The 72089-nt window shown below is 34.9% G+C and overlaps 3 protein-coding genes, 1 long non-coding RNA gene and 1 pseudogene across 7 annotated transcripts; 1 reads left to right on the forward strand and 4 right to left on the reverse strand.

Annotated features, from left to right (window-relative positions):
* Positions 1-2001: 2001 nt before the first annotated feature.
* On the forward strand, positions 2002-3556 carry LOC132283700 (uncharacterized). Its single transcript, XR_009472111.1, has 2 exons — positions 2002-2322; positions 3323-3556. It is a non-coding gene; the product is annotated as an uncharacterized LOC132283700 (long non-coding RNA).
* A 2568-nt stretch (positions 3557-6124) lies between these two features.
* LOC132284116 (probable disease resistance protein At5g63020) lies at positions 6125-9288 on the reverse strand. The gene has a single exon (XM_059786186.1). The coding sequence runs from the start codon at positions 9158-9160 to the stop codon at positions 6392-6394; it is 2769 nt and encodes a 922-aa protein (XP_059642169.1). The 5' UTR covers positions 9161-9288; the 3' UTR covers positions 6125-6391.
* An 867-nt stretch (positions 9289-10155) lies between these two features.
* Positions 10156-12906, reverse strand: LOC132281821 (probable disease resistance protein At5g63020; annotated as a pseudogene).
* Positions 12709-19765, reverse strand: LOC132280786 (nuclear pore complex protein NUP50A-like). 3 transcript variants are annotated; one of them, XM_059782538.1, is made up of 3 exons: positions 19651-19765; positions 16039-17389; positions 12709-12868 (listed from the first exon to the last, which is right to left on the reverse strand). In XM_059782538.1, exon 2 carries the CDS (start codon positions 17322-17324, stop codon positions 16041-16043), a length of 1284 nt encoding a protein of 427 aa, XP_059638521.1. In that variant the 5' UTR covers positions 17325-17389; positions 19651-19765; the 3' UTR covers positions 12709-12868; positions 16039-16040. The 3 variants fall into 3 exon arrangements, with proteins under 3 accessions (XP_059638521.1, XP_059638520.1, XP_059638519.1); XM_059782537.1 differs by lacking the exon at positions 12709-12868 and adding an exon at positions 15212-15612; XM_059782536.1 differs by lacking the exon at positions 12709-12868 and having other exon boundaries at positions 15212-17418.
* A 6079-nt stretch (positions 19766-25844) lies between these two features.
* LOC132285301 (coatomer subunit beta'-2-like) lies at positions 25845-47825 on the reverse strand. Of its 2 annotated transcripts, none has more exons than XR_009472502.1 (26): positions 47574-47824; positions 47351-47371; positions 47142-47203; positions 46831-46885; positions 42296-42332; positions 41885-42210; positions 41660-41791; positions 41418-41566; positions 39700-39768; positions 38157-38307; positions 37984-38049; positions 34694-34882; positions 34049-34189; positions 33858-33932; positions 33531-33707; positions 33339-33430; positions 33133-33249; positions 31883-31997; positions 31656-31727; positions 31031-31227; positions 30841-30934; positions 28537-28643; positions 28103-28232; positions 27537-27737; positions 26593-26660; positions 25845-26118 (listed from the first exon to the last, which is right to left on the reverse strand). XR_009472502.1 is itself a non-coding variant. In XM_059787473.1 (26 exons), exons 1-25 carry the CDS (start codon positions 47574-47576, stop codon positions 26641-26643), a joined length of 2721 nt encoding a protein of 906 aa, XP_059643456.1. In that variant the 5' UTR covers positions 47577-47825; the 3' UTR covers positions 25845-26118; positions 26593-26640. The 2 variants fall into 2 exon arrangements, 1 of the variants encoding a protein (XP_059643456.1); XM_059787473.1 differs by having other exon boundaries at positions 27614-27737; positions 47574-47825.
* Positions 47826-72089: the final 24264 nt, after the last annotated feature.

Raw genomic sequence — 72089 nt, forward strand, 5'->3', positions numbered from 1 at the left:
AAAAGAAAGTAAAAGCCACATATTGGAATCCCGGTTCACTTTCAATGAAGCTTGGGATGATTTTTATTATAGATATGACAATTGAAGTATTTATATAAACTATGATGTTGATGCATGAGAGTTAAAATTTGTTTAGCCATTTTGTTCATCAAGGCTTCATATATGCAAGGAAGTCTGCTTAATGATCCCGTCTCCAATAGTGTGTCTGTTCCAGGTTACAATTGAACTCTGCATATATTTTCTTACACCATGATTGATGCATGTGGATAACATTTCAAATGTTGTATTTTTTCTTAAGAGTTTCATTTTTGGTTTTGCTATGGGACTAGCAAAATGTAAGTTTGGGGGTGTGATAAACGCCGAATATTGCATATTCAAGCGCCCTTATTTGCATTAGTTAAGTCCATTAGCTGTCTATACTAAATATATTAGCCTTAATTGCATTCTTTTGTCTATTTTAAGGTTGGTTCCCCTAAGAGAAGTAAAAGTAACGCTTTGATGAGTTTTTGAAGATCAAAGCACGCCGTTACCGGGAACCATTATTTTAGTTAAGTCAAGTAATCCACGGAACTCATGACGCTTGATGCACAAAGTCCAAGGAAAAAGAGTAGAGTCAGCAGTCCGTGCAAAAGGAGGTTCAAGAGCATATTTTCTTCAGAACAGAGCAAAGAAGGCGCGGGTGCCCAGCAAAGACTCCAGTTGCATCTTGCCAGCGCGGGGCCCCGCCGTGTCTCGCGGGCCCCCCCATCAATCACCTCGAGCGCCCGCCAAATACGCCAGTACGCTCATCAAGGCGCGGGCGCCCTCCAATTTGCAAACAGCTCTACATTGTTTGGTTCAAGGTTGTCCCTTTGACCCATTTGTGTGGTCCTGATTGATCCTAGGGTTGTGTAACCACGAAAATAGAAGGAAAATGAAGATTTTTTGGCTAAATAAAAGGCTTAAAGCATGGAGAAAAGTCTATCTCACATTTGAGCAAGCTTCTAGAGAAAGAAATATTGTAAAGTGAGGGGTTTGTGTGTTCTTGAGCTCAAAGGGCAAAAATGGTGGAGATAATGATCATCTCTCCTTTATCCATTGCTCTTATGGGTAACTAACTCCCTATCTAGGGAGGTGATGAAGCCCTCTCTAGTAAGCATGTTTTAGTCTTGGTTTATTTTCGGGAAAATGATATAAATATGTGATTGCTCCATAATCTAGAGCCTACACTTGATGTAATGAACTGAATTTGATATAAATGATCATGTTGAATCTACTATCTTGTCTTAGAATATATGTTCTCATGGTTGTATTGCTTGATTTTTCATAGTGATAATGAAAATGAGATTGTGGAATGGTTCTAATGGTATGTTGTATAAGAACCTTGTTAGTCCATAGCTTAGGATTTCCCTTTGATGGATTAATCTTGATTTTTAACTTCATGTGCTCCTATGATTTAATTGAATGCTTGATAATCTCTAGCTTAGTGAGCATGTCTAAGGCTACACCCTAGTTTAGGTAGTTAAAGCATGTAAACCTTTGATAGGTTATTCTTGCCTATCGTTTTCATGAACTTCTTGAAGGTAATGTAATAATTTTGTGTTGTTGCATTCCATGATTACATATATATATTGTTTCCCCAAGTTAATATCAACTAGCATGTTAATAGGGTAGGTAGTGGATTCACTTCCCTAGACATCTCTTTCTAGATATCTTTCTCTTGAATTCCTTACATTTATTGTTTTATATGCATTTCAATTCTAGTTACTAAGTAACAAACCAATCAAAACTCTATACACCTTTTATCAAACTAAAAGTGAATTTAAAGACCTTGGTTGTCATAAACTAGCAATCCCAGTGGTTCGATTTACCAGTTCAATAGCCCTATTTTACAATGATTTATGCTATTGCAAAGGGTTAATTTATTATAGATCGAATCTTCACCGATCAGTCTTAAGTGGTTGTGGATAAATATGTGTGTATATATATATGTGGTGTAGAAAGAAATCAAAAATAAAAGAAAAAATAAATTTAAATTTGGTAGGACCCACAATTTTTTAAGTGGTTATGAGACCACCTTTTGGTTTCATTTCTCTCATTCCTCTCTCTCACTCCCGTAAGTCTCTCTCTCTCCCATTCTAGATTTTTCTTTTTTTTTCTTTCTTTTGGGTTTCAAGCTTCAAAATTTGATTTCTCCTTCATTACTTAGAATTTTTGGAAGCCGTTTGGGGCAATTCGAATAACACTGCAAGATCTTCACATCCATATAAGCAATTTCAGTTGTAGTGCACTCTAGGGATTCCGATTTTGAGACCCATTTGGGAATTTTTGGCTTAATTTGAGGTAGGGGTTTCTAATTCCCAATTTCTTGTTCCTTGGTGAATCAATTTCTTATTAATTGTTGCTAACATGTTTAATTAATGTTAATTAACCCTAGAATGATTTTATTGTGGTATATAAAGTTCTTGATTTTATGAATTAATTGATGTGTATGAAAAACATGCTTTAAGTGTGATTTCCTATACCTGTTGTATTACTAATTGCTAGAAATGATGTATGTAAGCATGTATAATTGTTTTTAGAATTTCTTGTGAAGTATGCCTTATTTAAATTGTTTACCTTGAAAATGGTATAATTGTTGCAATAAAAAGTTTATGCTTACATGTGTTGATGGAATTTTGTGAAAAGCATGCCTAAATGTTAATTTTCATGCCATGGTGTTTATTATTTTCCTAGAAATTTCTATGAATAAGCATGTTAAATTGTGAAGTGTAAATTTCCTCTATTTTCATACTATTGAAAAAAAATATATGGCATGCATCCATAACATTGGGCATGAAAGAAAAGGGGAAAGTGCTTTGAAATGAAAGTGAAAGGGATTTTTGGGAAAAAATTTCAATAAAATGGTTTTTGAGAAAACCCGATTGCAGCGGAACTACCAAAGGGTTGTGGTGTTAATATAACCTAGAGGAATTAGGGAGATTACCCTAGCGTGGTTGAACTATCTGGGCCCCAAATGACCCCGCGGAGGTACCAACGGTCAGGGACAGTAGCCAATCATTCTCTCATGTCGCCGTGGAGTCACCAACCGACGGGTTATATTAACAGTTTGAAAAGTGATGGATTTGAATTTTGAAAATGGGGAGCGACATTCATGGCATCACATATCATGGCACGTCATTATTATTTTGGAATAGGAATTAATGTTGTATTTCTTCCCGGCATAGTATGACCCCGTTTCATATTTCTATTCATTGTTTAGATTCACGGGGTCACAAGAGGTGTGTCTTAAGCACCACCTACTGAGCAAATTGCTCACCCTATTATTTAACATTTTTTTCAGGACTCGGGAAGGAAGTAGGAGACGCAGACCCTTCACAAACTTAAGGAGGACTAGGAATATATATATATATATATATTTGCTATCATTTGTATATTCGCTACACTTTTGTAAAGTTTCAAAACCATAGTGAAGTGTATGCATTTTGCAAGCCATGGTCATGTATTGTAAACTATAACTCTTGTCGGTATTTTGAGGGGAAGCGAGACTATATAAATATTTTGTGTTGAATGGATTGATGATGATGGGCCATCTTGAGGAGGTTGTTGATGTTGTTGTTTTGGGGATGTATTATATATATATATATATATATATATATATATATATATATATATTTGCATTGTGTGTTGGGACAGGTTGAGTAAGTCTTGATGGGTCAAGAAAGACCATTGTATTTTTTTTATTTTATTTAAGCAGATCGTTGTAGATCCTTTTTTAACAGAGGTTATGTCGAATTTTTTTTATAATTGGTATTCAGTTTAGGGTTATTACATATTATTAAAAAAAAATAAAAAAAATAAAAAAAGCATTTTGGCAACATAAAGTAGTTAAACAGGTTTTATATAATTATTTCCCTAAATATCCAGCTTGTCTGCTTGTTGCAAGTGGAGGAGTAATGCATAAAATTTTCATTTGTCTGGCTCCACCACGTGAATGTGGGTTCCATCCATGTTGATTGTTGAATACTAGTCAAAGAATGACAAGTCAACTCAACGAAGAGGTAAGGTATGCGTGAGGATTCTGACATTGGACAAAATTTTGAACAATTCCGTAAGTTTTCATTTTCGACCTTTAAGAGCATCTCTTCAACCATTGTATATATATATATATATATTTTTTTTTGTGTAAATTTAACGTGTCAATATAAATTTATACAAAAATTTTAGATTATTTAATTTTAGTTCCAATTATACCTTTTATATAAAAATATATCTCCCAATAACAATCAACCATGTGTCATGTCAAGATCCCATATAATTTTTACAAACCAATTTAATATATAATTAATTTTTTAATAGAACGAGAAAAAGGGGTGAAAAATGAAATATGTTGATTTGACAGTGTAAAAATGTTATGTAAAATACACAACCATTTTACACATTGGTGATATGGTAATGTATCTTAACAGATTACTAAAGATGAAAAAAATTTACACATTATAGGTAGACCGCCGGAGATGCTCTGAGGATAGTATTTTTTGAGTGGAAACTTCTTTTTTGAGAAAAAAATGCACTAGTTATTGCTTGTTGCTCATGATTTTCGATTGAAAACGTTTGTTTAGTGGTCTAAAATTGCATTTTATTATCTTATACGAGGCTTGGAAATTCTTCAAGACCTTAACAAACTTGAATTGCTCTAAAATTTTATATTTAGTAATTTTTATTGATTAGGTTTCTTATTCTATTTTTTTCATAATTTTGAAAGAGAATTTATTTTTATACTTTATTTGTAGGATTAGTTTCCTTATATTTTTAGTTTCCTTTTAGTATTTAGTTTTGTTTCATTATAAATATATGCATTGGAGAGAGCAGAATCATTCAAATATTTTATCAATAAGATTTCAGAATTCTCTACGAATTTATCTCTTATTTTGTGGATTCAAAGTAAATCGTTAATAAATTTATTGCTTTCATTTACATGACGTCAAATGAATCGAATGAGAATTGGTTTTAAATTGGATTCAAACAATATCCAATTTACTGGTTATATTATATATGAACTTTAGTCATGATTTTTTTTTTTTTGTTATTATTATAAATAACTTCTGTTGTAGAATATTTGAAGGAAAATGATAGGGTTACCAAATGATTTTCTCGAATAAATCTCAAATCTGACGTGTTTTTGTCCATCCCATCTACTTAAACAATTTCTAAAAAATAATTGTTTAACACGTGATATAGCCAACCATGTCAAATTCGGTGCTAATTTAGGGATTCCTTTTCGGTTTTCCTATCATTACTCATATTCGAATTGTAAAATAAGTAGTATATAGATTTTTATTATTAAGGAATTCTTGTTTGGTTTGAATAGAAAAAAAATAATAATAATAAAAAACTAAAAATAAAAATAAAATCAGGTTAAGTCTGTTTGAGATTCAATTTAAGCCAAGTGCATTTCATAGTGTTAAGCTAGCTTGCCCCCATTTGCATCATGGAAGAAATTAAGATGTTATATGCAGCAGTTGTTTGGTGATATAATGTTTATCAACAAATCCAAAGAATTCCCTAGTAGTGAATTTTCCAAAAGTTTGGGGTTTTACTAGTAATGGGACTTCTACTGTAAATCCAGCATATAGGGTTGCTTTACTCCTGGCACTCAAAAAGTCTGGATAGAAGATACTACTGACCCAGGTTGGACTTCATGGTTCTCGTCTACTCCTTAGGGCTTGAAAAACTCAGAGTTGAAGGAGGGCAGGCGTACGTATGCTGGTTTTTGTGGAAGGTGAGGAATTCCCTAGTTTTTCGATTCATGCAGCATTGGGATGAATTCAAGAGGAATCTAAAAGGAGTTGTAACAATTTAGCAGAAATTAGCCCAGAGGCGTGGCAACCACTGCCCACACCTTATTTTTAAATCAAAATTTGATGCTTTCTTTATCTCTCAAACACGCTCTTCTTCCAGATTCAGAGGGTGCATTGAGAATTGTCAAAGCTGTCATCTGTTATCTGCTGAATTGTCAAAGAGAAGGGAACTACTAGAAAGGCAATCAAATGGAGTTTGGAGAAGGTTACACTGAGTTGATTGCTCACTGCTAATGGAAACTTCTCTATACCAAATTGTTGAATTAAAAATAGTGGGACTTGGATGCAAAGAAGAATAAATTTTATTGATACATAACAATTTACACACTTACTCATACTGACATATATGTTGGCTGTTCTTCTCACGCACTTGCTCTACACACCACAGGAGACCTTGGTTCTCCTCTTTATAAGCCACCAAGTCGGCCATGGAAGCTTTTAGATAGAGAGACCAGGAGAGAGAGAGAGAGAGAGAGAGAGATCTAGAGAGAAGATGAGAAAGAGAGAGATTTACAGGGTACAGAAATGTAGCATGCATGTTCTAGAGATAGTCAGTGTTTCCAGGGAAAGAGCCTTCTGATCATACCTTCTGTTGGTGCTTCTTGGCAGCTGAAATTAGGAAAGAAAACAGAGCAAGTTGTCTCATTTTCCCATTCTAACTTGTCCCACCACTCCCCCTGACCTCCAATTACACCGAGCGAGTCTTTGCCACTATTGCAGTCAAATGGAAGTTTTTTAAGCTTCGGACAATCAAACACTTGAACTTCTTTTAGAGAAGGGAACGGCAATGGAAGACTGCAGATGCTCTTTAACTCTGGTAGTTTATAAAGAGTCAATCTCCGTAACCTTGAGAATACGTTGAGACTTCCTTCCCTAAATTCATCACTGCGACCTACGTCTTTTATGACTTCTTCCATTGCCTTGCATTTATAAATTAGTAAAGTTTGAAGTGTTGGCAAGCAAAGTAGCCATGTTAGATCTCTCAAAGCCTTGCACTTCGTGATCCTGACTCCCCGTAGGTTTTGAAAGCTGCTTCCATCCATTATACTACTAATATCCCACAGATTGTGAGGTACTGGTGTATCTCTCTCCTTAGTCGCCCAATCAATTGACAACTCCTCCAAGCTACCACAATTTCCGATGTCAAGCCATTCCAGTCTATTGTTCTTCTGTAGAGATGACAGTTGTAGTGAAGTTGAGCTTCTGCATACCTCAATGTCAAGACCAAAAGTGCAACTTTGTAACTTTTGTGATCTCGAAAATTTTTGGAGTGCAAGCTCACTCTTCACTATTAAACTTGAAGCATACAGGTGGTTTAAGCACTCCGTTTCATCCAATAACCGTTCATTACCTCCAGAGAATATATTGCCTACATCATCTATTCCCTCTGAAACACCACTACGAAACAATTCCAACCTTTGCAACATCAGAAGACTTGATATAACTTGCGGTGGGATTATAACAAGACCATACATACCACGCAGAAACAAATGCTTCAACTTTACCAAAAGCTTAAATTCAATTGGCAGCTCCCTTATCCCTGTTTTTGAGAGATCAAGATGTTGCAAAGAAACCAATGTGAAAAAGCTTTCTGGTAAATGAGTTAAATTTTTGTTTGATGACAGGTCCAAAACTTTGAGAACAGGCATAAATTGGAAGAAACTGTCGGCAATAGTCCTCAAAGCATTAAACCTAAGATTTAAAGTCAAAAGATTTGGGCATCTTGGAGTTCCGCTTAATTCTTCAATAGAATTACGGATCAGTGATATTCTTTCAGCGTCCCCCCATTTAGAATTAGCAGGTGCTGCAGTGAGCTTAAGATCAACTTGCACCAAATATTTCTCTTTTTTACTCCCACTCTCTGAAACTATCCACAATGCCATGTCCCGGATCATATCATGCATTGCAACATAATTACCGCCTACATACTCGTCAGTTTCCAACAAACATGCAAGTTTCAACCTACCAATGATATCATGACCCAGGGTATAAGCCTCATCGATTCTATCACATTCATCGAAAAATCCTTCACCAATCCAGAAAACTATGAGATTGGAAATATTACTATACCAACCTTCTGGGAAAAGTGAACAATATAGGAAACAAGTCCTAGTTATATCATCAGGTAAACTATCATAACTGAACTTTAGAAGAGGAAATACCTTGTCTCCCATACCTGAAAATTCAGAAGTAGATTTCCTCAACAAGCCTATTGCATAATTCCATTCCTGATGAGTTCTCTTGCTAGCCATGGCTCGTCCAACTGTAATCAGAGCTAGTGGCAAACCAGCGCATTCTTTACAAACAAAATGGGATAGCTCTAGTATTGCAGGATTTGAATTGAGGGTCTCTTCACCCACCTTATCTTTAAACAAATCCCAGGCTTCCTGCCACGCCAAACATTCCACTTTAATCTTCTTCTGAGCTCCCATAAGGCCACATACATCCGCAGATCGTGTCGTGAATACTACCTTGGCCTTATTTTGATTGTTTGGAAGTGGGACTCCCACTTCAAGAAGATCAAGTCGCTCCCATATGTCATCCAACAACAACACAAATTTCTTCCTTTTCAAAACCCTAAATATGCCTTCCCTTTTCTGATCTTGGCTTTTTTTGCTCCATGTCTCATCTGGAAATCCTAACTTCTCTCCAATTTTGTCTTGAGCCCTTTCCACAATTAGATCTTTCGACACCACAACCCATATCACCTCAGCAAACTCTCCACTGAACTGAGTTGCAAGTTCATTGTTGAGTTTCTTCAAGAGGGTTGTCTTTCCAACACCCCCCATTCCGTATATTCCAACAATTCCCACTCCATCATCATCTCTAATGAAACTCAGGACCTTGTTAACCTTTGAATCCAAGCCCACCGTAGTCTCAAGAGGCATTTCTTCAGCATGAGATGGGGTCAATGTTACAGCAACAGTGCTGAAATTTCCTTCACTTTTCAGATCAGCCACAGCTTGTAGCTTCTTAGATACTTTCTTCCCGAGTTTATGGCTAGACCTGCAATTTCTGGGACAAATTTTGAGACATTTTCTCTGGATCTCAGCATCACCCTTTTGGAGAACCACCTCCACCTCTCTCTCCAGTTGTTCTGCTCTTCGAAGCCAGCCCTTGACTTGTTCGGTGCGTTGCATTTCTTGCCTCTCAGCAATTTCAACTCTTCTCCTCAAATCGTTTCTTTGCTCTATCAATTTTTCCAATTCGTTTCTCAAAGATTTGAGATTATCTTGGAGATGACGAATATAGTTGCTACTGTTACCGATGCAACCACATAATCGGCATGTAATATCCAAGATTGGGCTAACAAAGTCCATTGCTAGCTCTGAAGACCCCAAGCTCGATCGATTACAAGACTTCAGGAAGAGGGGAGGAGGGCGTCGACTTAGGAAGAAACGAAAAGAGGAGCTACTTTTGTCGTTGAGTGGATATATTTTTATGCCTGAGTTTATTATTGCATTTAACTTTCCGTGGAGCTTAAAAATCTAATTTTGAATCAAATTTTGTGCTTGTGATTTTCTTTCTTGTACAGAGTAGAAAATCTTCTAAAGAGTAGAATTTATTATTTTTTAATGTATATAATTCTCAATTTTACCATGGATAAGAAGAGATACAAATGAATGTTGTGTGTTTTTTGGATATTTGTTTGCAATATTCTAATTACGAAAACACGAATAAACCTAACACAAATTCGATTAACTTTGTCCTGAAATTATTGGGGGTGTAACGGTGTTTAAGAAATTTAACTCTTTATAGGAATGGATTTTTAGTACATTTTTATTGTATTGATAATGGAGAATTTTTAAATATGTCTTTTTAAAAAAATAAAAAAGGTACTTCTTAATTAGTACAATTGTTTATTCAAATCATGTGGTTTGAAAATGTTACAAAAATTATATTCATTTTTGAATGGGAATGTATGATTCGGGATATCCCAAAATAAAACTTTGAGACCGAGAGAGTAGTCTAATAATTAGTTGTCTTATAAGCAAATTTCAGGACTCAACTCGTTAATTACGTAGTTAACCGTATCACAATCGTAACTAACTTGAATTGCCCAGTGACAGTTCCAACCTGAATAATCCTGTTAGGCATGAAAAACTTGGCAAAAGACAATTTAATATCTGACATGGCCTAACAAAATGAAACAAAACAGTGTGTTTACAATATGTTTTTGTTGTTGTTTTTTGTTAAGCACAGTTTATTTGTTCATTAAAAGAAATGTTACAAGAGATTTACCATAAACCCCGACAATTACTCAAGCAAATAGATTATGAGAGAAGAGTATGAGAGAAATAAACATCATTACATCAATACCAAACAGTTGAAGAAAATAATAATAATTCTTAGTGTGCTGCACAAAAAGAGAGCAAATGAAGGAGCTCTCTCTACTTCCATACTGAATCGCCAAACATTTTCAATATCCTATTCATAAAACGTAACCCACCAATCTCGGCATTTGACACGAGGAAAGAACACTGAGAGAGAGTTGCTTCGTTATCCCATTCCAGCTTATCCCACCACTCTCTCTCACCTTCAATTACTTTTAGCCTGTATTTGCCGCTAGTCGAGTCAAACGGAAGTTTGTTAAGCTTCGGACAACCATACACTTCAATTTCAATCAGAGAGGGGAAGGCCAATGGATGACTATAAATGCTCTTTAACTCTGGTAGTTCATGGATGTACAACCTTTGCAGACTTGAGAATGTGCTTAACACTTGCTTCCCTAATTGCATCACTCCAATCCACATCTCTTATGACTTCTTCCATTGCATTACAATAATATAATCGTAATGTTTCAAGTTTTGGCACGCTAATTAACCATGTTAGATCCTTCAGAACCTTGCAATTCGCAATCGTGACTGCCTGGAGGTTTTGAAAGCTGTTTCCTTCTATTATACTCTTCATTTCCAGCAGATTATGAGGTATCGGTCTCTCTCTTTCTTCCTTCATCCAATCCGTTGACACCTCCTCCAAATCATCACAATTTGCTATTTGAAGCAATTCTAGTCTCTTGCTGTTCTGCAGATAAGATAGTTGCAGTGAACTTGAGCCATCATTGCATAGCTCGATGTCTAGACCAAATGTGCGACTTCTCAAGTGGTGAGAACTTGAAATTTTTTGGAGTGCAAGCTCATTTGTAACCGTTAAAATTAAACGTTGCAAGTTGTTCAAGCACTCCAATTCATCCAATAACTGTTCAGTACCACCAAAGAAAATGCTCCCCTCATCTATTCCCTGCGAAACTCCACTGCCGAACAATTCCAACCTTTGAAGCATCAAGAGACTAGATATGACTTGTGGTGGGATTGTATCGAGTTTAGGCATATCATTCAGAAGTAAATACTTCAAGTTTACCAACAGCTTAAAATCATTTGGCAACTCCCTTGTACCTGTACTTGATAGATCAAGATAATGCAAAGAGACCAACATGAAAAAGCTCAATGGTAACTCAGTTAAATTTCCATTGTATGATAGGTCTAAAACTCTGAGAGAAGGCATAAATTGGAAGAAGCTATCAGAATGGTCCCCAAAGCATTAATACTAAGATTTAAAGTCGGGAGATTGGGGCATTTTGAAATTCCAGTCAATTCTTTAATAGAATTATTCATCAATGATATTCTTTCCGCCGCTTCCCATTTAGAAGGAGCAGGAGCTACGGTTAGCTTGAGATCAACTAGCACCAAATATTTCTCCTTCTTCCTCCCACTATCTGAAACTATCCACAATGCCATGTTCCGGATTGTGACACGTTCATATTCATCCTTTTCATCACCGGACTCCAACAAACATGCTACCTTCAATCTGCTAACAATATCTTCTCCCAGGCTATAAGCCTCATCGATGCCATCACATTTATCAAGAAACCCCTCGCCTATCCAGAAATTTATCAGATATGGAACTTTAATAGACCAAACTTCTGGGAACACAGCACAATATAGGAAGCAAATCCTAGTTGTTTCATCAGACAAGCTATCATAACTGAACTTTAAAATATAAAACACCTTGTCTTCCATACCTGGAAATTTGGAAGTGGATTTCTTCAACACACTTATTGAATAATTCCATTGTTGGGGAGTTCTCTTGCTAGCCGTGGCTAGTCCAACTGACACAAGTGCGAGTGGCAAACCAGCACATTCTTTGCAAACGACTTGCGCTAGCTCCCGTATTTCAGGATCAGAATTGAGGGTCTCTTCTCCCACCTTATCTTTAAACAAATCCCAAGCTTCCTGCCATGCCAAACATTCCACTTTAATCTTCTTCTGAGCTCCCATAAGGCCACACACATCCGCAGAACGAGTTGTGAACACTACCTTGGCCTTATTTTGATTGTCTGGAAGTGGAACTCCCACTTCAAGAAGATCAATTCGCTCCCATATGTTATCCAATAATAGCACAAATTTTTTCCCTTTCAAGACCCTAAATATGTCCGCAGTCTTGTCCTCTTGGCTTTTGTCCCTCCATATGTCTTCCGGAAATCCTAGCTTCTTCCCAATTTTATTTTGAACCCTTTCAACATTTATATTTTTGGAAACCTCGGCCCGTATCACCTCATCAAATTCCCCACTCAACTTATTTGCAAGCTCATTGTGAACATTTGACACCAAGCCTACAGTCCTATCAAGAGGACCTTCTTCGGCATGTGCCGGGGCCAATATTACAGCCACAGTACTGAAATTACCTTCACTCTTCCTATCAGACACAGTTTGTAACTGTTGACATACTTTCTTCCCAAGTCTGTGGCTTGACACACAATTTCGGGGACAAAATTTGAGACACCTCATCTGGATCTCTTCAGCACCCTGTGGAGAACCACTTCCACTTCCCTCTCCAGTTCTTCTACTCTTTGAAGCCAGCCATCGACTTCTTCAGTTCGCTGCATTTGTTGCCTCTCAGCGCTTTCAACACTTCTCTTCACATCATTTCTCTGCTCTATCAATTTTTCCTTCTCAGTTCTCAAAGAGTTGAGATTATCTTCAAGATGACGAATATAGTTGGTGCTGTTTCTGATGCAATCATATAACCTGCTTGCAACATCCAAAATTGGACTCAAAATGTCCATTGCTCTGGAGAGCTTAAGCTCAATTACAAGACTTCAGGAAAAGGGTTTACACTTGGGAAGAAAAGAAAGAGAAGCAAAATATAATTTGCATATGGGCTGCTTGCTAATAATTTAATAATTTTATTGGTCATGTAAAAAACCACCCCAAGGCAAAGAGCATATGGGAGTATAAGAATTGACAGGATACCAAGTGCATGAACTCAAAAAGTGATAAGGTTGTTGAAATTATGCCTTAAATTTATTCTGTAGTTATATCTCTACTTTACAGTTGTTTTATAGGAAAATCAGTTATTTCTTTGTTTTACCTTGGCCAAGAGTCTATTTCATGAGAAATGTGATGTTGTGAGCGAGATGTATTTATCCCTCTGAAATCATAAGTGAGTGAATTTTCCTTTCATCTGCAGACTGGGAAAGATTTTAGTGTATAACAAGAATTTTTTTTTTTTTTTTTAAGAAGCATTTAACCTAGCTCTGCTATAAAAACAGAGGTGCAAATTTTTTCCCCTATTATTCACAGCCCCCCTAGCAGCTGCAACTTAATAAAACTATGTTTGGAGATACCGAATCGACCTCCTGAAATTGAAATTCCTAGTGTAGAACTCTCAAATCGTTTGTAAGGCAGTGACTGGAAAGGTTAAGAGGTCCAATAGAGCTTCACAATAGTATTCATTCTTGTACTCCTCCTTTAGAAGGGAGGATAGAGGCTTAGAGACATTGTATTCTATTACCAAAGTTGATTTAATAACAGTAGTTCTTTGGATTTCCAGGAACATAAATATAAAATGCTTTTCACTATATGGTAAAAGGACAATCCAATCCACGTTTGCCTACCTTATCCTTCTACCTAGCAAGTGGAGGAGGAACGTAGAAAAAGATACCTAACTCCATTATTTTCTATAGTAATTATTAAATAAAGTGGGTGAAAGGATAAGGTAGGTGATTGTGATATTTATTTTAAAATTGCATCCAAACAAAACTCAATTTATTGGCTCTTAATTTTATTTTAAATTCAATTTTCAAAGAGGATTGTATATGAAAAGAAATTCACAAAATCCTGGTTTCGTCTCTGTTTTTTTATATAAATAGACATGAAATGGACTGGGTTGAACTTAGAAACCTAAATCAAACCAACTTCATTTTACATTATTAAAAAATTGCTCCTTTATGTCCTAGTAAGGAAATGTATAAAGAGAGTAAGGTTTTCTTTCTGATGCCATTGTCTTGAGTACCCCATTGGCCATAGAGAGAGGATTTTAAAAAAAAAAAAAAAAAAAAGGCATGAATAGTGCTCAGCAGTGAGTGAACAAAAGAATTTAACTCTTTTCAGTGAGTCTTTCTTTTCTTGGTTTGATTTAACTGTTATGGTACTAAAGTAATTAACATCAGGGGATTTTAATGTTTTGACTACATGTACTTTCTTTAAAGTATCCAAGCATCATTGGCAAAATTCTAGAAAGCACATAGCAGTTAAAGCATTAAAATTATACTCCATTCGTCCCATATTAGATGCACATCCTTGATATTATAAATTTTTAAGGGGACATGCAATTAATATATTGTCTACGTTCAAAATTACAGAGTTGTCATTTTATGTTTAATTATGTATACTGTGAAAATTTTGAAAACTTAAAAAGGTAATTATGAAAAGAGAGAGATGACTTTTCAAATGGGACAAATAATTTGGGACATCCATAAAAGGATAAATGGACAACTAATATGGGTAGAGTAATTAGCTTCTGAAATTTCTTCTCTCTTTTTTTCCTTTTTCCTTTTTTTTATTCACAGTGAAATTTCTTCTTTCGACCAATCCTTGCTAGGTTTAACCACATCTTTACATTCTATGGGCTTGATTGGATGCTTCCATACAATCTCTATAGCAGTCCACACCTTTTCATCAATAGATTTAAAAAAAAGCTCTCATCCTAACTTTCTAGTTACCTTAATTTTTGCCATCATACAAAACTGACCTACATGTGAATCACACTCTTTTAGGCTATATATCAATTATTTGCCAACTACAATAGAGCAGAAAACTCTCATATAACTAATGGACCATAATCCTAACCTCTTAAGTAGGAGAAATTATTACATGATATCGGAACCAATGATCCTGGGCCAATCGCGATTGGACACCTCATAATTTCTGCTTTTATAGAGTTATCTAAGGTCAGAGACCTAATAATTTCTCATTATGTAGAGTTCTCTTAATGACAAATCAAAAATTAAGCAAACTAACAAGCATATAAATCAATCCATGTATCATGTTTGTAAAGCATATAAAAATGTGGAAAGTAAAACAATCACATAATGAACACATGATATTTTTCATAGAAATCTCAACATGGTATCAAATCCACTCACGAGAAAGAGAATTTTCCAACTAGGTTACAACTTTTTTTTTTCAAATCATAGGAAACCCCAAGTTAGCTCTTGACACAGACTGACATCAAACTCACATATCGAGCTTTCAAACCATCTATTTTGTCAATAGATCTTTTTCTCACACGATTTGCTTCTCCCCAAGCATTTTGATCTCATCCTCTAATTGTCTAGTAAACGAATTGTAATGCCTGAGAGTTGAATAGGATGGCCCTTGTCATGTGTAAGGATTATATTACCCCCAACTTTTATGAACAACAAGATGCTCATCAAATTCATTTCCCCACCGTTGTACCATAAACCAATCATCATCCCGTAAAGAACTGCCTGAACAAGTTCCATTTATGACAAAATTGAAAGAACGGGAGTTTTGACATCAGACTAGTAATCTTTCAGCTGAATAAAACATGAGTAAATCAAATATCCAACCTACAACATTACAATTTAATGTGTAAGACAACAATAAAACCATGTCTAGCTTTCCATGTCTTCAGATTGTATATTGTGTAGTCAGAACCCAGGATTTACCCAAAATGATTAGAATATTCGCTCAACAGCTATGGAATATAAGCAATATAGTCGATAGGGTTCTATAACAGGGTTTACAAGCAACCGAACTCAGTAAGTTCTTTTTTTTTCTTCTTTTTCTTTTTCTTTTTTTCTTTAATTTCCCCGAGAAAAATAAAACAGGACAGCTGCCAGAGGTGACACTATGACAGAAAATAGAGTTCTCTGTGCATTAATATTGCGCACCTTTAATCATCTGAGGCCTTTGGAGAATTTTCCGGTGTCTTCAGAACAGCAGCTGTTTTACCTTTATTTTCTGCAACTGCCGCAAAAAATTCTTCAACAATTGAAGCATCCTTAAACTTCAAGGCAAATGTAGAAAGACCATCCTTGCCTTCACCTGTACTATTCATACAAGCAAAAGTGACTCCTCGCTTCTCCATGTTTGTCAGCTTCATGTCCGTGTAGAGACTCGCATTCAGAATAAGCCTATAATTTCCTCTAGCTCTCATAACAAGTCTGGCTTTTCCCGTCCCAGTTGTGGACACATTCACCTTAAGTTCTCCCTTTCCACGCTCCTTCCACCCACCATCAAGATACTCAAACAGTGCAGAATCAGATGTGAAAACAGCCTTCTCATATTCCTCCCCCGTCTCAACAGGTACCTCCTGCAAAGATGGAAATCTGCTTCCCTCACTCCTAGTACCAATAGCTACCCCAGGCATGCCAAAAAGGGAAGAACTTCCGTTATTAGATAGACCAGAGCCAAAAAAAGGACAAGAAGACTGGTCATCATTCAGTCCAACAAGAGAACCAGAACCTAATGGCGATCCATCTCTTGGAATTGACCCAGACGAGAATGTAGAATTGGAAATTCCAGTTCCAGCAAGTCCTGTAAAGGCATTTCGGCTGCTTGAAAGCTGCTGAAATGAGTTCAAGGAAGCAGTTTCTGCAACCTTTACTATATTCCCATTACAATCATCATTTTTGTCTTCAGTTTTAACACCCTCAGCAATGTCACAGTTTCCATTCTGAGTTTTATCACCTTCTGTTGCCTTCACATCTGCTAAATAAGGTTTGGTTGTCTCATCCACTGCTTCAGTTTTCTCCTCATATTGAGTAGATTTAGCTCCTGCCTCATCGACCTTGTTTTCTGATGATTTATCGTTTTCATCTTTTTCCTTCCCAGGTTCCTCATTCACATCATATTTCCCATCCACATCTCCTGCAACTGTTTTCTCACTTTTTGCTTCAGTAGTAAGTACAGATGTAGCACTGGAAATGGGAGGAGGGACCAAGCGAATCCCTGCAAAGGGATTAGAAGAAGGGACCGATGGGGCTGCTGATGTTTGATGTCGACAAACTTTGACAAATTTTCTATTTGCAAGTACCTCATCATTTGCTCTCTTAAAGCTTCCAGTCTCTTGTTCAGAGGCCTCTTCCTCATCATCAAGACCAGGGTTTTCTCGAGATAGTTGCCTTCCAGCAGCTCTCTTCTTTGAGGGTGGAAAGGCATCTTCTGCATCCCCCATTTGAAAATAAGTAAACAAACTGAAATCCAAGACACTTTCCCCAAATAACAGGGATAAGGTGATTTCTGCAGGAGGAAATCACAAAATCAATAACCTGTTGTGACCACAAGTTAAAGTTATCAAATAGACAACTTCACAACAAGCAAGTTCTCATCCCTATGGAGAAAAAATAAAATGAAAACAAATTGCACAGGTGTGAGAAGTAATAATAAAGTTATAGCATGTAACAACAACAATCAAATGAAACAGCTATGATATTCAATGAAGTTGGACCGACTTTACATTCAAGGATGCATGAGAAAGAGGCTGCAAATTTTTTCATGCACACCAACCTACATCCGGGTATAACTCCTTATATGGAAAATTGATACTTTTCTTTCCAGGAGAACCTAAGATTACAAGAAAGGATTATCCTCTAGATATTTGGCTCTTAACCTCTAAAGCTCTAACAACCTACCATTCCAGCAACTCCTCGACTGACATTAGCATGGTCCAACAAACAACAGGTCAGCCAAGATAGAAGAAAGGACACCGAAGAGACATTTACTAACTGACTCCTTGGTGACATGCATTGCATAAAATTTTGGAATTGTCCAATTCCAGACAAGTTTTCCGCTGTTAATTAAACCATCTACAAAATAAAATAGCTGAACAGGTGAAAAAAAAAAAAAACCTGACTCCACCAGTAAGGTGAAGCAATTTCATAATAAATAAATAAAAACTTTCGCTGGGATAAATCTCTACAACTCTGTCATTATCAAGCAGGTATAGGTAAAATCATCTCTGATAAACTGTCTGAGATGTAGATAATCAACCTCTGTGTATCTTCCCCCCAAGGATCCCAACTACATCTTGTTAGAGGATTTATTTTAATATTAAGGGTAGTCTTTTCTTTTCTTCTTTTTAGTTAGGGTAGTCTTGTCTTTCCCATCTTTGTCGTTAGGGCATACTCTTTGTGTGTGTATATATATGAATTGTAATTCAGGAAATACTTGTGATTCAATAATATAGTATCAGTTTCTTCAATTTTCACATCACATATGAAAAGCAAAAAGAACTGCTCAGTTAATCAAAATTAGTTCTCCAATAACTCCTGTAGCTAAAACTAGAATGGCATAAATGAATCTAGTTAAGTGACTTTGTACCTCATTTTACCCCCAAGAAACGGGCAACAAGGTAAGGTAACCCAATCTGCAATTCTATCCATGATAGAAGGGTTGTTTTGAAAAGGAGAGTTCAAAGTAGAAGAATGATATAAGCTTGTAAAGAACAGCGGATAACTAATGAGGCAGTGTGGTTACTGCCAACTAAGCTTGAATTTTCATTTTGCATTGCCCACATCAAAATATTTCACCTTCAACAGGAAACTAAAACTCTTTTTCAAAAAATACGAGTTTCCTTAACATTAATTGAATTTTCATCACAAATCAGATGGCTGCCTCAATTGACAGTCAATCCCTGCACATAACTTTCTTCTCAATTCACACCTATATTTCAAATCCCAACCAAAGAAATGGCATGCTAAAACTAAAAACCCATCTTTTTTAAATCAAATATGCATACCAATCACATGAATGACCCATACTCATCAGATGCCAAGGAGGCTCATATCAGATTCTATATGTCCGTTATAAATAGGTTGATCAAAACTAGGAGGGTAAGGGGGTAAATAACTTATAAAACTTATATTGAAATCATATTGTGTTTCCAAAAATGACGTAATTGCTTCAGTTAAGCCAAATAGCTGGGCAATTCACAAATTACTTGAATTATGTTTTAGTTCCAAATCTTGGATTCAAATTTTTTACCTTTTTTCCAGCTTTAACAGCAACCAAACAGTGCATTAACTAAAAGCACTTCCTATTTTGATAGCAAAAGCTTCCTCAAGTCTAATCACTTTGAATGATTTACGCTATACTTCAAGGAAGCATCACAAAGAGTGCAACAAGAATTTATTTAACAAATAGGCAAATATTGAGTATTGATATGCTTAGCGAAATAATGGTCTAGATTAAGTCCAATCATAACATTTCAAAATAATTTTGACAGCATGTATTGATAGTGTCTATTTAAGGATTGACAATACAATTAAGTGACACAATACCGATACACCCAAATAAAATCTAAAAGAACAATAACAAGTCACTGTGATGTAATTTCAATACCAGCTTAGTACATAACAATTCATATGGATTTCAGTTTCAGGTGCTCTCACATGTCACAGTATTCAAACCGTCAAACTATATACAGAATAAATATTACATATGTATGTATATATATATATATATGCGCACATATGGTGTTCCGAATAGAGAATAGTTCGTACCGGAAAGATGTTGGGGATTGAAATGTGGTTCTTTTCTTCCTGTTGTTGGTCGGTGTTAAGACTCTTCTATCGATTAAAACCTAAACTAACAGAAGGAGATGAATGAAGCCCAATCTTAGCCTCTCTTTTTTTGTTTCTTACTGAGAAAATGCTTTTAATCGATTGGACAATTATGTCCTTGTGGGAGTAAAGGGTAACCCAGAAAAAAAAGTTATATAGAAGGTGTTTTGGTTTAACATTCTGAAACTCTAAAAAGTTTTGAAAATAAATTATAAAAAAGTGCTTTAAAAACGAATTATTTTTTAACTTAATTTTTCAAAATTCTCAACCAAACATCATATGGTACAATGTTTTAATTTTTAGTTCTCTAAAAATAAAAAAATATTTTTAAAAAATTGAATCAAACAAACTTTTAAAGAGAAAAAAATTGAAAATTTGATTAATTTCACTGACATCCAATTTGGCCAAATATCACCTTCAAATATCTTTCGAAAATAAGTATTACTCATATTAAAAACTTTTACTCCGTTTTTAAGTCACATCCCAACAGTTACTTGCACAATTCTAACAATGTAAAATGATTTAAATATTCTTTGACTTTGTCAAAACAAACTCTTTAACTTAAATAATTAGATAAAAAGATTAAAATATTTCTAAATATTTTATAAATTTACAAATCATATTATATATGTTTATTGTTTCTTATGTTATATATATATACATATAGATATATTATATATGTTATCTTTTCGCCGGATCCATATATTGGCAGTTGCGGGTGGTGATGATAGGTGGGTTTAATAATGAGGGTATTATGGTCATTGAAGTAACTTGGTATTTAGGAATATATAAGATTAAAAAATTAGAGACAAAGTTGTCTTTTTTATGTTTTTAACGGAGACTGTAACTGAAAAGTAAAAATGAACCTAACTGACAATCGGACAAATGAAAAATGTTGAGTGAACAAAAAAAAATTTGGGTAGAGCCGAATTTAAATGTTGGCTAGGTAAGAGCGAACTTATAGAGGATCCCCATGGGAGTGGTTGGGCTTATCTTGCACTTGGAAGAAGTAGGAAAAGAAATAAATATAGTGAAAATTTGATTTTTCGTCGCCGCAGTAAATAAGAATTTTGAAAGATATTTGAGGATGATATTTGGCCAAACATGCGAGAGTGTCAATGAAATTAATCTTTGGAAAATTATTTTGACGTGGAAACAAGAAAGCATCTTTTTACTAATGTATACATTTGTATAAAAAGATGAAAAAAAAAGACATTGTGCATTATACTTTTATACCCTTTTTGTTCTTTTGTCTTTTATAAAATAAAAATAAAAAATTAGTGTACATTATATTATTTATTTTGTCACTCTAATTTTTTGTTATTATAGTTAAAATTTCAAAGCCATTTTTCAATTGATTTTGCACCCATATTACCTAAATTTTATCCTTTATTATATTTAATTTTTAAAAATATTTGCACTCAGGTTCCATAAAATGGTGAAAACAAAAAATTAAATATATTCTACTTACAAAAAGTGTAAGGATTTTTATTAAAATAAAATTAATGGTAATGTAAGACAACTCTAATATCAAACCTAGCTCCATCTTTGGCTCTCCTTCATCATTACGAAATATGAGCAAATCATCATTTGTATAACGAGAGGGAATTGATACTAATTATCAATGAAATCCGTTTAACAAAGTGGAACCAAATGTACCTTCCCCCAAAAAAAAATAATAATAAAATAAAATTGGAACCAAATGAAGTAACGAAGAGTGTGCAATGGTTATTAATTAAATTATCTGATGTCTCTAACTAATGTATCATCTTTTACAAAATAAATTATGTCATTTTAACTTTTTCATTTTCACGCAGGATTGATCGATTTTTATAGCTATATCTCAATCAATTATAATTTTTTTTTTTAAGTTGGTACTCACACGTATACCTTCATCGAGGCTCGAACTCCTAATCACCCTTTGAGAAATAGACGCCTAGTATTTGGTTCATCTCAATTAATTTATATCACCTTTTCTATTTAAACGCAATTGGGCCATTTATTCTATTTTTTCTAATTTAACCAAAAAAAAAAATTCAAAATACCTAGGGGAAAAAAACTAGAGGAAATAGTATAATACTTATCATATAAACTTACTGCATCTTTCTTATATATATATATATATATATATATAAGAATATATATATATATAATACAAAGCGGTGGACTTTAGCCAAAAGCATGTAACAAAAACATGAATACTAGAAACTGAAAATTTTACTAAAGAAAGAAAGAAATAAGACTAGCACTGAATTATTTAAAGTAAAGAGGTTGGAAGATAATAATATTGAATTGTGTTCTGGTCACATAGGATCAAACGTAAAGCTGCACTTTCTTGGCAGAGTTTTAGGCTTCAAGAGACTTTATGCTTGTTGGAGCTGCTGAGCATAACGAATCAAAGCCGAAGACGGATCGAGGGGCGGCTCCTCCGTTGTGGGTAAACGGGAAACCCGACTCTACAAACCCGAATAAAGGCTACACAGCAGTAGTATGGGGCATTAAGACCGGAGCTTTTTGGAGCTTACTGTCACGCCCCGCCTATGGAGGTTGTGCCACGCAGGCGACACGCAGACGCTGAGGAGGACGCTGCATGGCAACTGCATGGCAAGTGGAGTTTCTAGAGTCTTCCGGAATAGTCTAGAGTTATGTGGAAGATTCTAGATATGTGTAGAAATGTGTAGAAATGTGTAGAAGTGTGTGGAAGGTTCTAGAGTTCTCCAGAGTTGTGTGGAGTAGTATGGAGAATTCTAGAATGTTGTAGATACTAGTAGATAAGTATGGAAGTGTGAAGAAGGTGGGAGAAGATTCTAGATAATCAATCTCCACCGTTGGTTAGAATGCATCCTAGCCGTCCATTAAGGATGGGGATGCCTATAAATAGAGGTAGGACTTCATTTTGTAGACAACAAGTCCTAGAGTGAGTCTTGAGAGCCTTGTAGAGAACTTGAGTGCTAGCCTTGTACAAAGCATTCTTTGAAGTAATAGAAGTGTTCTTTCCTTGCCAACTTAAGTGTCTTAGTGTGTGTGAGTGTGCAAGCCAAGTGAGGAGAGGGCGAGTGCAACTACAACACTAGTAAGCGCACGAGGGGAGTGTGTTGGCTAAGGTGTGCACGGGAATTAGGCTGACCAAGTACTTGCGAGAGTGGAAGCAACATCTTGGTGCCGCACGGGAGCAGCTAGAGTGGTGCTGAAACTCTAAGCCCGTGACAGTTGGTATCAGAGCCAGGTTCGTCAAGGGAGCTTTGTTGGAGTAGACATGGCTAGCGGAGGAGACCACCAAGTCCACGTCTTGGAGCAGAGCTTGGAGGAGAAGCTTGCCACACACTTGGTCTACACGGAGACCAAATTTAACAGGCTCGAGAGAAAGATGGCGGAACTCTACGAGCTGATTGACGGCATTGCCAACAAGGCGCGAGAGAAGGAAAGGGACTTGTATGATCAGGTAGACGACTTGCGCATGGAGATTGCCGAGTGCAAGAAGGAGCTCTCCCAGGCGCGTGAGGTCGTGGTGAAGCCAAGGAAGAAGAAGGCGCCGGAGCCCAAGGAGTACGATGGGGCAAGGAATGCGCGCCAGATTGACAACTTCTTCTGGCACATGGAGCGGTACTTCGAGTGCATGGAGATCGAGGATGATGAGGAGAAGGTGCAGACAGGCACTATGTACCTCACGGACACTGCTGCTCTATGGTGGAGACAGCGCTTCACTGGTAGGGGTGCAAGAGCAGTTGATACATGGGAGGAGTTCAAGAGGCAGCTCAAGAGGCAGTTCTACCCTGAGTGCGTTGAGGACCTCGCCATGATCAACCTAAGGCGCCTGAAGCAGAAGGGCAGCATAAGGGAGTATGTGAAGGAGTACTCCAACTTGATGCTGGAGATCCCAGAGATGCCGGAGCGGCAACGTGTGTGCTTGTTCATTGATGGGCTGCAGTCTTGGGTGGCCACGGAGCTAAGGAGGAGGGAGCCTAGAGACTTGGCATCCGCAATGGCTATAGCGGAGCGCCTTGAAGACTTTAGGTGCGATGACAAGAGGGCCACGTCTCCCAGGAGGGACCACGGCAAAGGTGGGGGAGACCGGCGCTTCAAGAAACGGGGCTCGCCCAAGTCTAGTGATGATGAGCACAGCGATGAGGAGAGACGCCCACGCCATGATAAAGGCAAGGACCATGGAAAGAGGTCTAAGGCTAGTGGCAAAGGGGAGCGCCGCGATAAGGGCAAGTGGGAGCCGAAGTGCTACTTGTGCGAAGGGCCGCACATATTGCGACACTGCCCCAACAAGAAGACTATGACCGCCCTTGTGAAGGATAAGGGCAAGGGCAGGGTGGACGATGCGGGCAGCGATGAAGATAGGTGCATGGGGGCTATGCAGATGCTGAGTAGCATGGCGCATGACACCAAGAAGAAGGGCAAGGCAAAGAAGGTAGCTGGGGTGCGCTATGTGGATGCGGAGGTTGGTGGCAAAGCCGTGCAAGCCTTGGTAGACACGGGTGCTACACACAACTTCATTACCCCGGAGGAGGCGCAACGACTTGGCTTGGAGATGCGCAAGACGGAGGGCTGGATCAAGGCCGTCAACTCCGAGGAGGCACGCGTGAGTAGAGTGTGCAAGGAGGTGGAGCTATGCATGCAAGGATGGAAGGGCAAGGCTGACTTCCAAGTTGCGGAGATGGACGACCACGACATGGTGCTGGGGCTGGAGTTCATGGACAGGAACAACGCCGCGCCACTACCATGCCTTGGTGCGTTGATGATACTTGGAGGCGAGGAAGGCAAGGCCGCATGTATGGTGCCGCTCGTGGGCAGGAAGGAGAGTCCAGAGGTGGCAGTCAACACGATGGAGCTCGTGAGGACTTCACATCTCCCGAAGGGCGCTCGTACGTTTGGGCCAAGGACATATGCGCAAGTGCTGATGACCTGCGAGAGGCTGGGTCAGCTGAAGAAACCGTGACGAGGGCGTCACGGAAATGGGTGGGGGAGAATGTCACGCCCCGCCTATGGAGGTTGTGCCACGCAGGCGACACGCAGACGCTGAGGAGGACGCTGCATGGCAAATGGAGTTTCTAGAGTCTTCCGGAATAGTCTAGAGTTATGTGGAAGATTCTAGATATGTGTAGAAATGTGTAGAAATGTGTAGAAGTGTGTGGAAGGTTCTAGAGTTCTCCAAAGTTGTGTGGAGTAGTATGGAGAATTCTAGAATGTTGTAGATACTAGTAGATAAGTATGGAAGTGTGAAGAAGGTGGGAGAAGATTCTAGATAATCAATCTCCACCGTTGGTTAGAATGCATCCTAGCCGTCCATTAGGGATGGGATGCCTATAAATAAAGGTAGGACTTCATTTTGTAGACAACAAGTCCTAGAGTGAGTCTTGAGAGCCTTGTAGAGAGCTTGAGTGCTAGCCTTGTACAAAGCATTCTTTGAAGTAATAGAAGTGTTCTTTCCTTGCCAACTTAAGTGTCTTAGTGTGTGTGAGTGTGCAAGCCAAGTGAGGAGAGGGCGAGTGCAACTACAACACTAGTAAGCGCACGAGGGGAGTGTGTTGGCTAAGGTGTGCACGGGAATTAGGCTGACCAAGTACTTGCGAGAGTGGAAGCAACATCTTGGTGCCGCACGGGAGCAACTAGAGTGGTGCTGAAACTCTAAGCCCGTGACATTACGCCCCTTCACGAGTCTATTCCACCATTTACAAAGAGCCTTCAGGTGCAGTTTTCAGAGACAAAGCATTCGGTGAGGAAGTAAAAATCACACGTCCTTCCTATATTGGAACAATGAGACAAATAAAAATTATATAGAATTTGGACATTAACTTTCTTTTATGTTTGTTTAAACTTATACTCAGGGTTTTGAATTGATTAAAGCTGAGTTTTCTATGTTTTTTTTTTACATATTTAATATTTTGTGCATATCTCCATTATAATGTAATTGCGTTACAAAGTATTACTGGACCATTATTAGCCCAAGTGTATAACCTCTCTTCCTAGAAAAGAAGAACTAAGGTTTACATGGGTGAGAAATTGTTGTAATTTACAAATACCCACTTCGAAATCACACGCAATAACTTGATATGTCCTTTTTAAAAATTAAAAATAGCCAATCTCTCCCAAAGCAATAACTCAAAAAATGGAAACAAACCCAAAAATGGGAGCATTTGAAACCATAATTATCTCTCATTAATTGATATAAATGATTCTACATTCACAATGGCATTTAAAAATTTCAAGGGAAAATTTGACCTATAAAAATATATGCTAAAAAGATTACAAGCAGTTAAACGAGTAATCAAGATGGGGAGGGGGAGGGGCAAGAAAGCTGTCTGATCGGGGGGCTGTGCTGTGTGCCCCGTTAAAAAATTCCATGCGCTACAAAATCACACCAACATCAAAATTTGGACAGCCGGTCCCGCAATAAGAAACCTGGAACAACAGGTGTAAGTAAACAAACGATTAATAATAATAAAATAAAATAAAAAGGTAGAAGACGAGAAATATGAGGAGGAGAACGGAGACATCATCTAAAGTGGAAGACTATCATGACAGAATTTTATGAGTGATCCATAGCTCAATGAAAATCTAGGTATTACGTGGGGGGTGTGCCCGAGCACATTCTAGCACAATTACTCTTTCTTCTCTCCAAGCAGCAATAATCTTTTCATTTTCTTGCGCAGCCAATTATCTTTCTCTTTCAATGGAAAATTACTCGGTGCAATAGATTAAGAGGAACCATGCATTGAATTGAGAATACAATAGGGCTCATGGAAATGATCCAAGAAGAACATATAGTGAACAAGTAATGAAACAAATAAACCAACTTTACCCAAAAGTAATAAACAAAATGAATAAACAGAACTTCATATTATGATCCATTTCAAGCAACCATTCTTTTCTCACCTCAAGGAGAGGACAAATATAGCTGGGACCGACTTGTCTTGACTGGACCTACCGAGTTGGTGTAAGCACTGTCAACTCAGCAGAAAAAGGGGGGCAAAGAAAAAGGAAACAGAAGAAGTTAATACCCTCCACAACAATCAGCTTCAAATTGTGATAATAAACTGGCACGCAATTGCAAAACAGTGAGGCGAGAATGACAAAAGGCCAAAAAGCAAATAACAAGAAGATGCACCATTCAATTTTTAGCTACATTGCAAAAAGAAAAAATCAGAAATGAATGGAGTGGAAACAGGATTGAACGTGAATAGTAATACATAATGCTAAGAATATAACACTATAACAAAACTGAAAATGTAATTGAAATGGTGTGTGCATGGACTTTCCATACTCCCACGAAACAAAGATCTTAGAGCAAAAGCGTCACAAGCACCAAGTCTACATAAATCCAAGACATGACACAAGGCTGCTTGGAGAAACATGTAGAACATCCAGAGTTCAATACTCATAACTAATGGCAAGCAGATATGTGTGGTCTAGCCACAGCTGACGATTTGATTGATAACATTTTCATGGAACAAATATCTTAGAAGCAATTAATCTAAGAGATCCTACATTAATTTACAAAAGGCGGCTCTAGAGTTCACATGCTAAGAGACAAATGTTGTGGGACAAACATCTGATGAGCATTTAATCTAAGAGATCGAAATCTACAAACGGCACCTCCAGGTTTCGCATGCAAAAATGTTAAACTTTAACAATACTAAAGGCAAACAATTGCAATTGGACTTCATTGCTTGTAAGTGGTACACTAGATCAACCATTATATGTAATTTTAGAGGTCTTTCAGGAAGGATAAACAAATATCAATAATAAAGAGAAATAGTAACAAATCTGGACTAGAGATGGGAGTCAAAGATGGCAATTCAAAGAAATTCATTAATCACCAGTGACAAAATTAGGATTTTCACGCTGGCCCAAACCAATTGCTTTTAGGTTGATGGATTTCCTTCATTATCCGTACCCCACTGTTCGTCAGCCTCGCTACCGTTAACGAGTACTGCACCATCTGTAGAGTCAGCATCCACCACAACAGCCTCCTCTTGCCCCTCATCTTGCACCTCTTCTTCTCCATTGTGTTTCTCAACCTGGGAAAAAAGAAGAAACAAACAAACACAACAGTGCAAATTAACAAATTCAATCAAAACAACATAATACAGCTTCGGTTAATTTAAAGGAAGGATAAATCTTATATTAATATGTAACATATCTACAGTTCCGAATATCAGACTTATTCATTCCAATGAGGTGCAAAGAACTCCAATAGAGAACGAATGCCTCTTTGAAGGGTGTCTCTAAATGTATAAATGTTGGCAACTCAAAAAGATACATTGTTAAAAATCACCAGCCTCTGTCTAAAGCTAATATCAGGCAAATGCACAAACTTGCTAGAGCAGGATCCTTGAACACATTTCGAAGGAAAGAGATTCAAAATTCTCAATGCAGAGCATACCTCATGATCCACACTTCCATTTTCAAGTGGTTCCTCTTCCTCCACTCGAATGTTTCTAAAAGCCTCCACAAGGTTGACATTTGATCTATCAGCATAGTTTACATATTCCCTTGCTGGAGGATAAGTACCCCTACAGACCAATTAAACAAGTAAAATTCATAAATACCACAAATTGAACTACAATGTCAACAGCACATTTTCTAGTCATATACACAACTCATATTCAGGCATTGGGCCATAAAATATGATAGGCCATCAACTGAAAATACTTCAAAAACTTCACATGAACACTAGCGTTGGTTATGTTGCCCCGCAACATGTATGGATGAACAAATGATATATGAAACTGGAAAAAAAAAAATACGGAAGCTGGTCCAATAGCAGTAAGACTAAAAGAATATAAGAAGACAGTAGAAAGAGGCATGCAATAGAACCTGGTCTCTGCAACTTTTGATTCAACGGCAAGAGCAACTTGCCAGTCCTCAAACAAATTAGGATACTCTTCAGGATCAGCCAAAGATTCTGCAGCTTTCCGGTTAACCTGCAAGTGACATTAAACGACGGAACCTGGTCAAACAATGCAGATTTTAAAGCTAATTATTGAACGCACTCTTAAATAATCACTGATTCCTCTTCTATAATCATTGATTCCTGATGAGACAAATTTTACGGAAGAAGTTTAAGAATACTTCTTCATGGAAGAGACAGTAGCATGTGCCACATGCACAAAGCATTCCTAATTGGAAGAGGGAGGAATTGTTGAGAACGATAAATGTACCATTTGGCCCTATGATTCACGAATGCTTCTATAATGGGAACATATCGGTACCTTATAAGCAATACTCCTCGGATACGGACAGATAAACTTCCTACACATATCCATGATTAGAAAAAAAAAAATTATATTATTTATTTATTTTCGGACATGTCCTGATACTTCCATACACTCCGTTCACATATCCAATAATTCTTAGGCTTTAGAACACGTCTAGTGAGTGTTAACACTTGTAAATTTTAGAACATCATAGTATAATTGTTAAGGAAAGCATTATAATGTTTACAAATAGTTAGAACTTTTTCAAAAAAGAAGAATTGAGATATAACTCTCGGCTTCCAGATCACATTTTTTTTTACAAATGCTAAAAGTAATATATATTACATGACAAACTATAAGTAGTTTAATTTTATACATAGATAAATATTTATGTAGAGCGAGGAGAATAACAAATAGGTTAAACAAAAAATCCTATAGAACCGTTATTAGACCAACTATTCTATACAAAGCAGAATGCTAGGCTTTAAAAAATAAACAATAACAATGCCTTCATGTAATGAAAATGAGAATGCTAAGATGGATGGTCGGAGTGACACAAATGATAGTGTGATAGAAAAATTAGGAGAACACTCATTAGTGAGAAAATAACTGAGAGTGGATTAGATGGTATGGACACATACAATGAAGACTATACATGTGCCAATAAGAAGAGGAAGGTTAGTTCTCATAGAAGGTAAGAGACGGAGAGGTCAACCAAAATTATTGTGGGATGAAATTACTAGAAATTAATTTAAGTTATTAACTATAATAGGTGAAATAACGTGTAATAAAAAAGAATGAAAAAAGAGAATTCATGTTACCGAGTCCATTTATGTGGGATTAAGGCAAGGATTATGATGATACATACATGTTTTGTTTTTTTATATATAGCTACAATAAATATATATATATATATATATATATATATATATATATATATATATATACCTATATATATCGCAGTATTCATGCTTCATAGGTAAGATTCTAACTTTTTTAAATAGATGTTACCATGTTTGTATCATGTTGTGCATGTATTCATGCTTTATAGGTAAGATTCTAACCTAATGCTCCCTTTAGTTGGACAAACGGAAAAATGGATGGAAGAGATGTGGGGAGGGACGGATGAGGCATCCCTAGGGAAGGGATGGTTTTCATCCCTCCTTTTGTTTGGTTGGATGGAAGGAAATGAAATAGATCCTACTATAATTTCACTAATATATCCTTAACTATACCAATTACTTGTAATACATTAAAAGGTGGATAAGGACATATTATCAAATTAGTCTAACAAAAAATCCATCTCTTCCTCACACTTTTGGATGGAAGCAAGATGGTGGGCCCAGAGGAATGCCTCCTCCCCCTCTTCCTCTCCCTTCTACTAAGCAATGGACCCCCTTCCTTCCCTCCTACCGTACGTAGCATAAATATTTTAAAGAAGTTCTTGATTGGACATTTTCCACAACAATATTACACTGGAAGGAATGAAACAAAATTCGGTTCCAATTGTATCATGAAAAAAGAGTTGAGTCAAAGATGTTGCATTAAGGTACTTATCATTGTAATTGTGAGGTTGATGATGTATATAACAGGTACATCTAGCACTAGTTCCTAGAAGATTATGAGCCAGAAGATAAACTCTGTGACAACTAGGAGGCACCTATCATTGACAGACTTAATCATCATAATTTTTAATTCAGTTGATTTTAAAATTCTTTTACTTTTTTTCTTTTATTTGTTAACATAAACTATAAATTGTTTAATGATGGTCGTCATCTAGCTTCCCTACCAGCAAACAGAGCCTAAATCAAATGGCTATAGAAGATAGTCAACTTCAATCTTTTTGGCTATATGATTAGGCTAACTCAAGTAGGGAATTAGTGAAATCAATAACTGGCACAAAGCCAGGTAAAGGACAAGCAACCTTATTGAGGTCCTTTCGCCAAGTTGCAACTATCTCAGAAACCTTGCTTGGAAGATAAGACCTTGCCATCAAGGCCGCCTCAGGTATCCGGTTGCTGCAAACAGATAAAATAAAAGTAAAAAAATAGAAAAAGCATCCCAATTGTACCAACTGTAATTCTAGGAATCTGAGTGATTAAAATAGTAATTACCTGTCAACTAACAGCTGCAAGCACTCCTCCACTTTTCCCAACGTGAATAGACAAAGGAATGCAACATTGTTTTTTCCATGTTCTTTAGCAAGAGATGCAAGTTTAGATATTCCTTCTGCATCTCCTAAAGAAGAATAGAGCAGCAACAAACCACTAAGATCCATTGCATGCTTTAAACATTCTTCAGCCATCTCTAACTGCAATCCATCAACAGACAGTGAGAAATTGAAAAAACAAAAACTTGCAACTAATAATGCATCTGATATAGAATCAAATCACTTCAAAAGTTCTAACAGCCAAGAAGATGTTTCAAGCCGTCAGGCTACATTACCCAAAAACACAAGTTAAAAAAAAATAATCAAGATAAGGTTGCCTTTATTCTTCTAATCAAAGAAGTTGCAGACGCTCAGGTGTTGGGGGGGTGGGGGTGGGGGTGGGGGTGGGGGTGGTTTCTTAAATCACATGTTCTTTGGTCACCACGTTGTATGACAACATAGATCTTTCCAGCAGTTGAAAAAAGTTAGCATGGGAGCCTAACTGTGGCAGAGATTTCCAGATCAGACAATAATTGGCCATATAAGATTAAAAAAAAAAAAAACAAAAATAAAAAATAAATAAAAAATACCATTCCAGTGGACATAGCTAATTCACCCAACTGCTTCCATTTGGACTCGCTGTGCGCTCCGGTGGCAATTTCCTGTAACAGAGATAAATTTTGTTATCAGGAGGGTAAACACTGTTACAGAGTGCATATAATTCTTCAAAAGTTCAGAAAAGTATGCTCAAATGCTCTAGTGAAAGCACTCTAACTATGAGTTAATACCCTTACTGAAATAAATCAATAGGACCTACCTTTGCAATGTCTAATTTACCCAGCTGTATGGCTAGCTCAAATCTGTAGTCAGGGTCGGTAGCTACTTCTAGCGCTTCCTCTATCATTCCTCGCGATTCCAAGAAACGAGCCACACTGGACAATAAAATTATATCTTCCCATTATAATCTGAGGCATGCTTCAGAATCTGAATTTTGCATCTTATATATAGCAAGCGAAGCAGAAAATGAAAAGGTAAAAAAACAGGTAAAGAATAGATTATGATTGTGGGGGCAGATTCCTACTAAAGGAATGCACTTGTTGCAAGAACATTTGTCAACCTGCGACTTGAAATCATGGCTATATCTGGTCTGCATCATTAAGCGTGTATAAATAATAACTACAAATGCAACCAGGTTTGCATTCCACAAGAACAAGAAGAAGAATAGGCACAGAGAGACAGGCGCAAGCCGCTGCCTGCTGCCAAAACTGCAGCTTATAGCTGTGAATATCAACTGTAAGTGCATGCGAAAAATAAGAAATGAATGCACACATCTCAGGATGCCATTTGAAGCTCACAATTGTATCTTGTCTGTCTGGCTTTCAATTGGCCATACACTCACTAAAATTCCTAAATGCACCATTTTTTTTATGTTTAAACAATCCGAACTTTGTACTGAAAATTACTCTTTCCATACAGTTTGTGCAAGTAAATAGCAATAGAACAGCAAAAGAGTTCAGAATAAAATAATAAATAAATAAATTACATAGTCATGCCCCACATTTTATCTGAAGGTAAAGGGGCACCCAAGTATTGCAAAAAACTTAACTGAATACATTGCCGATCTGCTATTAGCCATGAAAATCTTACAATATACACCATGGAAAATAGTACTGAAAACAATATCAGCAACAATCTTGCAAGAAAGTGTGCTTAAGAACCAAAGCAAAATATCCATTATTGAATTATGTGTCTTTTTGTTAAAAACTTCAGGATAGTTTGCCATCAATTTCCACAGAGCAGGCATTGTGGTATCAATAGCAAGAAGCAATTAGTTGTAGTTGTTGGTGGTGGGTGGGTGTTTTGGAGGAGAGGGGGGGGGGGGGGGGGGGGGGGGGGGGGGTGAGAAAGTGATAGAGAGAGAGAGAGTGAGAGTTATGTGCTTTATAAACAAACAATAAGATGGGAAATTTATACATATTGCTGTTGTTAAGTTGCCAAATTATACACCTAGGAGATATTCCGATGGCCCATTGCATAAATAAAGTTAGTTTCCAAAACAATTTATACCTATTTTGATGCTCCTTGGGAATAGAAGGTAAAATCTCATTGGCCCGTTCCAGGTCACCACGCATCACCAAAGTCTTGTACTCAATCAAGCTGAGAAGTAAGGTGTATCCCATAACACTGCAAGGAAAAGGACAAGTAAGCTAGTGCTTAATAATGAAGATCAGAGCACTTGCTCCTTCCAAGAGAGCAACTAAAAGGCCACTCACTTGAACTCTTTGTCAATGAGGTACACCCTACTTTGATTAGCTAGATATCCCAGCAAGTACATAGGCCGGTCCAAGTGAAACATCGTGGTTACCTGGAATCATCGCATTGAATATGAACACAGCTTCCTCACATCCTTGAAATAAATAATATCTGGAAGTGTAGAAAAAACAAGAGTGAACAATACACCATACCTCACCACCAACACAATAATTTAGCCGCCAGGAGGAGTTGTTGTAAATGAAACAATCCCCTACCCATATTCCAGTCCTGACTCGTTCATTTATTTCATAAAGAAGCTCAAAGGCATCTTCAACGCCTTGCTCATCTACAGGTCTTCCACTATCTAAATGTGTAGAAACTACATCCCGCTGGCAACATTATAAACAATGTTCAATTTTATAATATATATTACATAAACCACATTTTCTCTCACTGTCCAAATTTATGAAGAAAAAAGAGTTCATCTCCTGTAATGCATGTTACAAATTTATGAGAAAAATACAGATAACGATGCTTACATTGTACTTTAGTATGTAAAAGGATGTATCACTAGCAATTGCCACTAAATCACCACTATCAGCCCAGTAGAGGTTCTGAAAAAAAGAAGAAAAAAAAAAATTTAATAATTAATTAAAATAAATTTCTGCAGTGTAGCTGTAAACAGTAAAATTGAATCAGTAGAGCTATTTTGAGGAATCTTATTGCATACTTTGACATTGACATCAATCCGTCGTATCAGCCTGCATTCAGCCCAATCGTAAAAACAAATAAAATCATTTGAGCACATTGCCAGTAAAGTTCCCCCAAATACATGCTCAGCAGAAAATGTCGGTCGGATACTCCTCTTTTCCTGAAAGTTCTCACCTTTATTAAACTTCATTAAGTATCATAACAGAAATAAATAAAATTTCGCTAAAAAGTTTAATCCACGCTACAACCACAAGAGCCAGATGAGATGTCCATGACAGCACTTCAAGATGTGAAGTTCATGAGCTTGAAATATCTCTAATTTGCCCCCACACCGCCCAACAACCCCCCCCCCCCCAAAAAAAAAAAAAAAAACTCGTTACATATTTAGGAATTTCTATTTTATTAAAAAATTTGGCAGAGAATTAGAACCAAGACTTGACCAGATAAAAGATAAGTTTTGTGCATCAACCTTGCAGTCAGCATTATTTTTTTTTTTTTAATTCACTCCAGCACAAATAATGGGGGAATAAAAGAATGAATAAAGGGAGGGGGCAGGGGAGGGGGGTCTAAGCAGAAGTGAGATTCAATTGGTTTCTTTTACCATCACTTTCGGACGTCAAACAGCAAAACAAATAAACTAAACAATGTCAGATAAAATACAAACCTGGAAATTTTTACTAAATATTTTAATCTTTGACGTACTCTCTCTAACAGCATATTCCCCATCTGAAGACCAAACAAATTCCAATGCTGAACCAAATGACCTATTTCTCCATGCCAAAGCTGTATATACGATGTATTCACCATCTCCGCAAACAACAACAAACCTCCCATTTGGATTATGCTTTAAACTCTGAAAACAAAAATCACAAATGATTGCCAATCAAAACACGTCAAACTACCACTGATTTATTCTTCATCATTAAGAGTAACAGTTTCAAGGAGAAATATATACTAATAATCAAAATAAAGACATTCCAGAGTAAGATCCCCGTTAGTTTCAGTCGAGGGTGTTATGAGGAGCAATATGGTACAGACCTAAACTTTGGCATAGCTTGCACAAAGTGGTTGCCAACAGACTAGAACATGTGTTCTCACCCTTAAAAGGGACACCAGGAAGTAACCCCTATTCTAATAATTATAATATTTTCCAACTGATACAGAAAACAATAGCCGGCAGGCAAAAGAAGATTTTTAATAATACAAGTATACAATTGTAAAGGAAGCACGCTTGGTGGTACAAAATGGATAACTTAAAAAACTAATTAAAAGAAAAGAAGCTAAAAATAAATAAGAATGTTAACATCAGTAAGTGACAACAAGAGAGAATATATTAAGCAATGACTACATTTGTTAAGAGTCAGAGGTGGCACCATTTGAGTATAGTTGGGAAATGTTGTCAACAACAGATTCATCATCAGGTCACATGATCAACTAAGACCCATTGAGTGCACCACTACAAAGGATAGTTTGAAAGATGTTGAAAGCACCAAAATGAAAAGAGTAAGGCCAAAAACAATGCATATTGAGATGAAAAAAGATACTACGAAGCACCACTCCTGCCAACCCATGGCTTTGGCAGGTGTGGATTGGATAAACTAATTTAAGACTCTTATCTGCATGAAATACATAACTCACTGAGTCCAAGTTTCCACACTTGGTAAGAATGCTAAAGAAGTTTGAAATTTTTTTAACAAGGTTGCATGTCGCACATCATAATGTTTTAATTTTTAAACAAAGCTATCAAAGAACGATTCATTGTCTCCAACCGATCAATATCACTCTACATGATAAAAGTCATAATCCTAACTATACTCTTAACTCTTTTTTTTTTTTTTGATAAGTAAAATAAATTAACTATACTCTAGCTCTAAGACATTCAAGTTGGTGAAATATTAGACAATTTTTTCAGCTAATAGTCATTATTCTATAGTTAAAGAAATCCAAATATTATATTTTCTTTTCTCTTAGAAAAGGTCTAGTAGTCTAGTTTCATTATCCCAAATAAATGCATATACATATATATACAGCATTTTCACAGCCATCTATATTACACAGACATTTGACATTTCAACATGTCACTGGATGGTATGGATACCGGATGGTGTGTGACACGGCACTGGATGGTACGGGAACCGGATGGTGTGAAACACACCCACCATGTGACAATTCCTCAACAATGGTGTCAGCAGAGAGATAAAGAACATCTGCCTATTTCACTAAGGGTTTCACAGCATACCTACCCAAAGTTATTCCATTATTACTGGACACTCTAAAACGGGTTAAGTATCAGTATCTAATGGGCAAATCTGCATAGAAAATTTAATTTATCCTAATTTAAAGATAATGAAAACTTAAATCATTTTAATAATCCAGCTGTATCCAACTATTCATGTAGTTCGGGATCAGCAAAGAAATAAAGGAACACATACCCACTTCAGCGAAGGTTTCACAGCATAGCTTCAAAGTTATTCCAATATAACATGGATACTCTAAAAAAAATATCACGTCCAGTGGGAATATTAGCAGAGACAGTACTTTATCCCAAGTCAAAGGTGTTGTAAAATTAATCATTATGATTATTTAGCCATATTCAAATAGTAAGAGATTAACCTCTCTTATCAAATCTTACACCTAGAAACACACCCATGTTCAACTTGCATATCTGAGTCAATGTAACATAAGCAGCAGTTAAACATCTCAACCAAAAGCAATGGACTCTTACTGCATGAAAACAATAAATGTCATTGAAGTTAATCTGAGGCCAAATACCTTTTAATAATTCAAGCCCAAGTAAGGAAACCCGTCATCATCCTTGCCTTTATCCCCCATATGAATGGCAACGGCCACATGAGTTCTCCTTTCCCATTTTTGTATAATACAAGTCATTTCTCCTATTATATTTAATCTTTTAAAGTCATTTACAATAATATTTGGAAGGCTTCTTTGTCTCTTACATTCTATGCAAAGTAATTGTCCATTTTTCTTACTAATGCATCTACAACTTCATTGTCTGTACCCCCAAAGTCTTCTTTCTTTTATTTTATAACTAATTGGCTCAACTCCTAATTTTTCCCTCACACACTGATTATTGACTCTAGCTCTTCTCGTCACACTTATCACCCATTTCAACATTCTCATTTTAGCTACATGAATGCATTTTTTCTCCCCTTTTTGATTCTTTTTTAATGTCCTTTAGTCCACATGAAATAGCTAGCCTAATGACCATCCTGTAGATTTTCTTTTTCCTTCCTCATTTGATGTTCTTTTATCACATAAGACAACAATAGCCTGCCTCCATGTTGTCCAACCCATTTCAATACTACGAATTACATCAGCATCTATCTCCCAATATTATTATATTATTAATCCTAAATAATGAAAATGTTGAGTAATCTTTGATCGATTTATTATCGTAATGCTGTCATCCATTGAAACATTATTAAATTTATATTCTATATCAGTCATACTAATTTTTAAACCTTTCAACTCTAGTGCATTTCTCTATTTTTCTATTTGTATTGCTAAGGAAAAATCTAATAACAATATATCAATGGTAATCAATATGCACAACGGGATGTATCTTGCTTTAGCACTAACCTTAGATAAACTTATACAGGAAAATCACTAGTATCTCCATATATGGTACAGAGTCTATTCTTTGTATCCCTATATCTTGAATGATTCCAAGTATTGTATTAATTTGTTTTCTTTGTAAGGCGCATCAAATTATCTCTCCACTCTTATCATATTTTTCCATGTCTATAAAATCCATGCGCAAATTTTTTGTTTATTTCTACGAGCTTCTATCAAATCTTTTACTAAGTAAATGACCTACATGAGGATCATCATGACATAATCCAAATTGAATATGGGACAATCTGGATTCCTTCAAAATTACGGAACTACATGGCAGAAAAGGTACTTCAAAAAAATAAATTAAGGATAACTCACTTGTGGATAAAGATCACAGTTCCCCAACTCTTTAACTGCCAAAGGCAATCTTTCTCCATCATTAATCTGAAAGAAAAAGAAACATAGATGGTAAATGTCGAATCAAACAAGAAAGATCTTATATTTTAATACCATAGCAATCCAATGAATATAAGAATTCAAAGAAGTCAAACCTCATAATCTGCTCCCACACTCTTAATGTTAACAGTCTGAATTTCATTATGCTTAGCCCATATAATTTTTCCACCACTGTCCATACTAGCTACAGGTTCTTCTCTTCCAATTTTTACCATAATGGTGCCTTCATCATAACCAATGACAATCCTATACAGCGATATAATTGCCAGAAAATGAAGTTGCAGTCATAGGGGAAAAGAGAATAAGTGTTAAACGCACTCTCAAGAAAGATTGAAAAACTTTAGCAAATGTAGCATATATTTTATACCCAAATACTTCTAAAAATTCAAATATTTCAACTCAACCAAGCCTTATTTCAACTGTCAGTTATTGGCACATAAACGACAAGATGAATAATCTGTACTATACCATACACACACACACACTCACTATTTAAATGTCAATAACATTTTTTTTTTATATGCATTTTTAATACATTAAATATATACCAATTAGTTTATATCATCATCCTTGCCTTATTCCCGCAAGAATGGGGTCAGCCACATAATTCTCTCTCCATTCTTTTCTATTAGTTGCTATTTCACCTAATATGTTTTAACTTTTTAAAATCATTTCTAATAACTTCATCCCACATTATTCTAGGTGGCCCTCTCTGCCTCTTGCCTTCTATAGATACTAATTTACCTCTTCTTACAGGCACATTCCATTGCATGTGTCCAAAGCAAGTCTACTCTCTCTTTATTCTCTCGTTGATAGGTGCCACTCCTAATTTTTCTCTTACACTTTCATTAGTGACCCTATCTCTCTAGCCACTCCCACCATCCATCTTAATATTCTCATTTCCACAACATAATGTGTTGTTCTTCTTACTTATTTTATATACTCCCTCCGTCCCATAATAGTTGTCCATCTTTAGTATTAGAAGTTTTTAAGGGGGCAGGTAATTAATGCATTGTCCCCTTTTAAAATTACCAATTTGTCCTTTCAAGTTTAAATATATATATTACCAAGTTGGAAGATTTTTTAAAAGTTAAAGGGCAATGATGGAACTATAGCATATATTGTGTTTTACTTTTCAAATGGGACAACTAATTTGGGACATCCTTAAATGGAAAGATGGACTATTAATATGGGACTGGGGACTGGGAGAGTAATTATTTTAACGAGTAATCAATCACACATGTACGTTAGACTTTTCACTTTAGCATATCATATTCTTTTTTTTTATACATATACATTTTTATGATAATTAATCAAATATTTACTTTCTATGAATTCTCTTCTCTAAATTAATCACATACATATATATAAATATGTTTTCAATATTGAGTTTTAAACCCATCCTTTATTTAAGATAATAATTTTAATTTATTTTTTCTACTTTCATCTTTGGATAATTTAAAATCTTTTTTAATTGTGTTTTATGTAATGAAAAAATGCCTATTTCCTTTTGCATGCTTAAGAAGACCACATGGATATTGAGCCACTTAAATAAGTCATGAAATCAGTGAGTGAGACGAACATATCTCTAAAACTTCAACACACACATTCACACAAATGGAATAAAAACCAACTTACCGGCGTGAACCCTTCATATATCCAATAGCCCAAACTCTTTCAAGACCATAATTCAATGTGTTCTCAAGCCTGTAAGCCAAAACAAAGGTAAATAGATCAAGGAAATCAAGAAACGGAAGAAACTACAAAGATTAAATGCTTGATTATCAAGATTGGGTCCATTTTTCTTGATAATTTGTTACTTTGAGAAATAAATAAATAACTAATATACGAAACAAAATAAAGGGGAATGTACACAAAGGTCAAAATTGACATTGCAATTGGAATTTTTAACCTTGATCTTGATCGAGCTGGATTGGTTAAACAGCACTTAGTGACATAATTACAAAGTACTTGCATATAATCGCATCATAAGACTAGTGACATTAATTATGTTTTTTCTTTCAGGAAAAAAAAAAAAAAAAGAGTGTAAAATGAAAAAATAAATAAATAATTGGAAACCCATATATGCAACACAGTAACTATTATAGCATTAGTGGTATCAATTACCAAGAAAAAGATTCTTCTGCATATTGCATAATTTATATTCCTTTTCCATCCAATTTACGAGAAAGTATTAGGTACCCCCACCCAATGGTAAGTAACTATTATAGCATTAGTGGTATCAATTACCAAGAAAAAGATTCTTCTGCATATTGCATAATTTATATTCCTTTTCCATCTAATTCACGAGAAAGTATTAGGTACCCCCACCCAATGGTAAGTAATTATTTACTATTATCAAGGGAAATAGTGAGAATTCATTGGGCTCATTTAAGGCTCGGCTCGGGCTCGTTCGTTAAGCAAAGGAGTCGAGCTCAATTTCTAGGTTCTTTTAGTAAGCGAGCCGATCCTGAACAGTATTGGGCTAGGCTCGTGAACATGAGCTCATGTAGGCTCGTATACGTTTGTGAACATAGGCTTCTACAAGTTCATGACCAAGGTAATGCGATGTTGCACGAGTTCATATCAAGCCCCCCAAATGAATTTAGCAAGATGAGCCCAAGTCGAGTCCAAGCTTCTCCAAATAATTACAAGCTGAACCTGAGTTCAGCTTTTCGAGCTCATCACGATCCCAAGACGAGCATGAGCTAAGCCCACAAACGAACGAGCCGAGCCCGAACAAACTAAAGCTCAGCTCGGTTCATTTGCAGCCCTAGCCAAGGGTACTACTTAGCTAGTGCCCCCAGGGTACCCAATATTTTTCCTAATTTACAACCAATATAAGAATAATGCATGAATCTAAGGGATGTATGTATTGGAGACCTTTCTCTATTCTGCAAAACTTCTAAAGATAAAACTTTAGTGGGATGAAATAGCGCTGTGAGAGGATGAGTGAAAAGGGGATAGTATCACATCCTCAACAAAAGTATTAAACTTTTGATTTTAAAGAACTATAAGGTTATGTGATGTGAGAAGGATATTTGGATTGTGGATTGAATAAATAGAGCCTAAGGCGAAAAGGAAAAGATGAGCCCAGAGGGAGAAGAGGCTCACAATTACATCCTTACACATTTGACAGTACCATTTTATTTTTCATACTAAACATACTATGGGATTCAATATTGAGCTTCAACTTCAAAAATATTAATGCAAATCTGAATGCAACTAACTGATAACTAGGAAGCCAATGGGTTCCGAAAGTATGAAAATGCATTGATGCCAAAAAAAAAAAAAAAAATAGGAGAATCTATGTCATGAAAACTTAGTATTAATGATATTTTGACCATAAAACTTACCTATATGTGGTTGCATGCCATATACGAACAGTACCGTCCTCAGAACCTGTCATTATTATGGGAAGTTCAGGATGGAAACACACAGCAGAGACATTGTGGGTGTGGCCTTCTAGTGTCTGCACACAGCTTTTGGTTTGATAGTCCCACACCTGTTTCACAGGATTAAGCCACCAATATTTCTAGATTATACAATAACATGCAAAATTCAACGAGGAAAAGAGAAAGGGAAGTAGGTGGCAAACCTTAGCAGTGTGATCATCAGAACCGGTGATCAGATAAGGTTTATCACCGCCTGTGAAGTAATCAACACAATTTACCCCTTTCAAATGGGCATCCAATGTAAAATTTGGGTCAGGAGAGCCAAGATTCCAAATCTGGAAAAAGAGAGTTTGCCAGCTTATGCGTGTTATATATACTTGACGATAATTTTATTCGCGACAATTAAAAATAAGCAAACCAATTCATACCTTTATAGTGCGATCAAGAGATGCACTTGCAAATGTATTTGTGTCTTTTGGATTAAATGTCACTTGCATCACATAATGGGAATGACCCTCAAAAATTTGAGTACACACCCAACCCTTCTCCCAGTCCCAAAGCTTAATAAGCATGTCATCAGAAGATGATAGAACATATGGAAGGGTAGGATGAACAGCCACACACCTAATATAATCCGTGTGCGCTTCAAATACTTTAACCTTATCCATTGTATTATAATTGTAAACACGAATATACATGTCATCAGCACCAGCAACAACCCACTGTTTGCGTGCTATAAACTTCGCGGATCTAACTGCAGGCACATATAGTAGTTGTTAGAGCACAAAAGAAAATTTCATCAAGATGTGTGATCGCAAGAAAAAATGTTAATCATGTACCTGGTAACTCAGTAACCTCAAACGACTTTGCCATAGTCTGCAGTAGTAAAAAAGAAGTTAAAGTTAGCACTGTGATAGTACTAATGACCGGAACCCGAGGCCCTGATAGAGAGTCATGGAAGCACTACTGATCTAAGACAGAGAACTACTTAACTGTTTTAACTCATTTTCAAATAAAAAATAAACAAATAAATAAAAGAAGAACAAATAACTAAAATATAATCACAGTAAGCTAAAAGACAATAAAAATCCTATGCAATCCACAAAATTTAAAGCAATAAAATAATAAACAGTATATACTAGATTTTTACATGAAAACCGTTAAAAGGGAAAAACCATAAGACTTAGTCAAGAAAACCAATCCACTACCAAAAAAGACGGAATACAACCTAGGTTAATAGACTCAACCCAAGAATCCCCTAGTTAACCCCTTGACACAGAAGACTCCAATCTTTTCCCCCGAAAAGTCTCCAGGAAGCTCTTCCGCTTATATACATCGTTCGCTCCTCACAAACCTGCTTCTCCACTGAATCCAGTTGTGGCCACTAGTCATCCAAGTGTTAATCTGGTTGTGAATTGAACAGAAATGTTGAACTAGTCTTGAAGTACGCAGCAACAGTTGTCACCAAATATGAACATACTCAACAACCAATGCAGATGATGAAAATGAATATATATATATATATAATCACAAAAATCTGCTCTAAAAATTTTTCTCTGTGCATTAGACGTGTATAGGTCTATACTAGGGTTAGGTATATATAGGGCAACCAAGTAGTAGTGAGAGAATACATTTTTTGGAGAGTTTAAACCAAGTTGGAAACTGCCTTTCCGAATAGCTCTATCAATCGAAATAGATGTTGATTGATCGAAATCTCTCCCGAAGCCTTTGATAGATGCCGTGACCAATTGAATTCTTCTGCAAGTTTTAACTTAGAAAATTTTCAATGTGGAAGTTTTCATGCAAGCTTAAATACTTTTAAGGAATCAAAACAAGATTGAACTTGTTGGGTATATGGGAGAGATCATAGATCTTTAGATGAAATTTTCGATTTTTTGGCTTCTTTGAAGGCCTAAAGGTCCTTTGTGGCCTTGTGTATATTTTCAGGGTTTCGCTCCCCTATTGAGCGCTTTTATAAAATTATTCTTACTTATCAAAAAAAAAAAAAAAACAAGATTGAACTTGGAAATTTAGAAACCCTAGTCAGTGACTGCATCAGTGATTAAATTACCTTTTTACCATTGTATACAATGATTACCAAAATACCCTTGGATATAGGCATGAATTCCATCTTTGACCTTACGAGGTAACTAGCACTAACTTTTGGACAGTTTCTACACTTAAGTTAGAAAATTAAAACAAAAGAACAAACTCAAGTTTTTCTAAGAAATTTGTCAACCTAAGTCCTATTGAGGGTGAAAAGTAAAACAAACTTAAATTCCAAAAGTTGTAACTTTAAGATTCCTTACAAGCCTTGTTGCCTTACATGTCGTGTTTCTTATGCTTCAAATTATCACTAATACACCAACTGCACCACCAACTATTAAGGCCATGGAAATGGCATTTAAGGAAGAGGCTCAGAGAAAACAGGATGGAAGTTATAGTTTGATCTATAAGGAAATACTCAACTCTCAGGACCTTCAAACAACTTATATACGTCATAGAGTTCTGATCATGGCCTAACTAAAATAGGGAAAATGACATTTCAAAAACTGCAATCGTGCCATAAAAATCAAATTAAAGCTACTGTGTGTAATGATAGTGCATTGAAGTCAAGAAACAGTAAGTCAAAATATTTCACGATTGGCTTCATTCATTGGGAAGAGTTCGAATGTTGCCTCTATGAAGTTTTGATTACATACCAAATATGATCAATTGTATTCAGAAGTTATTCATAAGAAACAATACCGGATTCAGAAACACTAGATAACATTGCCTAGAAAGGCATTCTTTAGATGTCCATTCTGCACTTTAAAATCTTGACATGTTAGGCTCGCTTATTTCAACCAAGAGATTAGAACCTTCAAATAAATTATCGGTCCATGCTTAAAAAGATAATTAAAACAGTGTCCAAAGGTTACAACAAAATTCACGTTGTTATCAAGCCATGGGGCCATTCAATCTCCAGAATGATCCCTAATATGCTGAAAAATTCACCTGGTTTTCTTGTAAAATTATAGAATGCGTTGTATAATTTTATATTAAACAAAAGATTTAAAGCAATAAATTCCAGTTGTGCCACTTTCTAATGTTTCTTGGGAGTTGGTTGAAGCCACTCACACGAAAAATTCTATTTTGCAGTAAAACATCACGATTCTTGTGCTGTTGAAGTTCTAATGAATTACAGCTCTCAAGGAAAATATAATGTCCCAAGACTCAACATAAACATCAATGTTATCACAAAGTTTATAACTCTTTGCTCAATGACGTTCTCCACCGTAGAAGTAGTGAGGAGAATGAGGAGGAGAATAGGGTGCCGATAGTGGCATGCTTGTCCCCTTTGGTTTTAGCCAATAATAGAACAAACCTTAGAAGAGATTCAAAATAGTCGTTGACATTCTAAAATGACCAATAAAAAGGAAAAATTCTTCATTCACTTAAATATTTTGACAATAGATTTGATAGTCATCTTCATTTTCTTGCTTCGACAGAATACTGCCTCTACCAATTTTTTGTAATGCTTTTGCAATAATTGCCCTCTAGTAGCACAGAATACTTTGACATTTGAAAACCCTAATTTGAAGAGCTCCAGCAAGTTTACTCACATATCACATACTCGTACCCTCATGTCATATTGTGTCAACACAGATACCTTAGGGCAAATAGCAAGTCTGGGTAACATATGTTATTAAAATATTGTTAGAATTTAGAAGAACAGAATATCTACTAAAGAATGACAACTAGAATTTAATATAACAGAATAAGTCTTCCAACAAATCACAATAGTTTATTTGGAAGTTGCACCATGCCATTTAGATGTAAAAGTGTATTGAATTAACATAATTCAGCAGACTATTCTACGCATGAACTTTGAGAGTCTTTTAAGAGTGGGTGCCGTGTATTGCCTCCTAATGTGTGGTCAGCACTTTTTTATTCATGGGGAAAGTATATAATATTTTAACAACAAATAAAATGCACTCTCTCCGTTCCAAAATGTGTCTGGTTCGAATATTTCAACTTCTTAAAAGATCATGCATGTCCCTTCCTCAACTTCCAAAACTAACCGTCCTTACATTTTTAAATTTCAAAAGCTAAGGATAATTTAGAAAGTTTCAAAAAAAAAAAAAAATCTCATTGATTTTTCAAAAGGAACACCGAACACTTATTTTGGACACCCCTAAAAGGAAAGAAAGAATAGGTGGAAATATCATGGAAATAGATCACTTCTATCCGATAGCTAGCTAGCAGCACCTTTGACTAACAATACCTAAAGCAAAGCAACTATGAAAGAGGTTTGTTCGAGTAAAAGCATGAGTTTAGGTAAACCCCTAGCTTCTTGACCGAATAGGTTAGTAGAGGTGGGAGGTACGTAGTTGTGATTTACAAAAGATTAGAGATAATTGGCATGAGAGGATTAAGTAATGAATTACCTGGAATGTTATGGAGATGACTTCGTAATGATTTAGAAAAAAAAAAATAGAAATAACTGGCATGACAGGATTAAGCAATGGAACACCTAGAGATCTTATGGAAACAGATCACTTCATTGTGAATTACAAAAAACTAGAAGGTAGACATATAGCCTGAAGAATTAATACAAAAGATGTAAAAGTATAGGGATACAATTAATCACTTTCATCATCATCATCCTTGCCTTTATCCTGCACAAACGGGGTCGGCCACATGGATTCTCTTTTTTCAATTTTTTCTATCATAAGCCATTTCTCCTACTCGATTTAATTTTTCTAAATCATTTCTTATTACTTTATTCCATGTTAATTTTGGTCGACCTCCTTATCAAAAAATTAAAAAATAAAAAATTAGTCAACCTCCTTGACGTTTATCTTCTATGCAAATCAATCTTTCTCTCCTCACAGGCGCATCTATATGTCAATGTTGAATACGTTCATACCACCTATGTCTACTCACTCTTATTTTCTCACTAATAGGTGACGCACCTATTTTCTCCCTAATTCTTTGATTTTTTTTTTTTTTTTTTGATGAGTCCTAATCCTTTGATTATTAATCACTTTACCTACACTTTATTCATTTATCGCAGGTGGGGCTGACTCCCTTTTCTATAATCAATCAATCGCGTGAATTTGACCATCAAATGCTATAAAAATTAAATGTATGATCCTGTTTCTACAAGACCGTTAGATGAAATTCAGAACAATATATCAAGCCATACTGTAACTCACCCTCACTCCATAGAAATAATTAAATTAAAGATTAAAACAAAATTTAAAGAACATGGAAAAAACAAAAAAAAATATCACCAAAATATGAATCACAGAGACATTGGAAGGCATAACAAAGTACAAAATATAATTCAGTTTTACAAGAGCTAAAACTTCGTTAAGTCATAGCACACCTGAGACTGGTAGTTCCAGATACATACGGTGCCCGAATACAAACTTGCCAGAATCCTGCAGGAAATAGTGCCATGATAAGCCAAAAAAACAAAAAAGCACTTTCACAAACAATGAACTTTTCCTATTGCCTAGAAACTTATTTATCTAAAAACAAAACAAATACTATATTTAGTTGGGGGACAAAAGGATGAGACTCCCAGTTTGTTTTATCAATTAACAAAGAAAAAAGAAAGAGAGAGAGAGAGAGATAAATGCAAGTACAAATAGAATGTATGACATAAACGAAGTGGAAAAGTAAAGGAAAAAATACCATGGTTCGGTCGGATGCAGATCCACGGATTTTACTCTTTCTGATCTTTGAGCAAGTTTTCTCTGATCCAGTAATAATTTTTGTCAGCATATCGCACTAATATTTCAAAATTTACACGCAGAGAATGAAGATCTATTCTACAAATGAAATTCCTTTACTTCCGCTATTAGAAAAACAAAAAGGAATTCAAAGTTAACGAATATTAGTACCTTTATTTCGAGTCTCAGAGGCTGTGGCATACCAATCACCCAATCAAAAGAAAAAAAACAGAAATTAGTTAGTAATAAAAATGTAAAGTTTCAAACTGATTTTGAGTCCAGGATTCAAATCGATGCACTAAGAGCCATTAAGTATAAGAGAATCGAAGAAATTCACAGTAGATCTAATACATGTTGAAATCGTTTGAATAGCAAAAACAACTGATAGACTCACCATGTTTGCGGATGAAACCGGAGAATGAAACCCTAAAGATGAAGATGAGATCGCAGTGAAAGAAGCGAAGACTCAGCTATAGCGATCTTTGTTGGAATTGTTCGGTAACTGGAGTGAGCGATAACATGAGAGGTAAGATACAGAGGGAAAGAGCGAGGTTTTGCTCGTAAATAAAGCGGGTCGCGAGAGGAAAAGATATACGTAATCAAGAGAATATTTATGGCTTATTTTTACGAACTGCACTCAGGGCTCAAACACACGCTGGTGGGTCTAAAACTCAATGAGATAAAACTGTTCCTTCATTGGGTCCAGTCTGGCATGTTGAGATTGTTGCCGGTACGAACCCAACCAACCATGATTCGAGCCGAATCAATTACTCACCTTGACTCCACAAGAACTAGGTTGAACTTGAATAAAATTTAGGGATTTTTACATAAAAGTGGTAGTAACGAAAGAATATTATCAACTCATGGGCGTAGTTTTAATATTTATAAATATATGAATCAATTTCTATTTTAACCCTTTGTTAAGCTAAAATTATATTTTTATCTCTAAAATCTTTTTATGCACAACTTACCCAAAGAAACATTTGTACAAGTTCTAGAATTTTGTCAAACAGTACTTAGGAACTGTTATGTCGCATAGGAATTAGGAGACACAATGCGTAGTTTACAACGAAGAATAAAAGAACTTAAATCTTTAATTGTTCTAATACAGAATATTTTAGAAGCTATACGGCAACTGTTTTAGTCAAGTTTATGAGTAGAATAGAATTTAATAATTTAAATAACTCTATGAAACAATTAGGATAAAATCTTGATTATATTAAAGAACAAGTAGTATTGAATTCTAGTTCAAATAATTTGGATAATAAAATCAAAAAATAATTATAAACTATTTAAAATTTCTTAAAACCGATATTCAAATATTATTACAATAGTTTTATGAGCACTAGTAATCATGATTATCTAACAGCTTTAGCTGAACTTTATAAAATTGATAAAAACCCAGTAGGATTTACAAGTTTTAAAATAGACGTACAATCAACCAATATACATATTACACACAATAACTTTTTAATCCAGTTATTACTTCAGTTATCTGAAAAAGGTAATAAACTTAAAGAAAAATTAGAAGTAATACAATAAAGTATTCCCAGATAATCTTCTAAAGAATTATCAGATAAAATAAAGGATATAAAGTTATCAACTAATAATCAATTCTCGTCTGTAGCCACCAAGCGTGTAAATTTATTACAACCTCATAAAAAAATTTCACAATGGCCATTATCCTTAGAAAAGCCAAAGAAATAATAAGAGTAGAAAATTTATATGACAATGAACATGATGCTAAAAAATATATAGAACAAAAAATGAAGAAGGTAAAAAATAAAGTCAACCTTTATGCCAATAATCTACTAGACTTCCAGAGCAAAATATATAATCATTTTAGCCAGAGAAAAATAAGTGTAGTCAACAATAAAGTTATTTTAGACCTTATAACACCTGAAGCATGTCAAGAGTTAAATGATAATAATTTAGAACTTGTGCATTTAGGTGTCATAATGATAGGATTAGTAAGATTAAACAAAGAAGAAATAGGAACTAGAGCACTTACTTATATTTATAATGATCGATGGAATAACCATCAACAAGCACAAATAGCCAGCGCTAAAATAGATTTAGCAGACAACGCAGCAATAGTAGGATGTATCCCCAATTACACGATGACTACTAGATAATTCAGTAAACATATTAAGATTGCTATATCCACAAAAGGATACCATATGACAGGACAATTTAAAAACCTATTAGTTAATACTTTATTTATGGGAAAAGCAATTAACCAATATAACTTAAAATTTAAAGCCTAATTTAGTGAAATAATTAAACCTTTTAGTAGCAAATATGTCCAGACGATAGAAGTTAGAAAAATAAGCAGTATTATCCATGAAGAAACAGAATATAAATTACTTAATCTTACTATTACAACTAAAAAGATTCCCGAAAGTAATATAATATATGTTAAAAATAGTGGAGAAGCTAGCATAAGATTTAATAATTATAAAAGACATGATAATTTAGTAGATGATACCCAAGAAGACTTTTTAATTACACTCATAGAAATCGAATCTCCTGAAGAAATAAATGTCTTTTATGATAGATTAGAAAATGAAATTTTAGATAAAATAATGAATGATTTTGACAATCTTGAACTAAAAGATTTGAAAGAGAAATATCCTGAGCCAAATTACCAACTTATAGAAAGTATTTATCTAGGCGAAGGAAATAATGAAGATATTAAGTGAAATATATTAAAAGTCGGGTTTGAATCTTCTACACAAAACATGAACTAAACACTCTAAAAGAAGAACTAAATGTCGTAGTCGTAGAACAAGTAGAACATAGAGAAGGAAAAGAACCAGAAAACTCCACTTCTCAACCTACAGGATCTGTAGACCAAGAAATGCATAATGCAACTAGTAGTACTAATAAAACAAATAATGACTATCTCACGGGACAAAGACTACAGCCTACACCAGAAACATATGTTGAAAACAAAAACATACCAGATATATACACGTGGACACCACATTGTAAACGTTATGATAATATCCCAGCACATGACGCAGTAACTATATTAGACATATCATGACACGATCCCTAAGATTGGTCAAGAGTAATCGACGATTAGGAACAAGATTGTATTAGAACAGCTATTCTAACCCGATTCGATAATAGAACACAAGCATTAACTTATTGTGAAACTCCATTAAGAGAAATAATTCAAAATTGGTGGCAAGCTTATAAAGTTACTTATGCTAATGATTACAACCTCTTAAAAGATAATTTTACAATTCAACAGTTTACTAGCTTAATCAAAAGGGTATTACTAGGATAAGACAAATTACTAGAAGAAACCCAAATAAAACAAAATGAAGCCTTACGTAATCTATAATTATTACAAATTTGTGATTTTAGATATATAAGAGACTACACTAATAAGTTTTTTGAATATTTCGCTGCCACAGGAAAAATCGGAGACTTAACCTTACTCGTTAGATATCTTCAGAAATTATTAGGAAGTGTATGAACAAAAATTTGGGAAAAAATGGTTAGATAATTATCGAAGGGATAGATTAACTATAGGAGATCGAGTTAGCTATGTCTATGACATGTTAAAAAAGGGAGTGCCGACAACATAGATAATCTAAGCAAATTAAGAAACAATTTTTTGATGTATGTAAACAATTAGATTTTCCGCCATAATATGGTAGCATACCCCAAAAAACCTTTAAAAGAAATTAAAAAAAATACAAATTACGAAAAAGTAGAACCTATAAAAATTATAATAAAAAACCATATTTTAAGAACTTTAAAAATAACCCCAAACCATTTAGAAAGTGTCATTGGTATAAAAAATGAAAAATAATTAAAGATAAAAAAGACAATAAAGACAATAAAGATAACAAGGTTAATACATTACTCACAAGGGAATGAAGCTGCAAAATATTTTATTTGTGAAGATCCAGGTCATATACGACCAAATTGCCCTTATAGATATAAGCAAAACCCTATTAAGCAAATACAAGAAAAAATCAATATGCTTGAGGATATTAAGGAACAAATAGAATAATTATATGAATTAGAAAGCGTTTATGATTCCGACGACGACAATGAAAACATATATAGTATAGAAAGCATTGATAGTGGAGTTGATGAAGATCTTGAATAAGGACTTCATTCTATGGAGGATTATATTTGTACTCAGCTTACAACTTTAAACAATGCAACTCTTCCATTAAAGAAGGATATTATTATAAAGACCATTGTAAAATCCTATTATGTCACGACTATTATAATAAATACGAAAATAAGTTAGAAAATACATTAGTCGAATCCATAAATTCAATATATAAACCATCTAGTTTAATCCAATTTTCGGTAACATTGGAATTTAAAGAAAAATTTGTCCAAACTTCAGCTATGTTAGATACCGGAGCATCTAAAAGCATAATTAAAAAACATTTAGCACCAGAGGAAGTATTAATAAAATTAAATTATAATGTTAATATGAGTCAATATAATAATGAAAAATTACCAATAACTCATTGCGTTCAGAATGTTCATATACTAATTAATAACGAAAAATTTGTTTTACCACAAACCTACATAGTAAATAACATTCCCAATACTTATGATTTTATTTTAAGATTAAATTTTATAAACTCTCTCATTGGAGGATTCATGTATACCTCTACGAGTTTACAGTTTTTTAAAAAAGGAACATTTATTCCATCCAACCTTCCTTGTATTCCTCAAAAACAAAAATGAATTATTACTTATGTCAATACTTTACCTATGATAGAAAAAAATACAAAAAATTTATTTGATGTAACTGAATTTTTAGATGATGTTTCTAAAGCGTTAATGTTTCTTAGTCATTTATAGAACCTGAGATTTTCCTTAATAATAAAGCTATATTAAAAAACCCTAAATTAAACATAGGCAATCTTTTACGATTAGCTGAAACAACTAAATTTTAGGAGAAGATCCTCAGAAACACTAATATAAAAATAAAATCGAAGCCAAATTAAATATAATAAATCATTTCATAACTAAAAAAACACAAGATAATCCTCATACACTAGATGATCAAGACGAATTCCAAAAACAAATTAAAGAACTTTTATTGCTAAAAGTAAGAAGAAAAAACAATAGTAGACATAGAAGCCCAGCTTTTATGGTTAGAATCCATGCTAAAATAAAAATAGGAAAGGCTCGTATGGTTATAAATTATAAAATATTAAACAATAATACTTATAATGATAGTTATAAAATTCCCAATAAAGATGTGTTAATAAATCGAATACAAGATAGAAAATGGTTTTCTAATTTTAACTGTAAATCAGGATTTTGGCAAATCCGTATGGCTAGCGAATCAATTGAATGGACCGCATTCACATGTCTTGAAGGACATTATGAATGGTTTGTTATGCCATTTGGATTAAAAACAATTTTGTTGTATGCTAGTGGAACCTTTAATAAAGCACAATCTACTTTACTCTTAACAGATCTATAAATTTTAGGAGTAACCAACTTAATTGAAAAATTTCAGATATTCCTTGATAAAGAATTTCTTATACGAACAGATTGTGATAACATAGTCAAATTTGTAAACAAAGCAAAGTAACAACGGATGTCTGCAAAATGATGAATTTCCTTTATAGACTGTATTACGGAAAGAGGTTTTAAACATATATTTGAACATGTCAAATAAAAAGAAAATTATTTAGCAAATATTCTATCTCGTTTACTAATTGATTGTTAAACCTTGCAGGAATGGAAACGAAGACCAGTAACAGCTATAGCCTTATACTAGGCACTTCTAATCCTCTTTTGATTATCCAAAACCTAGCTCAACAGTTCCAAGCTAGACATAATCTTTTTCCTGACCAAAAAGTTATTTTAGATAATATTTGGTTTTCGAAAAATAATCCCGATAGAACCTTCGTTAGAAGTTTAAATAATTTAAGTAAATATTTTGTAACATTTAATAAAACATATCATACTCTACAGCAAGAATAAGAGACGCTTATATTTCATTTTAAAAAATTAAATTTAGCTTATCAAAAGATAATAGCAAATCCCACAGAACTAACCATTTCTAAGCAAATGACTAATGAAGATGAAAATTTTCAGAAAGTTCAATTTCTGCAGGTACAAACCCGGTATGCCAAGTTACTACCTATTTTCTCTCCAACTTACAGAGAAATCCTAAGACAACAAGTTGAGTTCTTCCCTGAGGACATCAAAGAACTTATTCTTGATGAAGCTAAGTCTGATGGTTTCAAAGAATGAGTCAATATCATGTTGATCAAATATATATCATATACTATAGTATAATTTATTTAAATATTATTTGCAAATATAATATTTATTATAATAATCTATATATATTTATATAGTTTAATATCAAGAAAATAAAACTATAAAATAAAAGAACCTGTTAAAGTCGAGGCTAGAATTTAATTCTATAGCCTTAAGACAGATACGCCCCGCTACGGTGCTAACGGACTCTTCGGCGTCTATCTCCCAGGATACAACGACTTTTCTTCCTTTGGTAGTAGCACTTTAAACCAATGGAATAAGCGAACCGGCTCGGTGAAGTACTCTCAGACTCGGATTCGGACTCGAAGTGAGTGACTAAGGTTCGAACCCAATTAGTTAGGGTTGAACCCAAACAGATTATAAAAGAAAAAGAGGGAGAAGTAAATTCAGAAGAAAGAAGATTTTTTTTTTTTAGAATTTGGTATATTGAAATGAATCCAAGGAGGGCTATTTATAAGCTTAATAGTGCCTATTCCAAATGGGTGCACCCATATTCTGAATGGATGCAACCATTGTGGACCAATGAGACATTAGAAAGCCAAAACTGATTTAGGTTCAAAATGTGCAACCCTTGGTTCAAACAAAAACTGTTTTATGGTTTTTAATTTGAATTTAAACCCAAAACAGATTAATCCGATCCAGCCCAGCAAGTAAACTTCGGCCATTAATTCAGCCCAGCCCAGCGTGCTCCACCCACAAGCCCACTTAAATAAGTCCAGTAAACAAATAAAATAAATTTCAACCACACAGGCCCAGTCCAACTTTGTGTAAAAAGGTTAGACCCATTTTACAATTAAGCCCCGCCCAGCCCAAGCCCGGACCGGACCGGACCGGGTCGGGTCGGGCGGGCGGCGCGCGCGTGTGTGGTAGTTGGTTCGGATCCAGGCTAGCCTAGGTCCTCCCCCTCTTAAAAACTTGGGTGCCCTTGGACCCAAACCCAAATCCCATACTAGACATATATATACTCAAGGTTGCTTTGCTACTTTTTCGATGTGGGACAAGCATTTCCCACTTTATTCACACCTATTTAGGCTTTATAAATCACTTACTTTGGAGTCAATTTCTCATTCACCCAGAAACGGATTTGAGAAAATAAATATACCACGTTCATCTCCTCGCAGAGAGGAACGCGCTCGTCAATAGATTCGCAAAAAATTCTTAGCGGAATCTTTTAAAAATCCTTCCAAAGTTTGCGTTTTCTAATGCCGTTTCCAACAATCCCCCACATGAATGAAAATTTGCGCAGATTACAAAAGGAGAAGATACAGACACTATAGAGAGTACTATTGGAAAGTTACTGCATCGGGATAGGTAGCTTTTGGCCTTGAACCTTCCCTAGTGTATTACTATCGGATTTACTGGCTAACCAGTGAACATGATATCTTGAACTGTTCAGCCGTTTATGTAAACCAAGACAATAGTAAACACACAATTCCTTCCTGCACAGAGTCGGTTCTCATGGTTGTGTTCATATGGCCCTGAACAACGCCTAGTATTTCATGAGAGCTTTAGAAAACTTAGCCTTAGAAGTTTTCATAGAAGCGGCCCCACTTCACACTCATATAGGTGACTTCTTATTAAGAGTATCCTACCATACCCCACTTGAATTTTCAAGGTATAAGAGTCATTAAAAGCATAACATATCCTACTCATCGCTGTAGGTAACACTGTCTCATCATAGAAATGGGTAGAAGATTAAATCTTCCCAGTGCTTCTGGTGAGCTATTCAGAATTTCTGTTGTCCCTTTGAACCTAGATCTTGGGATCTCCAGTCAACTAGGTTGGGTTTCCATTAAGATGACTCGTTAGCTTTCGGCTTTAATCCCATTTCCCTCGATGAACTATACACTTGCTCTCTTGTCAAACCTTTTGTAAATGGATCCGCTAAATTATCTTTTGACCTGATATAATCTATTGAGATTATTCCACTTGAGAGCAATTGTCTAACGGTATTATGTCGTCGACGTATATGTCGAGACTTACCGTTGTACATATTACTTTGTGCCCTTCCAATTGCTGATTGACTATCACAATGTATACATATAGCGGGCACCGGTTTAGGCCAATTTGGAATATCTTCTAAGAAATTACGAAGCCACTCAGCTTCTTCACCAGCTTTATCCAAAGCAATAAATTCAGATTCCATAGTGGATCTGGCAATACAAGTTTGTTTTGAAGATTTCCAAGATATGGCACCTCCTCCAACAGTAAAGACATAGCCACTTGTGGATTTAGAATCTTTTGTATCTGATATCCAATTAGCATCACTGTATCCTTCAAGTACTGCTGGATATCTAGAATAATGTAATCCATAACTTATAGTATATTTTAAATACCTTGCAACCCTGATTATTGCAGTCCAATGGTTCTTTCCTGGATTACTAGTATATCTACTCAATTTATTAACTGAGTATGCTATGTCTGGTCGTGTGCAATTCGTCAAATACATTAAGCTTTCTATAATGCGAGAATACTCTAGTTGTGATATGCTAGGACCAGTATTTTTCGATAAATGAAGATTTACATCAATAGGAGTCTTTACAAGACTACTATCCTCTTTATTAAACTTTTCTAATATTTTCTCAATATAGTGAGATTGAGATAATACTAGACCATCTGATGTTTTAGAAATCTTAATTCCTAGTATGACATCAGCTATGCCTAAATCTTTCATATCAAAATTTTTGGTCAACATCTTTTTAGTAGTTTTGATTATAACATCATTACTACCCATTATTAGCATATCATCCACATATAGGCACACAATGACATATCTATTTTGAGTGTTTTTCACATACACACATTTATCACACTCATTAATTTTAAAACCATTTGACAACATCACTTTGTCAAATTTTTCATGCCATTGTTTAGGTGCTTGTTTTAATCCATAAAAGGATTTTACAAGTTTGCACACCTTCTTTTATTTTCCTGGAACTATAAACCCTTCAGGTTGTTCCATATAGATTTCCTCCTCTAATTCACCATTTAAGAAGGCAGTCTTAACATCCATTTGATGTATTTCTAAGTTTTGCAGTGCTGCAATAGCTAATAACAATCTAATGGATGTTATTCTTGTGACTGGTGAATATATATCAAAATAATCCAAGCCTTCTTTTTGCCTGTATCCCTTAGCAACAAGTCGGGCTTTATATTTTTCAATTGAACCATCAGGCTTCATCTTCCTCTTGAAAATTCACTTATACCCTAAAGGTTTAGTACCAGGAGGAAGATCCACCAGCTCCCAAGTATGATTTTGCATGATGGATTCAATTTCACTATTTATGGCTTCTTTCCATAAATTAGCTTCAGGAGAAGACATAACTTCCTTGTAGCTTTGTGGCTCATTCTCCAATATATATGTCAGAAAGTCAGGACCGAATGACTTAGACGTTCTAGCTCTTTTGCTATGTCTAGGTTCTTCCTTATTTTCATCATCTATAGACTCTTGGTCTATATTCTCTTGTATATTGCTATTAGCAGTATCATAATTTCTTTTAAGAGGATTTTTGCATGGAAATATATCCTCAAAGAAATAAGCATTCCTTGACTCAATAATTGTATTGACATGGATATCAGGAATGTCTAATTTATGCACAAGAAAATGATATGCACTACTATTTTGTGCATAGCCTATGAAAATACCATCAAAGGTTTTTGGTCCTATCTTAACTTTCTTAGGAGTAGGAACCGCAACCTTAGCTAAACACCCCCACACTTTTGAGAATTTATAGGAAGGTTTTTGACCTTTCCATAATTCATAAGGTGTCATATTTGATTTCTTTTGAGGTACCTTGTTGAGAACATAATTAGCAGAGAGCAATGCTTCCCCCCACAAATTCTGGGTTAAACCAGAACTTTTCAACATAGCATTCATCATTTCTTTTAAGGTACGGTTTTTACGTTCAGTAACACCGTTCTGTTGAGGTGAATAAGGAGCGGTAGTTTGGTGAATAATACCATGTTCTGAGCAAATGCCAGCGAATGGTACTTCGTATTCACCACCTCTATCACTTCTAAATATCTTTATCTTTTTTCCAAGTTGATTTTCAACCTCATTCTTGTAATGTTTAAACATTTCCAAGGCTTCATCTTTACTTCTTAACAAGTATACATAACAATATCTTGTGCAGTCATCAATAAAAGTAACGAAATACTTTTTTCCACCTCTAGTTGGCACAGATTTAAAGTCACATATATCACTGTGAATTAATGCTAGAGGTTCAGTACTTCGCTCTATGGAATGAAATGAGGTTCTAGTCAATTTTGCTTCTACACATGTTTGGCATTTTTTATTTAAATCAATATTAAATTTAGGTATAGATTCCATGTTAATTAATCTACGAATAGTATCATAATTAACATGTCCTAACCTACCATGCCATACATCAGATGAGTCAATAATATAAGCAGAAGAAGCACTAGCTTTATTATTATCATTAATAGCTTTGGGTACAACAGTCATTACATTAAACTTAAATAGTCCATTACTTAGATACCCTTTGCCTACATACACCCCATTCTTAGTCAGCACAAACTTATCAGATACAAAGACCAGCTTGAACCCATTCTTGCTTAGTAGTGACCCAGAGACCAAGTTCTTCCTGATGTCTGGTACATGCAGCACATTATTAAGAGTGAGCTCTTTCCCTGAGGTCATTAGTAGCTTGATCTTTCCTTGTCCTTCAACCTTTGCAGTAGAAGAATTCCCTATGTAGAGTTGTTCTTCATTATCTATAGTTTCATAGGTAGTGAACATCCTCTTTTCAGAGCAAACATGACGAGTAGCTCCTGTGTCCACCCACCATTCTCTGTTGTTGCTTACCAGGTTGATTTCAGAAACCACAGCTGAAAGATTTAACTCTGATACATCAGCTGTCAACTTATCTTCTTCAGCTATGTGCACCTCAGTGGTCTTCTTCTTGGGGTTATGATGTGTTTTGCGGCTACGACAATCTTTAGCTCGGTGTCCTAGCTTGTCGCATATGGAACACTTCCCAGTGAACTTCTTGTAGTTTCCTTGGTTAGGACCTTCTCCAGAGTGCTTCCTCTTCTTATTTTTCTGTCCAGCTTCCACTACATTTGCCTTTGACACCATTGAAGAATTTTCGGCTCTCTTTTCAAATGTACGGTTATCTTCTTCAATTCTCAGCCTGACAATTAAGTCTTCGAGCCCCATTTCCTTGCGCTTATGCTTCAAGTAATTTTTGAAATCTTTCCAAGTAGGTGGCAGCTTTTCAATGATTGAAGCTACTTGAAAGGATTCACTCAATGTCATCTTCTCAGCATGTATCTCATGTAGGATCAGCTGGAGCTCCTACACTTGGCTCACGACTGTCTTGGAGTCTATCATTTTGAAGTCCAGAAATCGTCCAACCACGAATTTCTTCAAGCCAGCTGTAATACCCCGTAATTTTAAGGAATGTATTTAAATTAATTTTGTGTTAGGTTAATTAATTTTATTTATTTGTGCATACTACATTATTATATTAAGTTCATTTAATGGTACATGTAAATTAATTGTGTATGGTAAAATAGTAAATTTATTCATTTAATTATGCATGTATTATTATTAATAATTTAATTTGTTGGTTATGCTTATATTAATCATTATTAGTTAATTAAAGTATTATATTTGTGTTATATAGTATTATGATGATATAATGTATTATTTTGTAATAATAATAATAATTATATTAGTTTAATAATATAATAATAATAATTATAAAAGTTTAATAATAATAATATTAGTAATAATAATAATAATAGTTATAATAATAATAATAGTATTAAACCAATGTCATGATGAAATTAGAGATTAGGATAGGATTGCATCAATGGTTATGGGTGGAATTGAAGCCTTATGGTTCGGAAGATGGTTAGTAGATGAAAAATTAGATATTTGTAATATTTATATTATATATTTTGTATATAAATTAGCTAAACTTACCTTAGAAGAAAAGAAAGGGAGTTAGAAGCAAAGTATAAATTCTAGTGAGCTATTTTATAAGAGTGAAAGGAAAAGAGAAAGAGAAAGAAGCTTGGACCGGTGTAGGCAATTTTACCCGACTACGCGCAGACCGGCGGATTTATTTTAAATCCAAAAAGGCAAGTTATTATCTATTTTTCCCCTTTGAATCCATAAATTATTCATTTAATTTATTTCGGTTTTTTTTTTAGAGACTCGAAACCATGCTAGAAGTTTCAATAAATTATTTTTAGTTTATTAAAATAATATGTTTTAATTATTAAAGAGGTTAGTTATTTATTTCTTTAGCCTATGTAATTAAAATATAGCTGAAAATAATTAAATAAGACTTTAGGGATTTTTCTAGAATTTTCTAGATTTTTCCGGGCATTTTCTGCAATTTCCGGCGACTTTCCGGCGAGTTTTCCGGTCGCCGGCAATGGGGGAGACGACCGGAGTGATCCGGTGTGATGCGGCGCACCATAGGAGGGTATGCGCGCGCATCTGGACCATTAAATAGCAGCGATTGATCCAGTGAACGTTGGATGGAGGAGATGTAGGTGGATTGATCCGGTGTGGCGCGCATGTAGGAAAGCTGATGCAGCCAACCAACCGGAGGACGCCACGTCAGCAGGAAGCCATCAACGCGCGCGTGGGAGCGCGTGCGCGCGAGTGGCTGACGCCAGACGCGCGTGGAGGCGCGTGGGAGAGTGGGAAAGCTTGGCGGCGCGTGTGGGGAGCTCTGGGAGGCGCGTGGGGGCGCGTGAAGGGCCTCTGCGGCTGCTGGAAAAGTCCAGAATACCCCTAGGGACTGTTTTGTCATTACCAGGACCTTCACTATACATTTTGGGGCCCCGGGTTGGCATTTTTGGAATTAACGGGACATTATATTATTATTTTATTTCTCGTTAATTATTATAATTGTCCGATTAATATTTCTAAATATTAATTGTATCAGTTAACGTGCGAATCGCTAGTAAACATATGTAATTGATTTAACGACTATTAATGGTATTATTTTAGTGAACTGTAATAACCATTAATGTTAAATTAATTAGTGCTTGGTTTTATTCATATAAATAACCCATTATATATTATGGAATATTTATACTGTTAATCGTATATAAACCATGATGATTATGCTGTGTGCATTTCAGGGAATAAATGGACTGTTTATTATGTCGCATTTATATTATATGGATGTGTTGCCATATAGAACCATGTGAGCTGACTAATAAGTTTAGACTCATTTATACCTTATGCATTCGTTGCGATAGACAGATGTGTGGCTGTCGGGGTATGTGGTTTAATATTATTGGCATGTGTTGCCTAATTGACATACTCGGTATATTTCTTAACATTATTGGCATGTGTTGCCTAATTTATATGCTCAGTATATTCATCAGTACTTTGCGAGGTATTATCACTGTGTAGTTCGTTATAGTCTGTGTTGTCAGTACCGTGCACCATGTATAATAGCTGATTTCCCGGGTAGGGAAAGACGACACTTAACCACCTAGTGTGAGTCTAAGTGATCACCGTCTATTCTGGTTGAGGTCATGTTATACATCGGATAGTTCCCGTAGGATGTATACAGATATAGTACTCATCCGATTCATACTGATTAATTTATTTGATTCTCTGATTTGGGTCATAGTAGAGAGGACTTGCTCGTGGGGTTGACCCACCATTGTTGTTATTTCAGGATACGGTCAGTATCCGTTTCAAGGCTGAGGTTAGCAGTGTGGGACCATCATCCGAACTCATCTACTCTTACGATCCAGTGCAGGGTAGAAGTTTTATGTAATACTTCAGTTTCAGTTTTTATTTACTTTTGACGTTGAACTCTCAGGGTTATTATTTAGGGATCCCTGACGTAGGATTTCCAAGTTGTAATAAAGTACTGTATTAAATAAAGGATGGATGGATGTTGTATTATTTAATGTTCCTTTCCTGTCTAAATTCTTTTATTTCCATCATTTTGTATTCCATGCTTGTATATTGCCAATTGTTTTGATATCCCTCGTTTTTCGTGTATAAGCCTGATCAACTTATGCGTGAAAAATGTAGGGGTGTTACACCAGCATCCTCTGTTTTATACTTTTTGTCTAACGACTCCCAAAGCTCTTTAGCAGTATTTATTGGACTGTACACATTATATAAGGTGTTGTCCAATCCATTGAGGATGTAGTTCTTGCATAGGAAGTCTCCATGCTTCCATGTATCAACAGCTCCAAGCTTGGTAATGTCTGTATCACCCTCATCTAACACTGGAGCAATCTCAGTCAGATACTTGCTTAGATACAGAGTTGTAAGGTAGAACATCATTTTCTGTTGCCACCTTTTAAACTCCGTCCCGTTGAATTTTTCGGGCTTCTTCCCATGACTGACGGGAACATTAGGCACGGTAATACTCGTACTTGCCATTTGTCTGTTATATATTGATATACAGACCACGAGTCAAATTATTATAACAACAATAATAATTAAGTAATTATTACTATAGTATAAAGTTATCTGTCTTAAGATTGTTGATCAAATATGTATCATATACTATAGTATAATTTATTTAAATATTATTTGTAAATATAATATTTATTATAATAATCTATATATATTTATATAGTTTAATATCAAGAAAATAAAACTATAAAATAAAAGAACCTGTTAAAGTCGAGGTTAGAATTTAATTCTATAGCCTTAAGACAGATACGCCCCGCTACGGTGCTAACGAATTCTTCGGCGTCTATCTCCCAGGATACAACGACTTTTCTTCCTTTGGTAGTAGCACTTCAAACCAATAGAATAGACGAACCGGCTCGGTGAAGTACTCTCAGACTCAGATTCGGACTCGAAGTGAGTGACTAAGGTTTGAACCCAATTATAAAAGAAAAAGAGGGAGAAGTAAATTCAGAAGAAAGAAGATTTTTTTCTGAATTTGGTATATTGAAATGAATCCAAGGAGGTGTAATACCCCTGATTTTAAAAGGATAGTCTCGGTATTTTTTTAAAAATTATTTTAATTGCATTTAATTTTTTTGTTGATTTCTTGACTAATTGTTTACTTGTTTAATTGATTTAATTATTTGTTTAAATGTATTAATTGACTTATTTGTTTAAATTAAATTGTTATCTGATGATATGTAGTTTAATTGTTAGGATTTAAATATTTATTTTATGTTTTATGTTTAAAGGAGTTGAACTTGGATAGTAGTAATGGGTTTACTAATTAGGCCCCATGGATTACTTGAATAGGAGGAATAATGGGTACGGATAATTACCCATGGATTGTGTACATATATATACGAATATATATGTATATATTTACGGGTATTTTATTTCGTAAGTTTTATTAGTATAGTTTATATATATATATATATATATATATATATATATTTATATACATGGATGTATTCAAGGATGAAATCATGAAATACTAATTAAGGTATATAATACACAGTTAGTTATTATATCTTTATTATTATAGTTTATATTTTTGTTTATTCAAGTGTCATATTAATAACTTTTAGGAATCCAATTTAGGAATCAAATTTGTCCTTTAGTATTAAATGCTTTAGGTCTGTACGGAGGCCATGTCTTATAATAGAATTAGGATGTTTGTTTTTATTATTATTATATGAAAACTTTTGTATCATTAGTTTGGCATGTCCGTGACTTGTAATTGACGGGTCATTAGGTTGGGCTGGGTTTGTTATTATGTTGACTAGGGTTAGGATTATATATTATTTATATGTATATATGTAAAGTGATATAAGTCTGGGGAGAGAAGAAGTCACGAAACAGAGAGATAATAACAGAGAGCGGCGCCAGTGAGAAAGTCGAGAGAAAAGGGGAGAAAATAGAAGAAAAGAAAGAGAAAAAGAGAGAGAAGGAAGAGAATTGGGTGTCGCCGGATTTAGGGGAGAAAACAGAGAAAATAATTGGGTTTTCAATCTGAAAATCTTTAAGGCAAGTTTCTTTTCTTACTCTTCTCCTTTGACTTGTATTCTATACATACTTTAATTAATTCTAGGATGAGCTAATTAAATTAAATGAACCTATTTGTATATTAAAATCGGAAATTCTGGTATGTATAGGTATTGTATCTGGGTTTGTAAAATTCTAGCATGTTTTGGGAATTTGATGCATCAATCCATAAGGGGCGATTTAGCCTGTGAAAGGAATTTTATGGGTTTCTTACACTGTTTGATATTTTGGGACCAGTTTTAAATATTTTAAATTGGCTAAATTAAATCCGTTATGGGTTGGCATGCCTAATATAACATGATAGAAACTTGGGTTATTATGAAGTTACAATTTACTGCCGTGATATTTAAGGAAGGAGTGGTTTATTTTAATTGTTTAAAACAATTGAAATAGTATTTATATGATTTTGTGTATGAACGATTTTAAAAGCACAATTTAAAGTATAGGCTAAGTGTGGGTTTTAATTATTTTAAAAGGATAAATTAATTAAATATTGTTGGATTAAATTATTTTTATCGATTGTTTAGATTTAAATTAATTTAATCAGAACATGGAGATGTACAATTTAGTCGAGATGCATGTTAATTTGTTGTGATGTAAATTAAATGCATGCTAATTAGAATTGATATTTTTGCTTAAGTAAATGCAAAGGATGTATATAAGATTTATATCATATTTATTTGGATTATTAAATGTAAATATTATTTACATTATCCTTGAATTGGAAACTTTTATTTGGTTGTGATATGGATTAATGCACCATTATAGGATGGGGGCATATTAGAGACGGATTAACTTAAGAGTTAAGTCCTACCTATTTTTAATAAGGGAACGGATTAACCACAGTGTTAAGTCCTACTTATTCGTGTCAGGTCAACGGAGTAGTTGGATGACATATTATTGAAATAATAATTGGATAGTTTATTTGGATGGTTGGATATGATGGATTTTACATATAGAATTATATGCCATGATATGAGCTTGAGTCTCAGGATCAGTGGTTAGGGTGCGTATATTGCCAGGGATGTGTAGCTAGATATAGTGTGGTTGTGTATCCTGGTAGGTCTAGGTACTCATGCCCACTATATGTGCGTTTTGCATGTTGCCTACTATTCAGGTTGAGACAACTCTATAGTCTAGTGAGGTTCCTTTAGTATGTATATATATCTATATATGGACTATTTAGTTATTGTTGAATTAATTAGGATTTGTACGTGTATCGGGTCTCTGTTTGGGATGTAGTAGATTAGAACTTGTACGTGGGCCTGACCCACCATTATTTTTCAGGTGTTCGTCAATTCCAGTCTTAGAGATTGTTCGTGCCGAGCAGAGACAGCCATTCATTCTTCCGACTCTACGTAGGACTCTTCTTCATTAGTAACTTATTATTTTTATTTCGATTCAGTTATTTCAGTTAGGATATTATTAGGGGCCCACAGTATGGATTCCCGAGTTGTAGTTTAATTAATTACTGGTATCAGAAGATTGGAGGATTTTATTATGGGATTTTAATCATTATTTATTTGAGGATTTTTAAATAATAATTTATTATTTAGTTTTCCTTTCAGCTTATCTATTTATTGTTAATTCATCTTGTATTCCAATGCTTGTTTAAATATTAATTGTTTGATATCCCTCGGATCTGTGCTCGGACTTGATCACCCGTGACTCTAGAATCGAGGGGTATCACAGGAGGGCTATTTATAGGCTTAATGGTGCCTATTCCGAATGGGTGCACCCATATTCCGAATGGATGCAACCATTGTGGACCAATGAGACATTAGAAAGCCAAAACTGATTTAGGTTCAAAAGGTGCAACCCTTGGTTCAAACAAAAACTGTTTTATGGTTTTTAATTTGAATTTAAACCCAAAACAGATTAATCCGATCCAGCCCAGCAAGCAAACTTCGGCCATTAATTCAGCCTAGCCCAGCGTGCTCCACCCGCAAGCCCAGTAGACAAATAAAATAAATTTCAACCACACAGGCCCGGTCCAACTTTGTGTAAAAAGGTTAGACCCATTTTACAATTAAGCCCCGCCTCGCCCAAGCCCGGACCTGACCGGGCGGGCGGCGCGCGCGTGTGGTAGTTGGTTCGGATCCAGGCTAGCCTAGGTCCTCCCCCTCTTAAAAACTTGGGTGCCCTTGGGCCCAAACCCAAATCCCATACTAGACATATATATACTCAAGGTTGCTTTGCTACTTTTTCGATGTGGGACAAGCATTTCCCACTTTATTCACACCCATTTAGGCTTTATAAATCACTTACTTTGGAGTCAATTTCTCATTCACCCGGAAACGGATTTGAGAAAATAAATATACCACGTTCATCTCCTCGCAGAGAGGAACGCGCTCGTCAATAGATTCGCAAAAAATTTTTAGCGAAATCTTTTAAAAATCCTTCCAAAGTTTGCGTTTTCTAATGCCGTTTCCAACATATCCAAAATTACCTTAGAAACAACAGCCCACCCAAAAGAACCAGATATCATTATTTTTTCTTACGATTTATACAAACTAGCAATTGCATACCTACCATCATCTTGTTAGAAGTAGACATTGTTTTCTTCTATCATTTTGAAATAACCAGAAAAACATGTTTCTCTATAAGAACCACCACCTGTTACTTAAGCAAGCTCTTAGAATTAGGCATGGTCAGCAGCATTTCTGTGATACCCCTCAATTCTAGAGCCACGGGTGATCAAGTCCGAGCACAGAATACAAGGGATATCAAACAATTAATATTTAAACAATCATTTAAATACAAAAAGAATAATAAAGAATAAATAAATAATAAGCTGAAGGAAACTAAATAATAAATCCCTATTTTAAAATCCTCAAATAAATAATAATTAAAAATCCAATAATAAAATCCTCCAATCTTCGGATACTAGTAATTAATTAAACTACAACTCGAGAATCCATCATGTGGACCCCTAATAATATCCTAACTAAAATAACTGAACCGAAATAAAAATAATAAGTAACTAATGAAGACGAGTCCTACGTAGAGTCGGAAGAGTGAATGACTGTCTCTGCTCGGCACGAATAATCTCTAAGACTGGAACTGACGAACACCTGAAAAATAATGGTGGGTCAGGCCCACAAACAAGTTCTAATCTACTACATCCCAAACAGAGACCCGATACACGTACACATCCTAATTAATTCAACAATAACTAAATAGTCCATATGTAGATATATACACACTAAATGAACCTCACTAGACTATAGAGTTGTCTCAACCTGAATAGTAGGCAGCATGCAAAACGCACATATAGTGGGCATGAGTACCTAGACCTACCAGGGTACACAACTACGCTATATCTAGCTACACATCCCTGGCGATATACGCACCCTAACCACTGATCTTGAGACTCAAGCTCATATCATGGTGTATAATTATATACTTAAAATCCGTCCTATCCAACCATCAAAAATAAACTATCCAATTATTATTTTAATAATATGTCATCCAACTATTTCGTTGACCTGACACGAATAAGTAGGACTTAACACTATAGTTAATCCGTTCCCTTATTAAAAATAGGTAGGACTTAACTTTTAAGTTAATCCGTCCCTAATATGCCCCCATCCCATAATGGTGCATTAATCCACATCATAACTAAAGAAAAGTTTCAAATTCAAGGATAATGTCAATAATGTTTACATATAACAATCCAAATAAATATGATATAAATCATATACACATCTTTTGCATTTACTTGAGCAAAAATATAAATTCCAAATAGCATGCATTTAATTTACATCACAAGAAATTAACATGCATCTCAACTAAATTGTACATCTCCATATTCTGATTAAATTAATTTAAATCTAACAATTGATTAAAATAATTTAATTCAAGAATATTTAATTAATTTATCTCTTTTATAATTAATTAAATTCCATACTTAGCATGTAAACTTAAATCATGCATTCCAATTCTTAATGAATTTATTAAATAAATATTTAATACTAATCCATCAATCAAAAATAATAATATCAGTTTAATATCACAATATTAATTAGTCTAACTTTTAAAATATTTAGCGCATAATTAACATTTTTTTTACATACCAAATTCCTTTCTAATAATTTGAAACAATAACAAATTACTTTAAGTTGACTTTTCATTATGGCTTACGTAGGAATTGAATTTCAATTGCAAACTCAATGTAACAAATTAAAGATTCCTAAAGCTATTCTTCCTCGTTCGGCGTGCATAGAAAGAAAACAAAATCTCATTACCATTTAAATCACATTCTGGATTTTCTTTATTAAATCAATTATCAATAGTTTCCTCGTTCGGCGCGCACAAATTTATAAAGAATGCCTTATGACTTTACCCACATATGCATAAACTGATTGATTCATGCTAACATAAACAACATAAATTAAGTTAAAATCAAGGCCACTAACATCGTAGGTAGAAGAAAACAAATAATTAAAATTCATTATTGAAATATGAACTGAAATTCCTAAATCAATTCATATAATTAGATTCCAATTAATTTATTTATAAAAAAAAACCTAGAATTAATCTAGCATGCATAGAGTATGAATCAAAGGAGAAGAGAAGAATTAGAACTTGCCTTTAGAGATTTGATAAAAACCCTAACCTCCTTCTTATTTTTTCTCTTCATTCCTTTTCCTTCTTTCTCTCTCTAAAATATAGTACGTGATATATTTTCTAACCTTTTTCACAACTCTATAGTTATATATTTATAGGCAACTAAAATAACCCTAATCCTTTTCCCATTCTAAGACAAACTAAAATGAAATAAAAATAAAATAAAATAAAATTTAAATACTAAAAAGGTAACTAAATATATGTTACGTATAATCTATGTGTACCCCTTTTTATATATAATATATAAATATATATCAGATTATTATTAAAGGGACTTTCTTTACATAAATATATATATATTTATTTATTTATTTATTAAATATACATATGCATGGGTAATCATCCGTATCCATTGAACCCCTTATCCAAATAGTCCATGGAGCCCAATTGATTGGTCAATTACTACTATCCATATCAAATTCCTTAAAAATATAAAAATAAAATAAATAAAATAAAAATAAAAATAAAACAATTAAATCACATTCAATTCAATTTAAACAAATAATTAAATCAATTAAACAAGTAAACAATTAGCCAAGAAAAAAACTAAATAATTAAATGCAATTAAACCTATTAAAATAATACCGAGACTATCCTTTTTAAATTAGGGGTATTACAATTTCCTGACCAAAAGACATGCCACTAGAATATCTAAACTCCTTAGGTAATTTTCCCAATCGATTAAACCAAGCCATTACTTACGAACAAAAACTAACCCATAATTTCATGCCAAAAAGTCCAATTCTCTTTCAAATCCACAGTACTCCTCCAGAATGGGTAAAAGATGTAGCTATTATCCTGAGACAACATCAAATTTACATTCATTCTGATCCCATAGAAGTTCAAGTTCTTATCCAACATATTGATTTTGTAAATAACTTTTGTAATGATATAAAACCAGCTACCTTTAATCATTTAGTCTATTATGAAGCCTATCGTCAAGTTAACTCAAGCTACAACCATGGTTTCAGACTCTGCGACCATAATATAAACATGAAAATTTTCATTAAAGCCCGAATTCCCTATGTCATCAGATCTCCCCCATAAATTAAGATATCTTCAGAAATTGAAGAAATTATAAATGAGGAAAAAATGTTGCTTGAACAAATCGAACTCGCCTACATAAATGAAGAAACTAGTTCACCAGACAGCACTAATGCATATGTGGCCCATAGAGATAACAGCCCACCAGATAGCACCACCGACAGAAATTTGTCCAATATGCTAGAATTCTAAGAATATCTAAGAAAACAGATTTGCCATAATGTATAGATAAAAGGGGACTCAGCATACAGATAAAAGCAAATCCACCGAAAGCAGATTCTCAACAGTAAAAGTTGAAAAGACTCTTCAGAAGCAAACATCAATAGTTTAACAATAATTCAAGCCATCTTATCTCTAAAAACATCTTGCATCTCAACCATTTATGCAGCATCTGCAATCTTAACCAATGATTCATCTCCTACTTTTCCTATAAAATGAGCCTCTCTGCTTAAGCAAAGATCATCGAGTTTAGAGCAATCAAGTTTAGAGCCATCAAGCATTCCAGCCTTCAGTTTCCTAGTGTGTTTCCTTTTGTGATTTCTTTCAGTTTCCTTTTGTAAAATATTGTGTGAGAGTGTATCCATGTATAAACAGTGTGTATCCATATATCTATTTTCCATGAAATAAATCATCCAGTTTGCTCCTGTTAAAAATTTCTTTCTCTTATTTAGTATTTTTCAGTACTTTCGGGCAAAAGACTTCTGTCGACAAAAAGATCAAATATATAGATTTTATTTAGCCAGACAGTGTAGATACTAGAATTTTCTTGAATCCAACCAGTACAAGCAGCCTTAGTTTTAATATAGCAATTTCTTCTGTGAGTTAACCCGAACTGTTGGCTTGTTGGCCCGTTCTTGCCAGTGTTCAGGCGTTTTTATAGGGCGTTATTAGAGCGTTATCAGGTTCGGCAGTCATTTCTGTAATTTAATTGTTAATTTTATCTTTATGTTATTCACATGCTTCTATCCGGTTGGTTTGAATTTAATTTTGGTATCAGAGTCTATACTGTTTCGTTAAATTTAATTTATATATAAGATCTTTTGTCTAAAGAAGTCTAAGTTGATATTAATCTACTGTAAAATTTCAATTTATAGTGAAAAAATTAAAAATATTTCATATTAAATAGTTTGTTTAAGGATATTTTTGTAAGTTTCTTTCAAACTCTAAGGTTAATATAAAATAAAAGTATTATTTTTAAGTCACTAATAATAATATAAAGAAATATTTTGGTGGTCCATCCAATTATTGAAACTTCATGACTTTGACCTCATGAGCATGTAGTATACACCCACTAAGTCCATGTATTGATAGTTTACCCTAAATTTTATAGGCCTGTATATCAGTTTCAAATAACCTTCGAGGTCAGTTTGGTATAATGGAAAAGGGAGGAAAGAGAAGGGAAGGTGATTGAGGGGGATTAAAAATTTGTATTTGGCAAAAATTGTTGGAAGGAAAGTGAAGGAAAGTGAAGGAAAGGGAAGGGTTTGGAGGGTTACCATAAGGTTTCAACAACGAATTTCTTAACCTCCAAAAAATGGGAGGAAGTGAAAGGAAAGGGAAGGAGAGGCTTGGTGTGTGATTTTTGATGCCAAATTTGCCCTTGATTACATGTGAATTTAGTTTGCAAAACAAGAATTACAGACCTTGATTAGTTGATTCAGCAGTTGCAAAAAGAGAGGGGGGCATGCTTGAGAGTTGAGAGAAAGAGGGCCAGCGGCTGAAGCTTGCGAACGTCGAACCCGAATTGGAACAGCGGGCGATAGAAACTGAAAGATCGATATGGGTTTTGATTTTTTGAACAATCTGAAATTGGGTTTTGATTTTTTGAACATCTAAAATGATGCTAATATAGGTTTTGAACTTTTGATTCTTGCAGACAAATATATAAACTGAAATATATGGGTTTTGAACTTCTGATTCTTGTAGTAGTTAGCAGTTGCAGAGAGAGAGAGAAAGGGCAAGTTCAGAGTTGAGAACGAGAATAGAGATGGAGGCTGAAATGATTTGCCCTAAAATTTTTTTTCATTTTCTGGCGGCCAATCCATGGGTAGGAGACAAATATATATATAAAAATTTATATTTTAAAATATAAAAGGGCATAATAGTAAATTTATTAAAATAATTCTCCTTCCTATCCTTCATTTTCTTTCTCCAAACATTATTATTCTTCCCTTTCTTTTCTATTCAATAATCAACCAAACACGATAGGAGAATAAAATTATCCTTCCCTTCCCTTTTCTTCCTTTTTCTTTCCCTCATAACTAATATTATCATCCCCCTTCAAACCCACCGTACCAAACATCGCCTCAGTTTAGATCATTTACCTGAGCACCCATGAAAGGACTTCAATTTAAGCTCGTTAAAGAATTCAAAGCTTCATAACATAGAATTAGTCCATTAAGTAGCCCATCAAATTAGTCCACATTGTTAAGAGCCCATCATCCCTGGTACCCCTCTTGTCCTATATTAAATAGTTTCGAACCTTTTAAACATGAAACCCAATTAACCCAAGCCCATTCTGAACTAAATTACTAATCCATTTCCACTCATCCCTGACCACTACACCCATAGCGCATTTACTACGAAGCCTTAAACCAAGGGCATTACTACAAAGCCTTAAACCAAGGGCAGATTCAGGGAGACCCAACAAAAAAAAAAAACTCTATTACTATAACCAATTTTAATCCAGCTCAAAAAAAATTTATTATTAGTATTAATCCCCAAATATTAGCCCAACCCATGTATTTCTATTTTGGAAGGTGAGAACGTCACTCTACTTCTATGAAAACTTTTTTGGAATGACAAGATTTGTCTATTAATTGGTACTGGGTAGGTCATTCCTACTAATGTTGTCCAATTATAAATGCATACATAATCTGTAATTACAAAATCAAAAAAGTAATAAATAAGGACAATAATTTATTTATTTATTATTATTATTATTTTTTGCAATAAATTCAATCACCCTCTCTAATATTATTATTTATCACTTTTCTA

Source organism: Cornus florida, unplaced genomic scaffold, assembly GCF_030987335.1.
Source record: "Cornus florida cultivar Cherokee Brave unplaced genomic scaffold, ASM3098733v1 CherokeeBrave_3.0.0_Hap2_Chr11, whole genome shotgun sequence".
Taxonomy (NCBI): domain Eukaryota; kingdom Viridiplantae; phylum Streptophyta; class Magnoliopsida; order Cornales; family Cornaceae; genus Cornus; species Cornus florida.

Bases quoted from the DNA above. Each gene is read 5' to 3' on its own strand.
- LOC132280786 (XM_059782538.1), bottom strand. From the start codon at position 17,324: ATGGGGGATGCAGAAGATGCCTTTCCACCCTCAAAGAAGAGAGCTGCT.
- LOC132285301 (XM_059787473.1), bottom strand. The intron at 34,883-37,983 runs GTGAGTTATCCT...TTTTGTTTTCAG, and splicing joins ACTGTGATCTTTATCCACAA to AGTTTAAAGCATAATCCAAA. The intron at 31,998-33,132 runs GTATAAATTGTT...TTTATTGTCCAG, and splicing joins CCCAAGGAGCATCAAAATAG to TGTGGCTCGTTTCTTGGAAT.
- LOC132284116 (XM_059786186.1), bottom strand. From the start codon at position 9,160: ATGGACTTTGTTAGCCCAATCTTGGATATTACATGCCGATTATGTGGT.